At 42.0% G+C, this 72,089-nt stretch overlaps 9 non-coding genes across 9 annotated transcripts; 8 read left to right on the top strand and 1 right to left on the bottom strand.

Moving 5' to 3' along the window:
• Positions 1–5,517: 5,517 nt before the first annotated feature.
• Positions 5,518–5,632, top strand: trnal-caa (transfer RNA leucine (anticodon CAA)). The gene is made up of 2 exons: positions 5,518–5,555; positions 5,587–5,632. It is a non-coding gene; the product is annotated as a tRNA-Leu (tRNA).
• A 1,532-nt stretch (positions 5,633–7,164) lies between these two features.
• Positions 7,165–7,279, top strand: trnal-caa (transfer RNA leucine (anticodon CAA)). Its single transcript has 2 exons — positions 7,165–7,202; positions 7,234–7,279. It is a non-coding gene; the product is annotated as a tRNA-Leu (tRNA).
• Positions 7,280–8,189: 910 nt separating this feature from the next.
• Positions 8,190–8,304, top strand: trnal-caa (transfer RNA leucine (anticodon CAA)). Its single transcript has 2 exons — positions 8,190–8,227; positions 8,259–8,304. It is a non-coding gene; the product is annotated as a tRNA-Leu (tRNA).
• A 30,391-nt stretch (positions 8,305–38,695) lies between these two features.
• On the bottom strand, positions 38,696–38,786 carry trnar-ucu (transfer RNA arginine (anticodon UCU)). Its single transcript is given in 2 exon segments — positions 38,696–38,731; positions 38,750–38,786. It is a non-coding gene; the product is annotated as a tRNA-Arg (tRNA).
• Positions 38,787–44,721: 5,935 nt separating this feature from the next.
• On the top strand, positions 44,722–44,795 carry trnai-aau (transfer RNA isoleucine (anticodon AAU)). Its single transcript has one exon. It is a non-coding gene; the product is annotated as a tRNA-Ile (tRNA).
• Positions 44,796–46,029: 1,234 nt separating this feature from the next.
• Positions 46,030–46,144, top strand: trnal-caa (transfer RNA leucine (anticodon CAA)). The gene is made up of 2 exons: positions 46,030–46,067; positions 46,099–46,144. It is a non-coding gene; the product is annotated as a tRNA-Leu (tRNA).
• Positions 46,145–47,507: 1,363 nt separating this feature from the next.
• On the top strand, positions 47,508–47,622 carry trnal-caa (transfer RNA leucine (anticodon CAA)). The gene is made up of 2 exons: positions 47,508–47,545; positions 47,577–47,622. It is a non-coding gene; the product is annotated as a tRNA-Leu (tRNA).
• A 1,372-nt stretch (positions 47,623–48,994) lies between these two features.
• Positions 48,995–49,109, top strand: trnal-caa (transfer RNA leucine (anticodon CAA)). Its single transcript has 2 exons — positions 48,995–49,032; positions 49,064–49,109. It is a non-coding gene; the product is annotated as a tRNA-Leu (tRNA).
• A 1,210-nt stretch (positions 49,110–50,319) lies between these two features.
• Positions 50,320–50,434, top strand: trnal-caa (transfer RNA leucine (anticodon CAA)). Its single transcript has 2 exons — positions 50,320–50,357; positions 50,389–50,434. It is a non-coding gene; the product is annotated as a tRNA-Leu (tRNA).
• The last annotated feature ends 21,655 nt before the right edge of the window (positions 50,435–72,089 follow it).

The raw sequence follows: 72,089 nt of genomic DNA, 5'->3' as shown, positions 1-72,089 counted from the left end.
TCTTATTGTGTGGTGAGACACTGCAATTTCACAGAACATGATTTTACTTGTCCAATTTCCAAAACGAGCTCTCTTCAATCTCCGTTTCAAATCCATGTTGATTTGCGGGTAATCACTGTATCCACTCAATCTTACTACAGTTGTAAGAAAACACCTGTAATGCTGTACAATGCATGTGTTTTTCAAGCACATGAAAGATTGTAGACAGGTAGAGATCGCCACTTGAGTGCCAGACTGACTCTATTGTAAAGGGAAGGCAGGATTATGTGTTATATTTGATTTATTATGTATTTAAATGACCAGTCAAAATAACCCGATTTTGGCTATTCTAGGTAAATGTGTTTATAACTTATTTATTTTCGTGTTTATGCAGCTAAAACGCTGTAGGCATGTTTAATACATATAGTTAGGAATAGTCACGAATGGGTATATGCGCAGTGTATTTTGGAACACAGTATAATTCAAATTTGAATAACCAAAACGGTCAAATTGACCGGCTCTGCGCTTGTAGTGTTAAATGTGGGTGTCATATCGTGGGCCGCACTTCCATGTGTGACGGGCCGCAGGTCGAGAACCACTGCCCTATTCAGAACAGGTTGGTCAGATAGGACCAGAACCAGTGCAGACCCAAAGAACAGAGGACGAGCGTTAGGCAGACAAACCCCAGGGCCCCAGGGCCACAGGTTAGTGCTTTCCTGGAGGTCTTTAGCTCCCCTGTATAATAAACCATTCCAGAGAGATTCCCCTTTGCAGTCAATATCATCAGCTCAGCAGTTTGCCAATACAGATCCCTGGGGAGGTGGGGGCTCAAATCCAGGACCAGGGTTAGCCACCCCTAGCATAAAGCAAAACATTACATGTGTTTAAATGGTTGAAGTCAATACAATGGTTAATGAATTGATGTATTTATTGAGGTGGCTGTGACAGAGCAGCTATAGAGACTATTGCACTCCTTCACAGCAGCATCTCTGTTGCTTATATTAAGTTATACTAAGGTATGCTGAGCTGACGATATTGAGGTTTTTACTAAAGAAAAAACAGATAACATGCCACAGGTTAACAACCAGTCCAGTCAAACCCTAAGAGAGATCAGGATAAATGAGGAGGAGGTAGTAAAGGGACTAGCAGAATTAAAAACAAACAAATCACCTGGGCCAGATGGTATATTTCCAACAGTACGTAAAGAAATTATGGAAATGATTGTATTAATTATTTCTAAATAGCACTGGTTTCACTGTTTGTGAATGTTTTGATGGTTTTTTTATTTGTCAAATGCATTGACCGTTATTGTTCTTTTAAATGCATCAGATTGTTTTGATAGTTTTTTTTTGTTTGTTGTTTTTTACATTTCAGTTATTTTGACAATTTTTTCACCATTGCATAAATTAAATAGTCTAAAATGTGCTTTTTATTATTTTGTCTTGCTTTTCAAAGACAAAATCAATTACAAAACTACAATTAAAAAATATATATTTAAGACTGAACATTAAACACTGTGCCAACAAAGCACAATAAATAAAATAAAATAAAATAGATACATTTATATCTGGCCATCTTTGAGCCCCCCTTCTTGAATAGCCTACTGTGAAAGCCGGACACAAATAACGGGGAGAGAGAGAGGGAGAGTCTCCGGTTTCGGTTGTGTCCGGGCTTTATTGAGTTCAGGTATGTCAAAAAAGGGCGGAGATACAAAACAAAAACAAAATCAAAAGCAAAAGCAAAAGCAAAAAGTGTCCACAATCGGGGTGCTCCGGGCAGACAGGGGTAATAGACTCAGTCCACCTTCTTGTCGGTTAGCTGCTTCCGTCGGGGAGGGAGAGGGATTAAATAAACAGGGCACAGCCCACTTTATAGCGAGACACTCCTTTTCAATGGTGCTATATTTACGCTCCTGGGCGATAATTGTTTGCTTAGATAGAGGACGGGGTGTTCCTGACCCCCAACACTCTGGGACAGGACCGCGCCCACTCCAACTTCTGAGGCGTCGGTCTGTAGAATGAAAGGGAGAGAGAAGTCAAGGCATTTAAAAAAAGGGTGTTGGCAGAGGCGGTCCTTAATCGCCTGGAAAGCCACCTGGCACTGCTCCGTCCACTGGACCGTATCTGGAGCACCTTTTCGCGTCAGTTCGGTCAGGGGGTAAGCCAGGGTGGCAAAGTCCGGCAGAAACTGGCGATAATACCCGGAAAACCCCCAAAACTGCCGAACTTCCTTTTTGGACTTAGGAGGCGGACAGGAGGCAATAGCGGTCACTTTGTCAATGACTGGCCGTACCTGCCCCCCTCCTAAGAGGTACCCCAGATACTTGGTCTCCCTCCTCCCAACTGTTCACTTGCCCGGGTTTTCCGTGAGCAGCGCCCAGCCGATCCAGCAACTCATCCACACGGGGCATCGGATAGGCATCAAACCTAGACACTGCATTGAGCTCCCTATAATCAACGCAGAATCTAGTGCTGCCGTCAGGCTTTGGCACCAAGACTATAGGGCTACACCATTCCGATTGTGACTTTTCAATGACTCCCAGCTCCAACATCTTCTGCACCTCTTCATTGACAGCCTACTTTTTGTAATAAGGGGTGCGATAGGGTTTGACACGCACGCAGGTGTCCAGTGCCGTGTGGATGTGGTGTTCAATGAGAGGTGTGAGCCCGGGTCGGTGAGAAAAGACATGCTGGAAGTGGCACAATAAAGAGCGAACCTGCTGTTTCTGGGCGTTTGTTAAATGGGCGTTTGTTAAATTGAGTTCAGTGCGAACCTCAGAAACAGCGGCTTCAGACTCTTTGTTGTGGGGGGAACTAGAAGCACCCAATGCTTCCTCCTCTCGCCACTTCTTCAGCATGTTCAGATGATAGATCTGCTTTTCCCACCGACGATCCGGGCGACACACCTCATAATCAACATCCCCTAAGCGGCGTGTGACCACAAAGGGTTCCTACCACTTAGCCAGCAGTTTAGATGTTGAATTTGGGAATAACACCAGTACCTTGTCCTTGGGTGAACGATCGTAACCGGGCTCTCCTGTTGTACATGCGCTGTTGTCGCTCCTGGGCCTGTAAGAGATGCGACTGTGCAAGTTTCCCCAGTGCCGATAGCCGATCTCTCAGGTGCAGGATGTGCTGTACCATAGAGGTCTGGGAGGGGGCGGTCGCCTCCCAGTCCTCCTTTATTAAGTCGAGGATGCCCCTCAGCCGCCTCCCGTACAGCAGCTCGAAGGGAGAGAAGCCGGTGGACATCTGGGGCACCTCGCGTACAGCGAACAGCAGGGGTGGCAATAACTTGTCCCAGTCCCGAGCGTCTGTGCTCACAAACTTACAGATCATGTTCTTTAGGGTTTTATTAAAGCGCTCCACTAGGGCGTCTGTCTGGGGATGATAGATTGAGGTCCTGATGGACTTTATCCCCAGCAGCCTACAGAGGTCTCGCATCACGCTTGACATGAATGGAGAGCCCTGATCTGTCAGGATTTCCTTTGGGATCCCCACCCGAGTGAAGACCTTAAACAGCTCCTCGGCGATCCTAGTCGCTGACATTGTCCGTAGATGAATTGCCTCCAGGTACCGAGTGGCATAGTCTACTATGACCAGCACAAATTGATACCCCGGGGAGCTTTTCTCCAACGGACCAATCAAATCCATCCCAATGCGCTCAAATGTTATCTCCATGAGAGGCAGCGGTACCAGCGGAGCCCGCGGTACTGCACTGGCATTGGTCTTCTGGCACTCCGGACAGGCAGCACACCATCTTTCTACCACCTTTTTGATGCCTGGCCAGAAGAATCGGTCCATTATCCGGCTTAAGGTCTTGTCACGACCCAGGTGACCTGCCCCAGCCAAATCAGATGAGAGCCTATGATCCTTAATATTAGATAGATAGTTTTCACTAGCGAGCACCCGGCCGGGCGATGTCCAGGCTGCCCGCAACGCCGGCACATCACCGTGGTTTTTCCAGGGGACCGCACACTGCCGGGAGAGAGAGAAAAAGAAGGAGCTAAGGAGACAGATTTGTTTTTGGGACGGGCAAGGCAAGAAGGGGAAGTGGGTTGGGGAGAAACATGTTTAGGTGTGGTGTTTGGCAACGTGCTGGTATCCAGGACAGTCGGGGTCTTGGGAACGGAAGGGAGGGTGCCTGCCATCGGGCATCAGAAGGTGGCATCGTCCCAGGCAATGATGGTTCTGTGCCAGCCTGGAGGCCTCCTCCAGGTCTTCGGGTTGGACGTGAGGACGTGGGAGATGGCAGATGAACTGCTCCAAGGCCACCAGGTCGGCAACTTCCGTGGCGGAGTGCTCCTCCGGCTTGAGCCAGCGGTGGCAGGCGCCGGAAGCCAGGTTCAAACCGGAGGCTTCTGAGCTTTCAGCGCTGGCCGTCTGACGGATGGATGGAGGCGTGTGTTCAAATCCCACTTCTAAAACACTGATTTATAACATCACCAATGCTAGGAATTACAAAAGTGTTCTTTTCACACTTGTGTGTAATGCATTTTGCAGCCATATTACATAAACATGAGCAAATGCCTGGCAGATAGATTGCTTTTGCTGGCCGGTTAGCTCAGTTGGTTACAGCGTGGTACTAATAACGCCAAGATCTTGGGGTCGATCCCCACATCAGCCAATGCCAATCCAAGGTGCTCGTTCGTCCAGTAAGAGTCATGTTTTTTGCAAGTTATAGATGAAACTCCCTGAAGGCAAGCGTAGTAGTGCACTTAAGTAGTGGTAGGATCCACAAGACTTCATCAAGCCGTGTCAAAGTCGCCCATCTACATGCACACGGGAAAATGTCCTTTCTCTGCTTTGCTTTTCTCAGAACACTTCATTTGCATTCTGTCCTCTGATTGTTTCAACTCGTGGGCTCCTGCCAAATCCTAATTACACAGACTTGGAGAGGGAATCAAAGCCAATGGCTTCAAGAATCAACGCAAGTTTCATGAATGGCACATCTAAGCCATGTTGCCAACCAGACATTTAGCTGTTGGTCACCTCGACTCGGTTTCATAAGTGTTGAAAGTCACGGAATCCAGCAATTCTGGCATATCGATCTTTACAGTTAGGAAGCCTAAGCGGTTGTGAATCACTGTCTCCATTTTTGGTGCAAATGAAAGTGACAGCAGGTGCACCGGAGAGAGGCAACAGCAAGACAACCCCAAAAAGGGAATGGTTTTGCAGGTGGTGGCCACAGACGATTGCTCTCTCCTTATCCTTCCCGACTGATTCTTCTCTAGTTTTGCCTTTTGCTAGTGTCCTTGTCACTACTGGTATTATGAGGCGCTCCCTGCAGCCCATTCAGGTTGCACAGGTAGTCCAGCTCCTCCAGTATGGCACATCCATACGTGGCGCTTGAAGAAAGTTTGCTGTGTCTCACAGTACAGTCTCAAAAGCATGAAGGTGGGAGAGTTACGAATTTTGCAATGTACGGTGAAGATTTTGAGGTTTCCTAGACTTCGATCACGGAGATCCGATGTGTGGTTTAAGTGTCCCCGCAGTTTTCTTGAGCACTATATAATCTCCCGGTGGACACGTACATCCTGTCAGAATGGCCGAGTGGTCTAAGGCGCCAGAATCAAGGTGTTGTTCCCTCGAAGAGTGTAGAAGGGTTTTCTGGTCTCCTGATGGAGCCGTGGGTTCAAATCCCACTTCTGACAGATTGATTTATAGCATCAGCAATGCTAGGAATTGCAAAAGTGTTCTTTTCACACTTGTGTGTAATACATTTTGCAGGTATATTACATAAACATGAGCAAATGCTTGGCAGAAAGATTGCTTTTGCTGGCTGGTTAGCTCAGTTGGTTAGAGCATGGCGTTAATAATTACAAGGTCTTGGTTTCGATCCTCACATCGACCAAGGCCAATCCAAGGTGCTTGTCTGCCTAGTACGAGTCCTATTTTTTGAAAGTTATAGACGACACTCCCTTAAGGCAAGCGTAGTAGTGCACTTAAGCAGTGGTAGGATCCACAAGACGTCATCAAGCCGTGTCAAAGTCGGCCATCTACATGCACACGGGAAAATGTCCTTTCTCTGCTTTGCTTTTCTCAGAACACTTCATTTGCATTCTGTCCTCTGATTGTTTCAACTCGTGGGCTCCTACCAATTCCTTATTACACAGACTTGGAGAGGGAAGCAAAGCCAGTGGCTTCAAGAATCAACGCAAGTTTCATGAATGGCACATCTAAGCCATGTTGCCAACCAGACATTTAGCTGTTGGTCACCTCGACTCGGTTTCATAAGTGTTGAAAGTCACGGAATCCTGCAATTCTGTGGCCTCATTCTCAAGGCTATCTTCTATAATACACCACTCAAAAAAATAGGAGAACAAGTAATCATCACAGCATAACACCAAGTCAGATACACTTCAGGCATATCAATCTTTACAGTTAGGAAGCCTAAGCGGTTGTGAATCACTGTCTCCATTTTTGGTGCAAATGAAAGTGACAGCAGGTGCACCGGAGAGAGGCAACAGCAAGACAACCCCAAAAAGGGAATGGTTTTGCAGGTGGTGGCCACAGACGATTGCTCTCTCCTTATCCTTCCCGACTGATTCTTCTCTAGTTTTGCCTTTTGCTAGTGTCCTTGTCACTACTGGTATTATGAGGTGCTCCCTGCAGCCCATTCAGGTTGCACAGATAGTCCAGCTCCTCCAGTATGGCACATCCATACGTGCCGTCTGACGATTGCTCTCTCCTTATCCTTCCTGTCTGATTCTTCTCTCGTTTTGCCTTTTGCTAGTGTCCTTGTCACTACTGGTAATATGAGGCGCTCCATGCAGCCCATTCAGGTTGCACAGGTAGTCCAGCTCCTCCAGTATGGCACATCCATACGTGCCGTCTGACGATTGCTCTCTCCTTATCCTTCCCGACTGATTCTTCTCTAGTTTTGCCTTTTGCTAGTGTCCTTGTCACTACTGGTATTATGAGGCGCTCCCTGCAGCCCATTCAGGTTGCACAGGTAGTCCAGCTCCTCCAGTATGGCACATCCATACGTGGCGCTTGAAGAAAGTTTGCTGTGTCTCCCAGTACAGTCTCAAAAGCATGAAGGTGGGAGAGTTACGAATTTTGCAATGTACGGTGAAGATTTTGAGGTTTCCTAGACTTCGATCACGGAGATCCGATGTGTGATTTAAGTGTCCCCGCAGTTTTCTTGAGCACTATATAATCTCCCGGTGGACACGTACATCCTGTCAGAATGGCCGAGTGGTCTAAGGCGCCAGAATCAAGGTGTTGTTCCCTCGAAGAGTGTAGAAGGGTTTTCTGGTCTCCTGATGGAGCCGTGGGTTCAAATCCCACTTCTGACAGATTGATTTATAGCATCAGCAATGCTAGGAATTGCAAAAGTGTTCTTTTCACACTTGTGTGTAATGCATTCTGCAGCCATTTTACATAAACATGAGCAAATGCCTGGCAGAGAGATTGCTTTTGCTGGCTGGTTAGCTCAGTTGGTTAGAGCATGGTGTTAATAACTACAAGGTCTTGGGATCTATCCTCACATCGACCAAGGCCAATCCAAGGTGCTCGTCTGTCTAGTACGAGTCCTATTTTTTGAAAGTTATAGACGACACTCCCTGAAGGCAAGCGTAGTAGTGCACTTAAGCAGTGGTAGGATCCACAAGACTTCATCAAGCCGTGTCAAAGTCGGCCATCTACATGCACACGGGAAAATGTCCTTTCTCTGCTTTGCTTTTCTCAGAACACTTCATTTGCATTCAGGCATATCAATCTTTACAGTTAGGAAGCCTAAGCGGTTGTGAATCAATGTCTCCATTTTTGGTGCAAATGAAAGTGACAGCAGGTGCACCGGAGAGAGGCAACAGCAAGACAACCCCAAAAAGGGAATGGTTTTGCAGGTGGTGGCCACAGACGATTGCTCTCTCCTTATCCTTCCCGACTGATTCTTCTCTAGTTTTGCCATTTGCTAGTGTCCTTGTCACTACTGGTATTATGAGGCGCTCCCTGCAGCCCATTCAGGTTGCACAGGTAGTCCAGCTCCTCCAGTATGGCACATCCATAAGTGGCGCTTGAAGAAAGTTTGCTGTGTCTCCCAGTACAGTCTCAAAAGCATGAAGGGGGGAGAGTTACGAATTTTGCAATGTACGGTGAAGATTTTGAGGTTTCCTAGACTTCGATCACGGAGATCCGATGTGTGATTTAAGTGTCCCCGCAGTTTTCTTGAGCACTATATAATCTCCCGGTGGACGTGTACATCCTGTCAGAATGGCCGAGTGGTCTAAGGCGCCAGACTCAAGGTGTTGTTCCCTCGAAGAGTGTAGAAGGGTTTTCTGGTCTCCTGATGGAGGCGTGGGTTCAAATCCCACTTCTGACAGATTGATTTATAGCATCACCAATGCTAGGAATTGCAACAGTGTTCTTTTCACACTTGTGTGTAATGCATTTTGCAGCCATTTTACATAAACATGAGCAAATGCCTGGGGGAGCTTGCTATTGCTGTCTGGTTAGCTCAGTTGGTTAGAGCATGGTGTTAATAACTACAAAGTCTTGGGTTTGATCCTCACATCAACCAAGGCCAATCCAAGGTGCTCCTCTGCCTAGTTCGAGTCCTATTTTTTGAAAGTTATAGACGACACTCCCTGAAGGCAAGCGTAGTAGTGCACTTAAGCAGTGGTAGGATCCACAAGACTTCATCAAGCCGTGTCAAAGTCGGCCATCTACATGCACACGGGAAAATGTCCTTTCTCTGCTTTGCTTTTCTCAGAACACTTCATTTGCATTCTGTCCTCTGATTGTTTCAACTCGTGGGCTCCTGCCAATTCTTAATTATACAGACTTGGAGAGGGAAGCAAAGCCAATGGCTTCAAGAATCAACACAAGTTTCATGAATGGCACATCTAAGCCATGTTGCCAACCAAACATTTAGCTTTTCGTCACCTCGACTCGGTTTCATAAGTGTTGAAAGTCACGGAATCCCGCAATTCTGTGGCCTCATTCTCAAGGCTATCTTCTATAATACACCACTCAAAAAAATAAGGGAACAAGTAATCATCACAGCATAACACCAAGTCAGTTACACTTCAGGCATATTAATCTGTACAGTTAGGAAGCCTAAGCGGTTGTGAATCACTGTCTCCTTTTTTGGTGCAAATGAAAGTGACAGCAGGTGCACCGGAGAGAGGAAACAGCAAGACCACCCCAATAAGGGAATGGTTTTGCAGGTGGTGGCCACGGACGATTGCTCTCTCCTTATCCTTCCTGACTGATTCTTCTCTAGTTTTGCCTTTTGCTAGTGTCCTTGTCACTACTGGTATTATGAGGCGCTCCCTGCAGCCCAATTAATGTAGAGTAGGAAGTCCAGCTCCTCCAGGATGTCACATCCATACGTGCTATCAGAAGAACCAGAAGGACAAGTATCTGCTTCTTTGTGCGAGGAGGAACAGGAGGAAACAGACTCTATGAGGGTGGCATGAGGGCCCATCATCCTCTAGTGGGACCTGTGCTCACAGCCCAGCACCGTGCAGCTCGATTGGTATTCGTGAAAGAGTCTGGAGGCACCGTGGTGAACGTCATTCTGCCTGCAACATCATCCAGTATGACCGGTTTGGCTGCTGGTTTGGAGAGAAACACAAAGTGCCCTCTGTGTATTCACTATGCAACCATCAACAACTCTGACCTGGTCATATATACGTCCCAGGGCATCATCCTGTGTCTGGTCCATAGCGAAATCGGAAAACCTGTTGAAGGTGGGATCCAGTATTGGGCCTTCCACGGGAAGAAGGAGAGAGGAGGTGAGTCCCAGAACTCGTTCCTTCCCCTGGGTCCAACAGGGTACTGTTGGCTGCTACACGACTGGAGTCAGAGGGAAGGCTGTCCCTGCCCCGCTCATCACCTGCAGTCACTAATGGTGATCGGTCCCAAGAGACATGTCCCAATTGTGCCCCAGCCAAATCAGACAATGAGAGCCTAGGAAATTTAATATTGGACAGAAATTCAGAGCAGCCGCAACACCGGGCAGTACGTTCAAAGATGATGAAGAAAGCCTCTGGGTCGTCCTCCGGTCCCATCTTTGGAACCTGCAGACCTGCCCAAGCTGGGTTTGCTGCGGCCACAGCAGGGTTAGGTGCAGGAGTTGGTACTTGAAGTTGCTGGACAAGCGTCTCGAGAGTTTGTTGTTTTTGAGCCTGCAGCTTCACCACTGGGGCCAACAACTGTTCCACTGGAGACGCCTCCATAGCTGTCCTTCCGGGTACAGAGTTCAGGGTAAGTATGTCACAAAGCTTCCCCACATTGGCCACCAATTGTAAATGCCGGACACAATAAACGGAGAGAGTCTCGGGTTCCGGCGGTGTCCGAGCTTTATTGGGGTTCACAATAGTCCAACAGAAAAAAACACAAAAAGGGGAAAACAAGGCAAAACCAGCACACAAAACATCCACATAAACAGGGTGCTCCGGGCAGTCAGAGGTAGGATCACCAGTCCTCCTTCTCAATGGTTAGCTGTCTCCCTCAGGGAAGGAGAGGGATTAAATAGATGAAGCACACCTGCCAATGACGTCACAGTCGCCTCAGTGCTCATTGCATGCAGCCGTGAGCTCACAAGCTGTCTGCGAAGCAGCGGACAACACGGCTGCAACACATGAGCACCTAATTAGTGTGCGTCAGCAGCAGCCATGCCGTGACAGACAGCGTCCTGCCAAAATCACAATAAGATGTATAAAAGTACAGAAAAACAAAATGTAATAAACTATAAATGATCTTTAATACATAGAACTAAAGAAAATAGGTTTAGTGTTTACAGATTCCTTTTTGGAAATACAATGACATGCATTACAAATGAGTATTTACATTTTATTTACAGCTGGTGCTCATGTGTCACTGTGCCCCTCAGGCTGTGGCAGGTGGTGACATATTGGGCAGCCAGGGAGGCTGTGTGTCCCTCCTCCAGGAGGACTGACCATTTTAATTTTTTCTCAGTTTTGTCAAAGGTAGGGTGGCATTCATTATTTTGTTAAGGAATGTGTCCCTTATTTTGGGCATATTTATTGCATTGCAGGAGGAAGTGCAACTCTCTCTCTCTGTCTCTTTCTCTCTCTGTGTGCGTCCGTCTGTCACTGGAGGCGTTTGTCGTCCCCGTCCAGTGACTCCCTCTTAACTCCCCCGGCCCCCTGGAGCGTGACCTACAGCCGAAGGGAGCGCCTGAGGGCTGGTGGGAAGCATCTTGGACTCGGGTTCCTCTTCATCACCAGAAGGGGGAGCCGGAGTAGATTCCTGCAGAGATTGACACTTGTTTTTTTGTTTCAGTAGAAACAGTGCGGAGGCGACCCTAATCCTGGTGGGGGGAGGTGTTTAAAAAAAAAAAGTTTTATCTTCTTCATAATGACATTATCCTTCAAGAAAAGACAAAGGGCATCAGATGATCAATACGTTAATACATCTCTTATAATCTCTCTTTAAAATACCAACTATTACAATGTTAACCATACATAAACAAAACAACCTATGCTTTTGTTTTTAATGTTGCTAGATCTCACAGTGATAAAATAAGGAAGATATGGTTTAACCAAAGTTGATAAAACATTTCTTGGCAGAGCGCAAACAGAGGACATGTAAATAGGCTGACATTAAATTAAAGATAAGATTCTAAATAAGCTATCTTTTCTCTTCAGTCATGATGAGGAAAAATTAATAACTTGAATAATTTCATTCAGAATGACAAAGTTGCTCAATGTAAGCGCATTTTTCAGAGTAACGTTAGCACAGCTTCCTACAAATTGTCTGATAGATAAGATTAAAAAAGAAATCAGCTATCGGCTATGTTACAAATGAGAATTATACTATTAATATTGTACATTTATGATCATTATGTTTGTAGTTTGGATATGTCGATAATATATTTGACAGTAAATGGGTTTTATACGTTGTGTCCAAAAAAACAAAACAAAAACCCATCCCAATTTGCGTTACGTGATCGGGACCACTCCGTGGACCACAGTGCCGAGGTCCGGACCACTCAGTCGCTGTGATCCAGACCTTGGACCAAAAAATGCTACAACCCCTACTGCTCCGCTGTGTCAGTTGTTGCTGTAACTGAATCACAAAACTGGGTTTTGATGTGCTCCCCACGTGCGTGTTTACAACGTCACTGAAGAAAAAAAACATTGAATCTGGAACACTGACGAGAATTGGAAGAAGCCGTGGCTGTGGCTAACTGTGTCTGTGAGTAGTATAGATGGCAGCATCACTTATTTTGACAGCCGGAAGTCCCGCCCTCCCTATGTACCTTTGAACTGGAACTCCTCTCTCCTTCCCAGCACCACCCTGGGTTACCCTTTGACCCTCCCTCCTTATGTACCATTGAACCGGAACTCCTCTCTCCTTCCCAGCACCCCCCAGGGTTACCATTTGACCCTCCCTTGTCAGCCATCTTGGATGATATCAGCCATTTTGGCTGATATCGACCATTTGTAAGGTCATAGGTCATCTGGTAAGATGGTAGCCATTTTGTTAGGGTGACATCCATCATGGTGAATGTCCAAGGGCACCTCACCCTGCTGGTGTGGAGGTGTAATGTTTAATAGCATAAACTGTGTTTTTAAGGTTATATTGTTTTATGATACTGTGTTGGTAAATTAAAAAATAAGAAAATTAAAGTTTAATATATTTTAGGTTATATTGTTTTATGATACTGTTTTAGTAAATAAAAAGAGAATAAAAGTTTTAAATACAGATTTATATATATATATTTTAGTTTAAATTGTTTTATGATACTGTTTTAGTGAATTAAAAAATAAGAAAAATTAAAGTTTAATATATATATACATATATATATATAACAATAGGTTATATTGTTTTATGATACTGTTTTAGTAAATAAAAAGAGAATAAGAAAATAAAAGTTTGATATTTTATTTTAGGTTATAATGTTTTATGATTCGTTTTAGTAAATTAAAAAATAAGAAAAATAAACGTTGTATATATATTTAAGGTTATACTGTTTTATGATACTGTTTTAGTAAATTAAAAAAGAAACATGAATATTTACCCAGAGTGGGATTTGAACCCACATGTGTTTTTAGTTTATATGTTTTATGATTAGGCTTAGGATGATACTGTGTTGGCAAAATAAAAAGGTAAGAAAAAATCAATTAAGAAATGTATAGACTTACATATATTGCATGTCATTACATATATATTTAAGCAAACACTGATAAACACACATACCTATATCTCTTTAGTTTATATTTATCAATAGACAATAGAGAACAACAGTGAAATGTATAGAATTATTTCTGTACATTTTGACCAGCCCTGTACTTATTATATTTGTTACATTAGTGAATGCTCAAACGTAGCCTTAACATGTATCATATTTAAGAATATACTGCATTTCATTCCATTACACACACACACACACACAAACATATATATATATATATATATATATATATATATATATATATATATCTTGTAAGGTTTTATTTATCAATAGACACTAAAGACATGCACACCACTTTTCTTACAGAGACACAGTGAAGCACTATTTGTGAATACTCATATGTAATAAATAATATATGTATATATGATTTGTTTGTGCTCAAATGTATAGAATTAATAAAATACACACACACACACACACACAAACATATATATATATATATATCTTGTAAGGTTTTATTTATCAATAGACACTAAAGACATGCACACCACTTTTCTTAGAGAGACACAGTGAAGCACTATTTGTGAATACTCATATGTAATAAATAATATATGTATATATGATTTGTTTGTGCTCAAATGTATAGAATTAATAAAATACACACACACACACACACAATGGTGACTTTTATTGTGACAAACAAGCATTTTACAACATGGAACATAGTCAGAAGTAGAAAAAGATACTCCATGAAATGTTGTATAGATACTTGTAATCATTAATTTCTGGTTCACAACACCAACATTGGACAGAAAGAAACACTGACCTGTACGGAGTAATGTCATTTCCAGCATATTCCATATATATTCTATTAAGTCTTTCACTCTTGGCTTCTTTTTCAAAGTTATACCAGGTTCTGGCGACAAAGTACATCAGGTATCTATTGTAAATAAAGTGAGAAACACTTAAGTTTCTATTCCTTTGGAAATACCTTATTTTTCAAACCTACAAATACATGGTGACAACTGCAAGCATGACACACATACAAAACACAGAAATAGGGACCACATTGCAAGGATATAATAAGCACAGATGGTATTTTACTGCAAATTTTAAGTTTTGTAAAATTATTTATATAACTTCTAGGAATAATCTGCAAACTACATAGTGAAAATGCAATCAGTCTTCAGGAAACACACACAGCAGACTGAAATAAGCACAACGTCATATTTATATGAACCAAAACTGCATTCTACTAAACCCTGAAACTCTGAAAAATCACTACAAACTCTATGTTTTGTAAAATGGCTTATTTCACAGACACAGAAACAAATAGGCTCACCCTCAACATATTCCAACACTTACAAAAATTATGATGTAAACTTAAAGGTTTACCAGTAGTACAGGGGTATTATTAATCTATTCATGCAACTTTTAGACACTTGTCTAATACAGAGCTAACAACTGCATTGATAACGGGTAGCAGGGCTTTGACAATGCTGTGCAGTGGGGTTTAAAATGACTTTGTAGGCCAGGGCTTCAAAACCTTACCCCATTTTAACATTGTCAAATTAGCCTCCAACCCCTAAAATACTAAGACATGTTTTTTGTATCATATGTATCATGTTGTATTACTATGTACATTAATGTGGTTTATAATTTTGATTTAATTTGACATAATTGTATCATATTTTTAATTACAAATTCATATATATAAATAACAAATACTATATAATAATAGTAATAATAATGCAAAAACATATTAAGCAATCATATTTTTACTTACAAAATAATATATATAAAATAACAATATAATAATTTAATAATAATAATAATAATTTAAAAACATATTAAACAAAACTCACCCTGACTTTGTCACAACCTCAGGATGGGGAACCTCTGCTGTAGACCCTCATCCACTCTGTCAACAGTTTGTAGGTGACATGTGCAGAAACATGAAAACTCAGTCTTGGTGGGGTGTTTCTGTCCAGTGGTCTGATCTGATACAACTTTCTACTACATTTCATATTCTATTAAAATAGAACAAATTAGTAGTTCATAAAAAAGTGTTAAATCTGCTACTCTTATGAGTGTCTCTACAGCCCCTCATTGCTCCCTTGCATTACAGAGCATGACACGTGCTCTTCACATTGAAATTCACATTCATGTTGATGTAGGACTCGTCAAAACAAAACTGTACAAAAATACATGAAATACGTAAACAATACAAACATTAAGAACAGAAACCACTTTCAATCTGACATTTCACAGTATAGAAATTAAATAAGTTTGAATTACCTCATGGTTTTCCTCAGGCTCGGAGCCAGGCCCCATGTTGCCATCAGCGTCAGAAGCTGAGCGCTCTGTGTAAGATTCAGAATAACGTTCAGCTGTGTGCGGTGGAGAGGGGAAATGGCGATGCAGAGCAGGCAGAGTGTCTGTGAGACGGGTCTCTGTCCTGCTTGTCCTGCAGAGCCTCTCTTATCTGAAATGGCACTGGACACAACCAAAGCAGCAACGTCCCACAGGCAACAGGTCCTTAAGAGAGAACACTGTCAAATTTAACATTCAATAAAAGTCCACAGTTTTGACCATTTTCAGTTGAATTAATCCTCCGCATCAAATGCATTGAGACCATACACAGCTTTCAGATGCCTTGTACTTTAAGATATGTTGTATATTTAGGCTACCCTGTTATTGCTTGAATAAAATGTTATTTTAAGAGAGCAGTAAGAAAAAGGGGGAACAAAGATATATAATTCAATTAATAATTTTAAGCACTCTTGCTATTAGAAATAACTAAGATGAAGGCCTAAACTGGCTATCTAGTAACTGTTTAAAAATAAATGGTTTTCCGTGAGTGTGCTAAAGAAATGAACTTCTCATTTCTGTCATTACAGTGAACTAACTGGAATACGTACAGCATACACCTAACAATTGCTAAGAATTAAATGCTTTTCTTTATGAAATGTAAGATTAGTGCTCAGAATAATTAGACATCTATATTTCTACCTGGGCTTGATTATGTTGACAGTTTATGGCTGTGCTTTGCCATTAATCCAGATTTCACCTTGTTCTCTATGGGTTGGTTTCAGAGCATGATTAGCACTAGTTTAAGTACATTACTCAGAATATGTCACTCACCATTGTTTGGTATACAAAATGATTTAGCCTGAAGGACAATAAAGCATTGGTATATAGTACTATACTAGGCTAGCAAAAGTAATTTACCCATGTACATAAACAACCTACAGTCTGAATTCAACCTTCTTGGCTCTGTCTCACATGTACCAACTTTTAAAATCTCAATTTGACTTACTAGTAAAAGTTACAAAGTGAGAGGGATTTAACCATAGACAAAGAATGATAGGTTGCATATGCAACCCCGGTTATCTGAGAAAAGAAGGACTTCCCAAGGGGGAGGGGTTTTCAGCGTGCATCGCTGGAACGCATCAAAGACTTTTGTCTATCAAAGCTGCCATTGGCCCTTGTGCCCGTCACTCAAACAGGACCCTTCCACTTCCTGTTTGTATAAAAGGTGACGTCTGCACAAGGACTTCCTCTTTTTGCTGGGAGCTTGAACTCCCGCGCGAGCTTGCAACCCTTGGGCAGTGCTTCTTTTCTCAGATAACCGGGGTTTCATACGCAACCTATCGTTATCTTTCGAGTCAGAAGCACTGCCCAAGGGGGAGGGGTTACAGTATAACCAAACCGTCGCAAGGGAGGAGGCAGCGAGCTGGTAAGAGAGCCTGCCCCGAGGCGAACCTACTAGGAGCCGTACCAACTCTATGATAGAACCACAGGGGCCCCTTGGGCCACATCTGTGCTGCTCAGACGCGAAGAACACAGTCACGCTGAACTGGGAAGAAATAAGCAATGGTGTATCCACAGGCAACAAGACCTTGTGCCTACCATGAAGCCTAGTAATAGCAGCCTCCTGCTCTACTAGCAGGGCTAGGAGCAGGGCCAATACCCAGACCACACCATATAAGCACAGGGCGTAGTGTCGCAGCCCGTGCTCAACATACAGCGGGCTAACCAGACTAGATAGCCACTGCTGGATAGTTCAATTATGAATAATGGAACAATATACACAGTGGACCAACAAGAACCAACTCAAGTGCCTTCCGCTGGACACCACAGCAGTGGCCTCAGTACTAGCATAGCTAGGGCGGGGCCACAGACTGCTGGCAAAGGAACTATATACATAGCGAAGCACAAGTGCCCTCGCTAACAACAGGAGCAGTTGTCCATGCTAAACTTAATAAGGAGCGGACAAGCTCAACTGTATATTCTAAAGAACTATATACACTGCGGGGCGCAGGAGCCAGTTCATGCACCACACACAAGACACAGGAGCAGGTTACCCACTGCGGCAGCTAGCGGCAACAGATGCTCTACTGATGTCAATAAATGAACTATATACACAACGGGGCACAAGAGCAAACTCAAAGCCTACTGCTGAATACAGCAGCAGCGGCCCTCAGCACAGCTAGTATAGCTAGGGAGGGGCCAAGGCCTGCTGACAAAGGAACTATGTACAATGGCGGGGTACACGTGTAAAAAACACATGCACTCCCACCTATAGAATGAACTGTATACAAGTCACAGTCCGGTAGGAAGGGATAACGGTTCTGCATTGCTTTTCCCAAGCATGCTCAACAGGGGCAGACAGGGATAGAAAAGCCAGGAGCCAGTGCCTAACAGGCTACTGCGACTCAGCTGAAGCCAACACCGGATTCCCAATAGAAGGAACTGGGCCTGTCACGTCCAGCCTGTAGAACCGAACAAAGGTGTGCGGTGAGACCCAACTCGCAGCCGCACAGATGTCTGCCAGTGGGGCGCCTTGGAAAAAGGGCCCACGACGTGGCTACACCTTGAGTCGAGTAGGCCAGCAGGTGTTCAGGCACTGGGGCTCCAGTTGACTCATAAGCCATGGTAATGGTGTCCACAATCCAGTGCGAGAGGCGCTGCTTTGAAAGCGCCCGGCCACAAACAATTGGTCCGAGCATCGAATGTCCTTGGTGCGCTTCAAATAGCACCTGAGAGCCCGCAGCAGGCACAACAGGTGTAGCCTACTCTCCTCCTCCGAAGAGAAGGGTGGAGGATGGAAAGCCATTAACTCAATAGGCCTGTTGATATGGAAAGGAGACATATCCTTCGGGAGGAATGCAGGATTAGGCCAAAGTGTAACCCTGGAACCATCTCCTGCAAAACGCACACACACAGGGTGAACAGACAGGGCATGTAACTCGCTCACACGTTTTGCTGACGTGATTGCCAGCAAAAACGCCGTCTTCAGTGACGCAAACCTTAAGTCATATGAGCAAGGGCTCAAATGGGGCCTTGGAAAGCGCGTCCAGCACTACATCAAGGCGCCATGCGGGCAAATTTCAGAAACTGCGCTGCTAAAAAATGAGGGCCCGGAGGCTCGCCATCAATCCTGACATGACATGAGGAGAGGGCGGCTAAATAAACCTTGAGCAGCCAGTAGGGCACAGATCTGGTCCATCCTGGAGCAGCATCTCGCCCCCTGTCTTTCAGGACGTGACTAGGACCCCCGGTCCCTGACAGAGGGGGCAGATCACGTCACCACTCCAAGCCGGTAGCATGCGGTGGCCACACGTGGCACAGCAGCGGGGACGGGAGGAGAAGGAACGGGGTCTCTCCATACCGTCAATACCACGCTCGTGCACTGCAACGTACGCGCGCAGCGAGCACTCCGGTCAGCCATCACCTTTTATACAAACAGGAAGTGGAAGGGTCCTGTTTGAGTGACGGGCACAAGGGCCAATGGCAGCTTTGATAGACAAAAGTCTTTGATGCGTTCCAGCGATGCACGCTGAAAACCCCTCCCCCTTGGGAAGTCCTTCTTTTCTCAGATAACCGGGGTTGCATATGCAACCTATCATTCTTTGTCTATGGTTAAATCCCTCTCACTTTGTAACTTTTACTAGTAAGTCAAATTGAGATTTTAAAAGTTGGTACATGTGAGACAGAGCCAAGAAGGTTGAATTCAGACTGTAGGTTGTTTATGTACATGGGTAAATTACTTTTGCTAGCCTAGTATAGTACTATATACCAATGCTTTATTGTCCTTCAGGCTAAATCATTTTGTATACCAAACAATGGTGAGTGACATATTCTGAGTAATGTACTTAAACTAGTGCTAATCATGCTCTGAAACCAACCCATAGAGAACAAGGTGAAATCTGGATTAATGGCAAAGCACAGCCATAAACTGTCAACATAATCAAGCCCAGGTAGAAATATAGATGTCTAATTATTTTGAGCACTAATCTTACATTTCATAAAGAAAAGCATTTAATTCTTAGCAATTGTTAGGTGTATGCTGTACGTATTCCAGTTAGTTCACTGTAATGACAGAAATGAGAAGTTCATTTCTTTAGCACACTCACGGAAAACCATTTATTTTTAAACAGTTACTAGATAGCCAGTTTAGGCCTTCATCTTAGTTATTTCTAATGGCAAGAGTGCTTAAAATTATTAATTGAATTATATATCTTTGTTCCCCCTTTTTCTTACTGCTCTCTTAAAATAACATTTTATTCAAGCAATAACAGGGTAGCCTAAATATACAACATATCTTAAAGTACAAGGCATCTGAAAGCTGTGTATGGTCTCAATGCATTTGATGCGGAGGATTAATTCAACTGAAAATGGTCAAAACTGTGGACTTTTATTGAATGTTAAATTTGACAGTGTTCTCTCTTAAGGACCTGTTGCCTGTGGGACGTTGCTGCTTTGGTTGTGTCCAGTGCCATTTCAGATAAGAGAGGCTCTGCAGGACAAGCAGGACAGAGACCCGTCTCACAGACACTCTGCCTGCTCTGCATCGCCATTTCCCCTCTCCACCGCACACAGCTGAACGTTATTCTGAATCTTACACAGAGCGCTCAGCTTCTGACGCTGATGGCAACATGGGGCCTGGCTCCGAGCCTGAGGAAAACCATGAGGTAATTCAAACTTATTTAATTTCTATACTGTGAAATGTCAGATTGAAAGTGGTTTCTGTTCTTAATGTTTGTATTGTTTACGTATTTCATGTATTTTTGTACAGTTTTGTGTTGACGAGTCCTACATCAACATGAATGTGAAATTCAATGTGAAGAGCACGTGTCATGCTCTGTAATGCAAGGGAGCAATGAGGGGCTGTAGAGACACTCATAAGAGTAGCAGATTTAACACTTTTTTATGAACTACTAATTTGTTCTATTTTAATAGAATATGAAATGTAGTAGAAAGTTGTATCAGATCAGACCACTGGACAGAAACACCCCACCAAGACTGAGTTTTCATGTTTCTGCACATGTCACCTACAAACTGTTGACAGAGTGGATGAGGGTCTACAGCAGAGGTTCCCCATCCTGAGGTTGTGACAAAGTCAGGGTGAGTTTTGTTTAATATGTTTTTAAATTATTATTATTATTATTAAATTATTATATTGTTATTTTATATATATTATTTTGTAAGTAAAAATATGATTGCTTAATATGTTTTTGCATTATTATTACTATTATTATATAGTATTTGTTATTTATATATATGAATTTGTAATTAAAAATATGATACAATTATGTCAAATTAAATCAAAATTATAAACCACATTAATGTACATAGTAATACAACATGATACATATGATACAAAAAACATGTCTTAGTATTTTAGGGGTTGGAGGCTAATTTGACAATGTTAAAATGGGGTAAGGTTTTGAAGCCCTGGCCTACAAAGTCATTTTAAACCCCACTGCACAGCATTGTCAAAGCCCTGCTACCCGTTATCAATGCAGTTGTTAGCTCTGTATTAGACAAGTGTCTAAAAGTTGCATGAATAGATTAATAATACCCCTGTACTACTGGTAAACCTTTAAGTTTACATCATAATTTTTGTAAGTGTTGGAATATGTTGAGGGTGAGCCTATTTGTTTCTGTGTCTGTGAAATAAGCCATTTTACAAAACATAGAGTTTGTAGTGATTTTTCAGAGTTTCAGGGTTTAGTAGAATGCAGTTTTGGTTCATATAAATATGACGTTGTGCTTATTTCAGTCTGCTGTGTGTGTTTCCTGAAGACTGATTGCATTTTCACTATGTAGTTTGCAGATTATTCCTAGAAGTTATATAAATAATTTTACAAAACTTAAAATTTGCAGTAAAATACCATCTGTGCTTATTATATCCTTGCAATGTGGTCCCTATTTCTGTGTTTTGTATGTGTGTCATGCTTGCAGTTGTCACCATGTATTTGTAGGTTTGAAAAATAAGGTATTTCCAAAGGAATAGAAACTTAAGTGTTTCTCACTTTATTTACAATAGATACCTGATGTACTTTGTCGCCAGAACCTGGTATAACTTTGAAAAAGAAGCCAAGAGTGAAAGACTTAATAGAATATATATGGAATATGCTGGAAATGACATGACTCCGTACAGGTCAGTGTTTCTTTCTGTCCAATGTTGGTGTTGTGAACCAGAAATTAATGATTACAAGTATCTATACAACATTTCATGGAGTATCTTTTTCTACTTCTGACTATGTTCCATGTTGTAAAATGCTTGTTTGTCACAATAAAAGTCACCATTGTGTGTGTGTGTGTGTGTGTGTGTGTATTTTATTAATTCTATACATTTGAGCACAAACAAATCATATATACATATATTATTTATTACATATGAGTATTCACAAATAGTGCTTCACTGTGTCTCTCTAAGAAAAGTGGTGTGCATGTCTTTAGTGTCTATTGATAAATAAAACCTTACAAGATATATATATATATATATATATATATATATATATATATATATATATATATATGTTTGTGTGTGTGTGTGTGTGTGTGTGTAATGGAATGAAATGCAGTATATTCTTAAATATGATACATGTTAAGGCTACGTTTGAGCATTCACTAATGTAACAAATATAATAAGTACAGGGCTGGTCAAAATGTACAGAAATAATTCTTAACATTTCACTGTTGTTTCTTTGGGCTATGAACAAAAAAAAGATATAAATGTAGAATATCATTTTCACTGTTGTTCTCTATTGTCTATTGATAAATAGACAGAAGAATAGGGTGTGTGTTTATCAGTGTTTGCTTAAATATATATGTGACAGATATTGAAGTCTAACATTTCTTAATAGATTTTTTCTTACCTTTTTATTTTGCAAAAACCTAAGCTATCATACATTGTAATCAATCCACTCTGGGTAATATTCATGTTTCTTTTTTAATTTACTAAAACAGTATCATAAACAGTATAACCTTAAATATATATACAACGTTTATTTTTCTTATTTTTTAATTTACTAAAACAGTATAATCAAACATAATCTAAAATAAAATGTATATGTGTATTTACAACTTTTATTTTTCTCAAATGTATACAATATAACCTTGTATATATATAAAACTTTTATTTTTCTTATTTTTTAATTTTCTAAAACGAATCATAAAACATTATAACCTAAAATAAAATATAAAACTTTTATTTTCTTATTCTCTATATAACCTTAAATATATATATATATATATATATATATATATATATATATATATATATATATATGTATTTAAAACTTTTCTTATTTTTTAATTTACCAAAACAGTTTCATAAAACAATATAACCTAATATATATATATATATATATATATATATATATAACTTTTCTTATTCTTTTTATTTACTTAAACAGTATCATAAAACATTATAACCTAAAATATATAAAACTTTTATTTTCTTATTTCTTAATCTTCCAACACAGTATCATAAAACAATATAACCTTAAAAACACAGTTTACGCTATTAAACATTACATCTCCACACCAGCAGGGTGAGGTGCACTTGGACACTCACCATGATGGATGTCACCCTAACAAAATAGCTACCATCTTACCAGATGACCTATGACCTTACAAATGGCCGATGTCAGCCAAGATGGCTGACATCCAAAATAGCCAATATCATCCAAGATGGCTGACAAGGGAGGGTCAAATGATAACCTAAGGGGGGTGCTGGGAAGGAGAGAGGAGTTTCGGTTCAAAGGTACATAGGGAGGGCGAGACTTCCAGCTGTCAAAATAAGTGATGCCGCCATCTATACTACTTCTGTGGCTGTCTGTGGCTGGACCGGAGGGTTGGACCTGGGTTTCTCTTCATTACGAATACATCTTTCGATTTCTATTATGTCATCGCTGATATAGCAGTGAAGTGAGAGGAAGAGGAAGGGATAGCACGTGTGTGGGCTCACTGGCTGCCTCAGCTGGAATGGGTGAATGAGAGAGTGCAGGAACGGAACGCAGGAAATATACAATTGTATGTGACAGGCCGCTGTCTGTCACGGCACGGCTGCTGCTGACGTCTACTGATGAGGTGCTCATGTGCCACAGCTGTGTTGTCGCTGCCTCGCTAACAGGCTGTGGACTCACGGTTGCGGACAATGAGCACCGAGGCCATTGTGACGTCAGTGGCAGCTGTGCCTTCTCTATTTAATCCCTCTCCTTCCCAGACGGAGGCAGCTAACCCGCCGAGAAGGAGGACTGACACTCCCAACCCTGACTGCCCGGAGCACCCTGTTTTGTGTGGACGTTTCGTTTTGGTTGTTTTTACCCCTTGTATCTTGTCCCGTTTACCCTGTGAACCACAATAAAGCCCGGACACCAACGGAACCAGAGATTCTCTCCCTCCCTGTGTCTGGCTTTTACATTGTATTATGCATATTCTGAATCGATATGTAATGTATATTAATGATTTATTGATTGAAAGAGTTCTGTTTCTTCTGGCTAAACTTGTTTGCACATTGAATATTGAATTGTAGTGTGTGTGTGTGTGTGTGTGTGTGTGTGTGTGTGTGTGTGTGTGTGTCACTAGAAGTCCAGCACACTATCCATTGTGGCACAGAACCACAAAACTGTACGACGAAGATTCTCTTCTGCATGCCTGCAGATGACCGGGCGTCTCAGCCCGTGCCAGCAGGGTTAGGCAAGATCTTGCAAGCCCATCCCTCCCGACAAGCGTGGTTTATACTCTGTCCGATTCCACCGTCTTGATTTCTGTTGCAGCCACTTTCCATGCTTTGCTCACTCGAGAGGCAGCCAGGTTAAGCGGGCAATAATGCACAAGTAGCTCTGTCTTGCGAATCTTGGAACTGTCCATTGGACGTACACGGCGTCAGTCGTCAAGAAATGTCAAACAAGGAATGCCCACGACGAAGGTGGGATAGAAAGCCACGTGTGCAAAACACAACGGCTTAGTAGTCCATGGCCTTAAGTACAAGGCCACCTGATCCAGCTGTTCCCGGAGATGCAACTGACACGGAGGGGGACTGGTACAGTGACATTGGCTAGGAAAAGAAGCAGCGTATGAGGTCTTGAGAGTCAGGCAAGGATTTGGGACAAAGTCAGCATTCCAGAAAAGTAAGAAGTGAAGGTCTCAGCGAGGCACTTGACTGCAAGATACCTCTGGCTGTCCAACACACTATACATTGCACCACAGAGCCACATGAACAACTGGTGATGATGCTCTTCTGCACGCCTACTGATGACGGGGCATCTCAGCGTGCTTGTACAAGTAGCATTTTCAGATGTGTTTTTCAATCCCTGTCTCGCTGATATTGACACAAAAGGAAATGATGGGTTCTTCTTTTAGATTATGCGGCTCATGTTGACTTGACTGTGAGGGGAAGTATTTGTCAAGCACACTGTCTGTGTGTCTGTGCTTGTGTGTGTGTGTCTCTGTGTGTGATGTGGGACAGTGCCCTGTCTGAGTGCCAAATATATTATATTCCCACCATTGTTGCAGCAAGATTGTGTAACCCATATATGAATTTAAGCTTTGTGTATGGCTCCGGAGAGGACAGGTACAGTAGTTCTGTGCAGGTGATTTTTAGAAAAACATTTTCATCCAAGGACATAGAAAGAACATAATGTAAGACACAGGAGACGTGTGTGTTAAAGTTTGAGGTACCTCATTACCATCATCTAGTTGCCCAGAAACCAAAGGGAGTCCTTTTGTATATGATAGCAAGTTCTTTAGAAAAACTTTAGATGTGTCTTGCCCAGTGACCATCTCCGGAGCGCTTCGTTGTAGCTCAATAAACTTTTTTGGTATTATTTCAGTCAAATCAGGTCCTGATTATTCCTTGTCCGCCTGTTTATTGAGGGAGTAAAATTTGTCCCTATCAGTGCGTCTGTGTCTGTGTCTCTGTGTGTGTGTGTCTGTGGAGGGTTGACATTTTTGATATCCGTAACATCACAGCAGATGAGCTGAACATGTTTCTCATTATGCACACTGGGCACACTATATTGAAAAGCGATAACACTACACACATATGAACACCAAACTATTGCTGAAACTTTAGTTATGCTAACTCTGAAAATGATAAAATGATCATCTGAAACACACAACAATAAAGCAAAGAACATCATTCCACAAAGCAAAGCGAGTACATACAAGGATACTGTAACATTGTAACTGTACGCATACACTTAAACTAGTTCAACTAATGTACAGGCACAATGACCATGAACTCAGACCCAATTCTTGGTGGGGGGGTTTAAGACTATAAAAGTCACTGGTGCCATCACTGGTATACATTGATTACAGATCGGGCCCTGTGTTCAGTGTGGCCACTGCTACCTTCCTACATACCAGAGGAGGCTGGTGCATAGAGGTGCGAGAGAGCAGTTCTGGATCAAACACACCTGCTGCTGCGCTCTGCTCTCCAATGCGCACTGCAGGTCAGTCTCAGAACCAGACAGTGCGCAGTAAGTTGACCATTGAAATACTCTTGCTGTGCTGGATTTTATTTCTGCTATGACACTGACAATTTGATGAATGGTGATAGCTAGTTTAGGGTTACCATACATCAGAGGAGGCTGGTCCACAGAGGCAGAGGAGGTTGCTCCTCCTCTATCTTTGAGTGTTTAGCTGTTACTGTTTCTTCAGTTATATTTGTACTATATTACCTTGTTATAGTGTTAAAATGTATTTTCATTTAATAGTGTGGTTTTTCAAAGTAAATAATTTTTATATACATTAATCATATTAACTAAAACAAATATGATATTCTTTTTAGTAAAAATAATACTAATCGTTAATGTTATTTATTGTTTGTTATTGATTGTTAAAAAATATGTTTTAGCTCACAAGTTTTTGTGTTCTTTTCTTGGTAAAGCATTTTAGCACCTTTTTGCCATGTATTGAACAAAGAAGTGCTGTTTTTTATTTGACCTATTTGTATATATTTGCACAGTATATAATGTTACATAAGGGTCCAGGGATTGAATGTTACACTCATAACTTATTGTTCAGACATTAATACATAGATTTTGTTTTGCATGTAAATACTTGTTTGAGGTCATAACACTTTGTTGTAAAAGGGACTACTTAACATACAGTGTTAAAGATGCATTCTAGTGATGTTGGGGGGAGTTGTGTACCCATTCTCTCCAGTCAGGCATTTTCTTTGTTTTTGCATATTAAGGGGACCCTATTTTGTTCACTAATACCATTCCCTCTTGCACTGAACACATGCTCAAGGAATGTGTCCATATTGAAGCACTTTTGGGGGTGAGGCGGGTGGAAAAGTTGTCTGTATTGTCTTGTGTTCATGGCAAGAAGGCATCACCGTTGTCTATTGTGTTCATTTTAAAATAAATTTGTCACTAGCAAATGGTAGCAAATATGGTGGTACATTAATGCTGGATTGTTATGAATAGCTCAGCTTATCCTTGTAATTTGCTTCAATCTTGACTTACAAACTGAGTTTTTAAAATCAATTTTAAAAGCATGCCCCCAGACCCCCCTAGCAGACCTCTCTGTAATAATCATGGCCTCCTTATGGCCCCCACCCCATTTTCAAAATCCTAGAAATCACCCCTGTTCATCAGTGAAATTGTTTTTGTCCTGTTTTTCATGTTGTACAGAATTGATTTCTTATTATCATGGTTGTACAGTAAACTGTCCAATTTATTAATTCGGGACCGTTTAGGCTGGAGCTTAGGCTCACTCAAATCTTCCTCTTGAAAGTGGCGACTGCAGACGCTAGTATGAGGGGTTATGCTGAACTGCTCACACCAAATATTTTGTATCCACTTTTTGAGAGTATCTTCCATGGCAGGGAAAGTATGAAAAGAAAGCTCAACACGCAGTTGAACTAGAGGAAGCCTCACGCAGCGGGACATCTGATACCCCACTCCCCCGCTGTTATTGTGAAAATGGTGCGGTCGAAACACTTGGCCAGTCAGATGTGCGGAACACACTGATGTGCATTTTGCAGCTCAGCAAAGCGGAAACTGACTAGCGAGTCAAAATGCCTCACCAAAGGCAAAAATCAGGGGACAGAGAGGAAAAGGAATCGAAAGAAGCAGAGAGGCAATGGCCACATTTCTTGCAAAGCATGAACACCAGGTATGATAGGCGAAGCTGAACATGGCAAAAGTGAGGAGCTGGTAGACTAGCAAATAAAACGTCAGCTAGAAAGCTTAACCTTTAAGTAACGTTAGCACATTCACTTCACTAGATAAGAAAAAAAAAAAACACTGCTTCACTGGCCATGAGAAGGGCTGTGTACCAACCCGGTATTAAACGGGCCCCGGTGCTAAATGATTAAAGACTGTAGTATTGATGAGCTCCGACGTTACGGTTCTTTTGAACGTGTCGGTGTCATTGGAAATCACGCAGCTGCAGCCGCTGCTCTGCTCTGTCGGACTGACACACACAAACACACACACACACACACACACACACACACACACACACACACACACACACACACACACACACACACACACACACACACACTATGGCAGGGATGGCGAACCCGTAATGCAACGACTGAATTTCAGTGTGAATACATATACAATAAAATAGCACCCTTCCCAGTAGCTAGAAATACCACGCATTAGGCTGCTATGAGTTAGATCATGGGTTTTCAAACCGGTCCTGGAGTACCCCCTGCCCTGCTGGTTTTTGTTCCAATTTAGGTTTTAATTACTTAATTGAATGGTATATTGCTTTGTTAGGTCAATTAAGGATTCAATTAAGCAATTTAAGACCCCAGTTGCAGTGAACATTTTGTCAGGGTTCACATCGCAAAAAGTGAGACAAATTCACCTCCATTTGCGATGTATTTTCTTCATCGATTCGTTGATTCTACGATGCATTAAAATACGTTTTTCCGACCCAAATCAAGCATCGAAAATGCTTATAAGCAATGCTGAGGTACCTCCCCTTTAAGAAACGCGTTTTTTATTTTTTTATTGTGACGCCCGAGAGGCGGCCCGCACTCCGTGCCCTGTTACCCGAATCCCGTCCCTCATTGGCCAGCGGGTCTGTCACTCATACAGGGCAGGGCTGTAGCTTTCCAATTACACCAGACACGCCCATATCCGAGCACTTGGCTGCGCTGCGTGTTTGTGTGAGAGGCACAGAGCGCACATGGGGAAGACGGGGCGCACACAGAATAGAGGCGATTCACAGACAGCACAAAGACGCCATACAGCACGAAAAAACAAATACAAAGTAGAAAAAATGCAATCTGACAAAATAAATAAAACAAATCAGCTTTCAGAAACAAATCATACATGCGGAGTCTGTTTACAGCACTATGAAAGCCACTGACAGTGTGTTGTTTGCAAGAATAAAACGCCAGGGCGGCGTGGTAGCTGGGATGAGTTACTGCATCAACATAGATAGGAGCTCTTGTAAAGAATAGCCTGTGTCTATGTAAGGCCTGCAGTGACAATATTCAAAAGCCAGATGTTTGGAATTCTGTTTCCCTGTTTAGCATTCTTATGTACTTGTATATAGTTATTCCGGCTGGTGGTAGTCTAATATAAATGGCTGTAATTTCTGTTCTGGAGGTCAGATTTGAGTAGTTATTTTTACACAAGTTCATAAGACTTCGAAGTTTCACTGTCCAGTGTCAAAAGTCTACCTGGAGCACTAAAAAAGTGTTATATTTACAATAAATTCATTTTTTCTTATAAGCGCTTTTGATTTTCTTCACTTTTGTGAGTTCTGTATTAACTCTGGTGGGGCAAACACAATTATTTGTTATTTTCCGAATTTCCATTTTGTGCTGAGTGTTTCCATATAAGATACTTGCCTCTAGCCCTTGTAGTTACAGAGTTATATGACAACAGTAAAATCAGGCAAAAATGTGGGGCCTCAGTGGGTTAAATAAAGAAGTTGTATTGAAAGTCAATTGCATAACTGTATTAGTCAAGACAGATATTATGATCTGCATTCAGTCTGATGCTGAATGTTATGCATCTATAGAGTTTCAAACTTGTATTAGCACACCAGTTCCTCTCCTATGCAATGGTGAATGCAGGCATTATTTAATAAGTAGACAATGCAGTCAGAGTCTGTGAGCAGAGATGGATAGTACTGTGCAGGATTCTGGAAAGGCTTGACTACATACTACAGGAGAAGCATGGAAGTCTTGGTGGTATAACTTGGGTACAGGGATGAGCATAGGGCAGGATATTATCTACAGTCACACACCTGCAACATGCAATCATTAAACAACAATGCAAATATCTGTAAAATGCATTTCACAATCTAAAATGCATGCAAAGTAATGTAGATACGAATGCACATATCATATGTCATGAGAACAAATCATAATCACCACTTTTGATAATTGGTAGACCAATTTAAGTTGCTAATCAAGCAACTCGTGTTGCTAAGCAAAATTATATTTGATTAGCATAACTGCTATGCAAATTTGAGACAACAAAATGTACGCTGCAGTTGGAACAAAAACCAGCAGGGCAGGGGGTACTCCAGGACCGGTTTGAAAACCACTGGGTTAGACGATTGCACTGACTCCTTTTTTCACACGCAAAATTACATCGAGAGCAACAGACATGGACGGTCACTACTACTGAGTTCAGGCAATAATTACTATGCATGCTATTTAAAGTCGTTCACATTGTCTGTCAAACCCAGCGGATTGTACATCACGCGTCACACTCCCCTCACACACACGCACACAAAGTAAGAGATAGAGAGACACCGAGAGAGACAGATAGAGAGAGAGAGCGCTACAGTAATTAACGGAGCACAAGAGGTGGCCGCCGAGGCCACACAAAACACGACAAAGTCAGCACAGTTTCCAAATCGACCCTATTATTTAAAATATATTCAAACTCGGCATTTACGTTTTCAAAGGAGCACAATCTGCCGGTTGTCGTGGTTGGATCGATCCATAATAATGCTAACAATGTTCCAATTTCCCAAATTACTTAGCTAGCTAGCGTTAACTAATTTGACTCAGATCAGTGTAATGTGTGATGCGCTGCATCACTACACTGCATGCTAACGCCCGCAGTTTCACGCAGCAATGACGCAGTGACGCAAATGGAACTGGCTGGCACTTATTCTGCTCGGTGATATTCTTGGTTGTTCCATGGTGGTGCTAAGGTGGGGCTGTAGCCTAACCAAGCCATACCCCGCTGCCGCCCCTGACGCTGTGCAAGATTTCTATGAGGGCAATTATTGCTGTGAGTGACCTAGACAGATGTCATCATGGGCAGACTCTCTCTCTATATATTTTTTTTCACAATAATGCATATTGTCTTGTGCATCATAATAATTTACCCTTGGCTAAATTACTGACCATGCCACTCGTTTCGCCCAAATAGTTTTAGATATAATGCACACAACTCAGGTTTCCCCCTACAAGATCTTTTTAATCAAATAAAAGTAAGCAGAGACCGGAATAAATTGTACAAAATGTTTAACAGTTTATTACAAGGAAAAATCCAAGAATAAAAGCAGGATATGCAATAAACGATTCAATAATTATTCATCTTAAATGCCACAGGCGAACTGGGGTTAGTGAAGTAAAATAAACAAATAAACCACACTAAAAACCAAACTCTCAATGTGAAAACAAATCGTAATCATTGTAACAACTCAACTCCAAAAAAGAAACCATTCAAATAAGAAACCCCAACTACCCGTTCACCAAGTGGCAATTAGACAGATGACTTTTAAAACTATTGTACGTTACAAATCATAATATAACAGTAGTTTAAAGATGGATAAAAACAAAGCAAAAAATACATAAAATCCATTGTCAGAATGATTAAACAAAAGTTACCTAAAATGCAGTTTAAATACAGTTACCTCGGGGAGGACAGGTATGCAGAGCAGCTTCCTTCATCCAAATCCTGTCACAGACAGTTAGATGAGTTGGGAGCTGTGAACACAGGTGGGACTTGATAGGGGTGGGACACTTTCCTGGTTTTCTTCTATTTTTACCCCTTTCAGAGATCCCAGTTTAATACTAATGTCTAATCACATTAATCTGTGTCCCAGTCTGCCTCTTTCATATGATATGCAAGTATTACTGATGTAACAAATATCATTTTATTTTCTAGAAAGGGGTGAGGTGACACATTAGCTGACTAATGTAGGTAGAAACTTTTTTTTTTTAATCTATGTACTATTTGTCATTAGTGAAGTCATGCTGGATTCCAAGACGTGTCTCAGGCTGCCCTCTGACAGAGAAGGAGCTTATTAAGGGCATGTGTTGTGTGCAGGGTATTGTTATTGTTGTATTGCTATGACCAGCAGTACATATTGTGATATTGTGGAGCAGTGTAGCACAGTCACTCAGAGATGGCTCACACTCTGGGCCCTCATTCACCACAGCCCAACACTATAATGGGGATCCCAGACTGACGGGTAGTGGCAAAATAGTTTTCTGTTGGTCTCAGTGTAGGATGTTGTTAATATACACTGCACTGCTGGGTTTACAGGTCACAGTGAGTGTCTCTCCTGGCTGAACAGATTTCACTGATGGAGTCTGAGTCACAGTATACTGTCCGCTGGATTCTGGAAACGAAGAATAAAAACAATGCTTACATATATATGTAATATACATGAAAACAATCTGATTTGGTCTATGAGTTTGATGTGTGCCTGTTTAGATATTACAAAGAAATACATACAAAATGGAAATAATAAAATCAAAATAATTCCCACCCTGAGTGCAGAGTGTCCAGATTAACATGGTGATGAAAGTCATTGTTGATGTGTATTGTGTTGGCATGAAGGGCAGCTGTCAGTCATGAAGTGTTAAACTCACAGGCTATAAACACTCCCAGAGCACTGAAGCATGTGCTGCCGGTGCCAAGTGTCTCGTTGTCGGACCTGCTGCATGGATTCCCCAGATCACCGCTAGCTGTCACCCCTGTCTCAAGTTTTGTGGTTTCCCTTCTAATAATTTAATTATCAATTTCACCTGTCTACTGTCTCCCTGCCCTGCTGAGAAAATCAGCTCAGACCAGCTTCAATTCCAAGAGGGCCAAGGTGGTTCATGATGGGCAATGCTGGTCTATTGCTGGTCCAAGTTGGTTTAGCTGGTTTGATGCTGGTAAAGCTGGTAAATGACAATATGATGCTGGGAGATGGTCATTTGAAAGACCAACTTGGTCAAGCTGGTTGGTTGACCATGTAACCTGGCTAAACCTGGCTAAAGTGACCAGCTAAACTGGCAATGAGATGATCTTTCTTTCAGCCTTGATCAAGATCTAAAGCAATGTATGCTCAAGGTGGTTATTAGTGATCAATTATGAAGTTGCATGCACTTATCAATAATACACGAGAGTCAGGTTTAAAATCCCAATTATTTTATAATCTGCTATTATTGTTCTCCACAATCTTAAATAGCCTTAATTCCCTGTGTTATAGCTCATGTTTTCTTGTGTATTTGATATGCAAATTCCCATAAATCTCCAGCATTGTCATTTAAAAATAATAATAAAATATATAAATACAAAATGTTATGTTTTTTAATTAAATTCCTTTATTGAGAGTTGAACACAGAAGAGTAAAACAGCACTCCTTGCTCTAAGCCTCTCCCAGCATGCATGGAGAGTAGCCTTTTCTACCCTGAGTCTACACTCTGAAATGTGCTGGGTAATAATTTGAACCCAATCATTGGGTTGTGTGTTGAGTCTAGTTTCTTACTGCTCTGAGATCTCAACCCAGCGTGTGGGTTATTTCTCTTAACTACTCGCCGTCACCTGCAGGTAACCTGCACGCGTTACAATGAAGAGCGTTTCAAATCTCTAAGAAGCAGGTAAAGTTTCTGTAACGTACCGTGGGGCACAGGAACACGGGAACCAATTGCAGTGCGTGGTAGAAGTGGTCAGACAGTCGTGGGTCAGATACGATCAGATCAGGGCAATCAAGGGCAAGGCAAAGACGTGGTCGTGGTCACAGGCAAGAGTCAGGCGATCAGGCAAACAGGGGAAGAGCAAGGTCGTGGTCGGGAAGTCAAGGAAGCAAGGCTGAGACAATGCTAAACAAGAAAGAATGCTTGGAATTGTAGAAAGAGCTGACAGAACTTCAGAATGTGTGAGAGACAGTGAGGGGTTTATAAGTGGAACAGAAAACCAGGTTGGGAGGTGCAGGGTGAATGGCAGCAGAGGGGCATTGTGGAAGTGCACATGGGTTTCAGGAATGTGATTGAATGATTGAATGAAGGGAGCTGGGAGAGGTGACTGGGAATGGGTGAGTAGTACAGGTAAGTCATATTTTTATTTTATTTTTAAATGTAGGCTATTATATTTAAATATTATAGAATTAAACTATATATATATTTATATATATATATGTGTGTGTGTGTGTGTGTGTGAACCCTGCAAATAGAAAAATAAAAATAGGTTGTAAGTTGCTGACTAGTGCTAATGTTTTTATATTTAACGTGTGTGTGTGTATATATATATATATATATATATATATATATATATATATATATACACACACACAAACACAAACACACATATATATACACTGTATACAGTGGCTCTCAAAAGTATTCACTCCCCTTGGACTTTTCCACATTTCCTTGTGTTACAACAGGAAATCAGTTTTTGTAGTTTTTGCCACTGATCAACACAGAAAATGTCCATAATGTCAAAGTGAAAACTGCAAATTGTTCTAAATGAATTACAAATACAAAACAGAAAATAATTGAATGCATAAGTAATCACCCACTTCAGTCAATATTTGGTAGAGGCACCTTTGGCAGCAATTATAGCCATGAGTCTATGTGGATAAGTCTCTACCAGCTTTGCACATCTGGAAACAGCAATGTTTGCCCATTGTTTGTAAAATTGCTCAAGCTCCATCAAGTTGGATGGGGACCTTTGGTGAACAGCAATGTTCAAATCTTTCCACATATTCTCAATTGGATTGAGGCCCTGGCTTTGACTGGGCCACTCCAGGACATTCACCTTTTTGTTTTTAAGTCACTCCAGTGTGGCTTTGACTGTATGTTTGGGGTCATTGTCCTGCTGGAAGGTGAATCTTCTCCCAAGTCCCAGGTCTCTTGCAGACTCCAGCAGGTTTTCTTCCAGGGTTTCTTTGTACTTTGCTGCATCCATTTTGCCCTGTATTTGTCCTGATGCAGAGCATCCCCATAGCATGATGCTGCCAGCACCATGCTTCACGGTAGGGATGGTGTTCTCAGGATGATGTGCAGTGTTAGGCTTGCGCTAAACATAGTGCTTGGCGTTGAGGCCAAAAAGCTCTATTTTGGTCTTATCAGACTCATCTAGCCGAGATTTGATGTGAGTTTGTTTCAACAATGGCTTTCGTTTTGCCACTCTCCCATGAAGGCCACTTTTGTGAAGCACCCAGGCTATTGCTGCAGTCTGCACTGTCTCCCCCAACTCAGCCGTGGAAGACTGTAACTCTTGGTGGCCTCTGTGACTAGTGCCCTTCTTGCCCAGATACTCAGTTTTTGAGGATGACCTGATCTAGGCAGATTCACAGTCTTCACATTTTATCTCCATTTCTTAATAATGGCCTTTACTGTGTTCCAGGGGATATTCAATGCCTTGGAAACGTTCTTATTTCCTACCCCTGATTGGTGCTTTTAAAGAACCTTATTCCGGATTTGATTTAATGATGTAGTTTCTGTTAGGAATTGTACTAACCAACTGTGGGACTACTAGAATTACATTTTTATATTTTAATCAGAAGAATTCAAATAGTTTAAATAAAACAAATTAACTGTGTAACATGATTGTCACCGAAAGTTACAAAATTCAACAAAACAATCTGTAATTTGTATACAATACATTCACAATTAAACAAAATATACAAATTACATTTAATTTTACTTTATTTTCTCAACTCTGTCTTATCTTACTTTTAATAGGAAATGTAATGTATTTTTTACCCCTCATAAAATAACACAGTACCTAACCAAAATATTAGGAAATGGTATAAGGCAAGGCAAGGGAAAACAAAATCAAGCCATATGTATAGCTTGGTTATGTAACAGACAATCCAGAAAATATAGTAAAGTCTGTAAAAGAAACTCTCTGCACTGGACACGTTCGAAGCAAACATATGCTGACTTCACCAATTGTGCCATCCTATACTAAAGCACCAGTGTCATTGGACTTCTTTTGGTTTAGTTTATTCAATCAATAATCACAGGGTAGCCACAGAGTGCTTTACAGAGTGGTAAACACAACAAATGTACAGCAAAATAAAATAATACGTAAATACAAGTAAAATAAGTAAAATAAATATAGACCTGTAAACAGTTTACATGATCTAAAATAAAGTAAGTGAACATTTAAATAAATAAACCATTTAGGCACGGAGGAGAGAAAAACCAAAAACTAATAATGAATTAATAATATTGTGCATTATGTGAATAATGAATGGCAGAGATTGTTTTAGCAGTTTAGTGGATATAGGGTCTAGTGCGCAGGTTGTAGTATTCATTTTAGTAATTAAGGAGACCAATTCCTGGTGATTTACTGCGTTAAATGAGTCCAAGGTAGGCAGGGGCTGTGAAGGACTGCAGACATCGGCTATAGCATTTGTGTGTGTTTCCACTTCTGTCTGTTTTCTAATGCCGTTAACTTTGCTATTGAAATGATCCATGAAGTCATTGCAGATAATATTGGGGGGGATAACCTCTGAAGGCTTTAAATGCTGATTAGTAAGTGTCGATATTGTATTAAAAAGAAATCGCGTGTTATTCTTATGCGTCTCTATTCAATTAGAGTAGTAGGCAGACCTAGCAGAGGACAGGGCTTGCTTGTATCTTTTTATAATGCCATATGGAAGACCATATGGAAGTTTTGTTGCTCTCCATTTACGTTCATATCTACGGCATCCTGTTTAAAGTGAGCGAGTGTGTTCGTTAAACCATGGTGAGTGGTTTGTTGCTTTAATCTGTCGTGTCCTTAATGGAGCTACTGTATCTAAAGCAGTGCTTAGTGTATTGTTGAAATTATTTAATAATTCATCTACAGATCCCGTTTTGATAAAGCTAGCATTTGGCAACAGAGTAGTACACTTATGAATAGCAGTAGGATTTAGGCAGCAAGTTTCTATGTTCCTCTCCTGTGTGTCTGATTCTACTCCAGGCAGCTCAAATGTAATAAGGCAGTGGTCAGAAATCATCTGGTTCTGGGGTGATATTATTAAGTTGTGAATCTGTACCCCATGGCTAATAACTAGATCCAGTGTGTGATTGTGATGATGTGTGGGTCCTGACACATGCTGAGTGAAGCCTACAGACTCCAATAGGGACAAGAAACTAACACTGAGGGGGTCGTCTTTAATGTCAATATGTATGTTAAAGTCCCCCAAAACATTTTACCAGAGTTTACCATGGTGAATGGCTAAGTCAGATAAGAGATCGCTAAATTCGGTCATAATACAGGAATAGGGGCCTGATGGCCTATAAACAGCTATAAGCTGAAGGTGGATTAAGCCTAAACCTGGTGAATTTCAAAAGATGTGAAGCTGTCAAATGGTTTAGTAGTCTGTGCGGTAGATGGTGGCTAGGCCCCCCCCACAGCCTGTTGTACGGGCCTTCTGGCATTAAGAGAAGTCAATAGGGGAGGCTTCTACTAATGGAATAGTGTCGTCTGGTCTTAACCAGGTCTCTCCAAGCCAATGAAAAATTACTGTTTTAATAGGATAACTATTCATTTTGTTTGTATAAGATTCAATTTCAGGATTATGTGATTTATTCGATGCCCCCAGGCATGGATCTACGATCGGGGTCAGGTTATGCTGGGAGTTCAGGCAGACTGCAGTGTAGGACTGCGAGGCTGCAGCCCGACCGGTGCTCTGAAGAGTCACGTTTTTATATTCTAATGAAAGAACCATTTGTTTATTGATAATACATATTTGGTGATTATACATATGATATCCATCCAATACTTGGTCACCTGTTGCTCTTAGTACTTTCTTCAAATGTACTTAAACCAAGGAGTACAGTTTTTGAACCATTCAAGACGATTTTATTAATTTGTCCTTTTTAAAAAAAAACTGGTGGTTCAGTTAATTTGCTACAGAAATTCGATACCCTCTCAGTAATGTTGTGTAGATTGCTAAATGGAGAGTCTTTGACAGCATAAACATATTAACTGTGTAGTGGTGCACCTCAACAGAGCTCTTCACAAGCTTAACAAGCTTTCCATTTCCATTTTCAAAATAAGAAGCAGAATGTGCTCACAGGGCTCCCCAGGTGCGTACAATCCCCCAGGAAATTATATACTAGGCTGCAATTTAGTGCGTATCCTCCACTTGTGTTGCAATCTGACCCAAAGGGCAACACCTTTGAGTTACTAACTTAATCCTGTACCAATGTTTACATATTAGATAACTTTCACCATCTGCTGTCAGAGAAACAATGCACTATGTTTGGCAAAGCACTACGCTATGTACAGAACACACTTATTCCTGGGTAGCTGCTGCCATGCTGGAACAGGCTGGCACACAAAATCAGGCACCTGCAAAACAGTTTATATGTTATTGCTCAACTGTCATAAATTGTAGAATACATGATCTCGATAAAAGCTCAGACATTTATCACACAGGGCAAGCCAGCTAAGTGATGAAAGGAACCATAACCGATTTAATGTGCCTTTTCACAATTGCTGGCGCTCTGTGCCACGATCAGCCGTGTTCAGCCAGCATTAATGACACAGGCTGCTTATCTAGAACGGCAACATGAATTGAGCACCATCAGAGTAAACAGACAGTCGCAGTGCGGGGGCTTCTGTAGACTTTCACAAGTATCCGAATTTACTTTTCTCGCTTTAATTCTGTGCTCTCTATATTATCGCTGGATCCAGGGTGGGGGGGGCGTGCTGGGCGTCCCAGGTGCTGCTCTCTTAGACCGAGGTGGAGCCCGAGTGGTAGTCTGAGGTCACCTTCTCTGTGGCACTCGTCACGTCCTTAGTTATTGTCATCATTGCCGCTGCTGGGGAAACTCTCCACTTTAACCGACACGTGGGATAGAAAGCCACGTGTGCAAAACACAACGGCTTAGTAGTCCATGGCCTTAAGTACAAGGCCACCTGATCCAGCTGTTCCCGGAGATGCAACTGACACGGAGGGGGACTGGTACAGTGACAGTGGCTAGGAAAAGAAGCAGGGTATGAGGTCTTGATAGTCAAGCAAGGATTTGGGACAAAGTTGGCATTCCAGAAAAGTAAGAAGTGAAGGCGTCAGCGAGGCACTTGACTGCAAGATACCTCTGGCTGTCATGAGGAAGACCAGCAAGCTGTAAGTTTCATGAAGTGAGCACTGACTCTGGTGGGACTCGAACCCACAACCTTTGAATGACCACTGCCCTTTTCACTAGAAGTCCAACGCGCTATCCATTGCGCCACAGAGCCCCACAAGACATTTATCGCCATACTGTTCTGCACGCCTACTGATGACGGGGCATCTCAGCGTGCTTGTACAAGTAGCATTTACAGATGTGTTTTTTTAATCCCTGTCTCGCTGATATTGAGACGAAAGGAAATGAATGGTTCTTCTTTTAGATAATGCGACTCATGTTGACTTGACTATGAGGGGAAGTATTTGTCAGGCACACTGTGTGTTTGTCTGTTTATCTGTGGCTGTCTTTGTGTCTGTGGCAGTCTGTCTGTGTGTGTGTGTCTGTCTGTGTGTCTATCTGTGGCTGTCTGTGTGTCTGTGGCAGTCTGTGCTTGTGGCTGTCTTGTGTGTGTGTCTGTGGCTGGACCGTTGGGGCTGGTTGGAAACATCGCAAGGTCCCCCTTCTCAAGAAAGCACATGTACAGGCCCGTCTTAAGTTTGCCAATGAACATCTGAATGATTCAGAGGAGAACTGGGTGAAAGTGTTGTGGTCAGATGAGACCAAAATCGAGCTCTTTGGCATCAACTCAACTCGCCGTGTTTGGAGGAGGAGGAATGCTGCCTATGACCCCAAGAACACCATCCCCACCATCAAACATGGAGGTGGAAACATTATGCTTTGGGGGTGTTTTTCTGCTAAGGGGACAGGACAACTGCACCGCATCAAAGGGACGATGGACGGGGCCATGTACCGTCAAATCTTGGGTGAGAACCTCCTTCCCTCAGCCAGGGCATTGAAAATGGGTCGTGGATGGGTATTCCAGCATGACAATGACCCAAAACACACAGGAGTGGCTCAAAAAGAAGCACATTAAGGTCCAGGAGTGGCCTAGCCAGTTCTCCAGATCTTAATCCCATAGAAAATCTGTGGAGGGAGCTGAAGGTTCGAGTTACCAAACGTCAGCCTCGAACCCTTAATGACTTGGAGAGGATCTGCAAAGAGGAGTGGGACAAAATCCCTCCTGAGATGTGTGCAAACCTGGTGGCCAACTACAAGAAACGTCTGACCTCTGTGATTGCCAACAAGGGTTTTGCCACCAAGTACTAAGTCGAAGGGGTCAAATACTTATTTCCCTCATTAACATGCAAATCAATTTATAACTTTTGAAATGCATTTTTCTGGATTTTCTTGTTGTTATTCTGTCTCTCACTGCTAAAATACACCTACCATTAAAACTATAGACTGATCATTTAATTGTCAGTGGGCAAACGTACAAAATCAGCAGGGGATCAAATACTTTTTTCCCCCACTGTACTTATTAATTTCATTATTTGCAATCCACAAAGTCCATCTATAATCATTCAAACGCGGGCTACTTCATCTTTTCTTGCATGATCAGCAACTTTATCCCATGCTAATTAATACAAAAAATGTCTCAACTCCGGTAAAGTAGTATGTCATCATGACGTGATGGTTTTGGCACATGCGCATTAAACAAAACGTTCATAGAACATATGTTTTGTGGTTACCTGAACACGTTATTTAAAGTTTTACAATTCTGTTCAAGTTGAGGTTGTTGTAACTCATCTTATTGTGTGGTGAGACACTGCAATTTCACAGAACATGATTTTACTTGTCCAATTTCCAAAACGAGCTCTCTTCAATCTCCGTTTCAAATCCATGTTGATTTGCGGGTAATCACTGTATCCACTCAATCTTACTACATTTGTAAGAAAACACCTGTAATGCTGTACAATGCATGTGTTTTTCAAGCACATGAAAGATTGTAGACAGGTAGAGATCGCCACTTGAGTGCCAGACTGACTCTATTGTAAAGGGAAGGCAGGATTATGTGTTATATTTGATTTATTATGTATTTAAATGACCAGTCAAAATAACCCGATTTTGGCTATTCTAGGTAAATGTGTTTATAACTTATTTATTTTCGTGTTTATGCAGCTAAAACGCTGTAGGCATGTTTAATACATATAGTTAGGAATAGTCACGAATGGGTATATGCGCAGTGTATTTTGGAACACAGTATAATTCAAATTTGAATAACCAAAACGGTCAAATTGACCGGCTCTGCGCTTGTAGTGTTAAATGTGGGTGTCATATCGTGGGCCGCACTTCCATGTGTGACGGGCCGCAGGTCGAGAACCACTGCCCTATTCAGAACAGGTTGGTCAGATAGGACCAGAACCAGTGCAGACCCAAAGAACAGAGGACGAGCGTTAGGCAGACAAACCCCAGGGCCCCAGGGCCACAGGTTAGTGCTTTCCTGGAGGTCTTTAGCTCCCCTGTATAATGGACCATTCCAGAGAGATTCCCCTTTGCAGTCAATATCATCAGCTCAGCAGTTTGCCAATACAGATCCCTGGGGAGGTGGGGGCTCAAATCCAGGACCAGGGTTAGCCACCCCTAGCATAAAGCAAAACATTACATGTGTTTAAATGGTTGAAGTCAATACAATGATTAATGAATTGATGTATTTATTGAGGTGGCTGTGACAGAGCAGCTATAGAGACTATTGCACTCCTTCACAGCAGCATCTCTGTTGCTTATATTAAGTTATACTAAGGTATGCTGAGCTGACGATATTGAGGTTTTTACTAAAGAAAAAACAGATAACATGCCACAGGTTAACAACCAGTCCAGTCAAACCCTAAGAGAGATCAGGATAAATGAGGAGGAGGTAGTAAAGGGACTAGCAGAATTAAAAACAAACAAATCACCTGGGCCAGATGGTATATTTCCAACAGTACGTAAAGAAATTATGGAAATGATTGTATTAATTATTTCTAAATAGCACTGGTTTCACTGTTTGTGAATGTTTTGATGTTTTTTTTATTTGTCAAATGCATTGACCGTTATTGTTCTTTTAAATGCATCAGATTGTTTTGATAGTTTTTTTTTGTTTGTTGTTTTTTACATTTCAGTTATTTTGACAATTTTTTCACCATTGCATAAATTAAATAGTCTAAAATGTGCTTTTTATTATTTTGTCTTGCTTTTCAAAGACAAAATCAATTACAAAACTACAATTAAAAAATATATATTTAAGACTGAACATTAAACACTGTGCCAACAAAGCACAATAAATAAAATAAAATAAAATAGATACATTTATATCTGGCCATCTTTGAGCCCCCCTTCTTGAATAGCCTACTGTGAAAGCCGGACACAAATAACGGGGAGAGAGAGAGGGAGAGTCTCCGGTTTCGGTTGTGTCCGGGCTTTATTGAGTTCAGGTATGTCAAAAAAGGGCGGAGATACAAAACAAAAACAAAATCAAAAGCAAAAGCAAAAGCAAAAAGTGTCCACAATCGGGGTGCTCCGGGCAGACAGGGGTAATAGACTCAGTCCACCTTCTTGTCGGTTAGCTGCTTCCGTCGGGGAGGGAGAGGGATTAAATAAACAGGGCACAGCCCACTTTATAGCGAGACACTCCTTTTCAATGGTGCTATATTTACGCTCCTGGGCGATAATTGTTTGCTTAGATAGAGGACGGGGTGTTCCTGACCCCCAACACTCTGGGACAGGACCGCGCCCACTCCAACTTCTGAGGCGTCGGTCTGTAGAATGAAAGGGAGAGAGAAGTCAAGGCATTTAAAAAAAGGGTGTTGGCAGAGGCGGTCCTTAATCGCCTGGAAAGCCACCTGGCACTGCTCCGTCCACTGGACCGTATCTGGAGCACCTTTTCGCGTCACTTCGGTCAGGGGGTAAGCCAGGGTGGCAAAGTCCGGCAGAAACTGGCGATAATACCCGGAAAACCCCCAAAACTGCCGAACTTCCTTTTTGGACTTAGGAGGCGGACAGGAGGCAATAGCGGTCACTTTGTCAACGACTGGCCGTACCTGCCCCCCTCCTAAGAGGTACCCCAGATACTTGGTCTCCCTCCTCCCAACTGTTCACTTGCCCGGGTTTTCCGTGAGCAGCGCCCAGCCGATCCAGCAACTCATCCACACGGGGCATCGGATAGGCATCAAACCTAGACACTGCATTGAGCTCCCTATAATCAACGCAGAATCTAGTGCTGCCGTCAGGCTTTGGCACCAAGACTATAGGGCTACACCATTCCGATTGTGACTTTTCAATGACTCCCAGCTCCAACATCTTCTGCACCTCTTCATTGACAGCCTACTTTTTGTAATAAGGGGTGCGATAGGGTTTGACACGCACGCAGGTGTCCAGTGCCGTGTGGATGTGGTGTTCAATGAGAGGTGTGAGCCCGGGTCGGTGAGAAAAGACATGCTGGAAGTGGCACAATAAAGAGCGAACCTGCTGTTTCTGGGCGTTTGTTAAATGGGCGTTTGTTAAATTGAGTTCAGTGCGAACCTCAGAAACAGCGGCTTCAGACTCTTTGTTGTGGGGGGAACTAGAAGCACCCAATGCTTCCTCCTCTCGCCACTTCTTCAGCATGTTCAGATGATAGATCTGCTTTTCCCACCGACGATCCGGGCGACACACCTCATAATCAACATCCCCTAAGCGGCGTGTGACCACAAAGGGTTCCTACCACTTAGCCAGCAGTTTAGATGTTGAATTTGGGAATAACACCAGTACCTTGTCCTTGGGTGAACGATCGTAACCGGGCTCTCCTGTTGTACATGCGCTGTTGTCGCTCCTGGGCCTGTAAGAGATGCGACTGTGCAAGTTTCCCCAGTGCCGATAGCCGATCTCTCAGGTGCAGGATGTGCTGTACCATAGAGGTCTGGGAGGGGGCGGTCGCCTCCCAGTCCTCCTTTATTAAGTCGAGGATGCCCCTCAGCCGCCTCCCGTACAGCAGCTCGAAGGGAGAGAAGCCGGTGGACATCTGGGGCACCTCGCGTACAGCGAACAGCAGGGGTGGCAATAACTTGTCCCAGTCCCGAGCGTCTGTGCTCACAAACTTACAGATCATGTTCTTTAGGGTTTTATTAAAGCGCTCCACTAGGGCGTCTGTCTGGGGATGATAGATTGAGGTCCTGATGGACTTTATCCCCAGCAGCCTACAGAGGTCTCGCATCACGCTTGACATGAATGGAGAGCCCTGATCTGTCAGGATTTCCTTTGGGATCCCCACCCGAGTGAAGACCTTAAACAGCTCCTCGGCGATCCTAGTCGCTGACATTGTCCGTAGATGAATTGCCTCCAGGTACCGAGTGGCATAGTCTACTATGACCAGCACAAATTGATACCCCGGGGAGCTTTTCTCCAACGGACCGATCAAATCCATCCCAATGCGCTCAAATGTTATCTCCATGAGAGGCAGCGGTACCAGCGGAGCCCGCGGTACTGCACTGGCATTGGTCTTCTGGCACTCCGGACAGGCAGCACACCATCTTTCTACCACCTTTTTGATGCCTGGCCAGAAGAATCGGTCCATTATCCGGCTTAAGGTCTTGTCACGACCCAGGTGACCTGCCCCAGCCAAATCAGATGAGAGCCTATGATCCTTAATATTAGATAGATAGTTTTCACTAGCGAGCACCCGGCCGGGCGATGTCCAGGCTGCCCGCAACGCCGGCACATCACCGTGGTTTTTCCAGGGGACCGCACACTGCCGGGAGAGAGAGAAAAAGAAGGAGCTAAGGAGACAGATTTGTTTTTGGGACGGGTAAGGCAAGAAGGGGAAGTGGGTTGGGGAGAAACATGTTTAGGTGTGGTGTTTGGCAACGTGCTGGTATCCAGGACAGTCGGGGTCTTGGGAACGGAAGGGAGGGTGCCTGCCATCGGGCATCAGAAGGTGGCATCGTCCCAGGCAATGATGGTTCTGTGCCAGCCTGGAGACCTCCTCCAGGTCTTCGGGTTGGACGTGAGGACGTGGGAGATGGCAGATGAACTGCTCCAAGGCCACCAGGTCGGCAACTTCCGTGGCGGAGTGCTCCTCCGGCTTGAGCCAGCGGTGGCAGGCGCCGGAAGCCAGGTTCAAACCGCAGGCTTCTGAGCTTTCAGTGCTGGCCGTCTGACGGATGGATGGAGGCGTGTGTTCAAATCCCACTTCTAAAACACTGATAGCTTTTGCTGGCCGGTTAGCTCAGTTGGTTACAGCGTGGTGCTAATAACGCCAAGATCTTGGGTTCAATCCCCACATCAGCCAATGCCAATCCAAGGTGCTCGTTCGTCCAGTAAGAGTCATGTTTTTTGCAAGTTATAGATGAAACTCCCTGAAGGCAAGCGTAGTAGTGCACTTAAGCAGTGGTAGAATCCACAAGACTTCATCAAGCCGTGTCAAAGTCGCCCATCTACATGCACACGGGAAAATGTCCTTTCTCTGCTTTGCTTTTCTCAGAACACTTCATTTGCATTCTGTCCTCTGATTGTTTCAACTCGTGGGCTCCTGCCAAATCCTAATTACACAAACTTGGAGAGGGAATCAAAGCCAATGGCTTCAAGAATCAACGCAAGTTTCATGAATGGCACATCTAAGCCATGTTGCCAACCAGACATTTAGCTGTTGGTCACCTCGACTCGGTTTCATAAGTGTTGAAAGTCACGGAATCCAGCAATTCTGGCATATCGATCTTTACAGTTAGGAAGCCTAAGCGGTTGTGAATCACTGTCTCCATTTTTGGTGCAAATGAAAGTGACAGCAGGTGCACCGGAGAGAGGCAACAGCAAGACAACCCCAAAAAGGGAATGGTTTTGCAGGTGGTGGCCACAGACGATTGCTCTCTCCTTATCCTTCCCGACTGATTCTTCTCTAGTTTTGCCTTTTGCTAGTGTCCTTGTCACTACTGGTATTATGAGGTGCTCCCTGCAGCCCATTCAGGTTGCACAGATAGTCCAGCTCCTCCAGTATGGCACATCCATACGTGCCGTCTGACGATTGCTCTCTCCTTATCCTTCCCGACTGATTCTTCTCTAGTTTTGCCTTTTGCTAGTGTCCTTGTCACTACTGGTATTATGAGGCGCTCCCTGCAGCCCATTCAGGTTGCACAGGTAGTCCAGCTCCTCCAGTATGGCACATCCATACATGCCGTCTGACGATTGCTCTCTCCTTTTCCTTCCTGACTGATTCTTCTCTCGTTTTGCCTTTTGCTAGTGTCCTTGTCACTACTGGTATTATGAGGCGCTCCCTGCAGCCCATTCAGGTTGCACAGGTAGTCCAGCTCCTCCAGTATGGCACATCCATACGTGGCGCTTGAAGAAAGTTTGCTGTGTCTCCCAGTACAGTCTCAAAAGCATGAAGGTGGGAGAGTTACGAATTTTGCAATGTACGGTGAAGATTTTGAGGTTTCCTAGTCTTCGATCACGGAGATCCGATGTGTGATTTAAGTGTCCCCGCAGTTTTCTTGAGCACTATATAATCTCCCGGTGGACACATACATCCTGTCAGAATGGCCGAGTGGTCTAAGGCGCCAGACTCAAGGTGTTGTTCCCTCGAAGAGTGTAGAAGGGTTTTCTGGTCTCCTGATGGAGGCGTGGGTTCAAATCCCACTTCTGACAGATTGATTTATAGCATCACCAATGCTAGGAATTGCAAAAGTGTTCTTTTCACACTTGTGTGTAATGCATTCTGCAGCCATTTTACATAAACATGAGCAAATGCCTGGCAGAGAGATTGCTTTTGTTAGCTGAGTTGGTTAGAGCATGGCGTTAATAACTACAAGGTCTTGGGTTCGATCCTCACATCGACCAAGGCCAATCCAAGGTGCTCGTCTGTCTAGTACGAGTCCTATTTTTTGAAAGTTATAGACGACACTCCCTGAAGGCAAGCGTAGTAGTGCACTTAAGCAGTGGTAGGATCCACAAGACTTCATCAAGCCGTGTCAAAGTCGGCAATCTACATGCACACGGGAAAATGTCCTTTCTCTGCTTTGCTTTTCTCAGAACACTTCATTTGCATTCTGTCCTCTCATTGTTTCAACTCGTGGGCTCCTACCAATTCCTTATTACACAGAATTTGAGAGGGAAGCAAAGCCAATGGCTTCAAGAATCAACGCAAGTTTCATGAATTGCACATCTAAGCCATGTTGCCAACCAAACATTTAGCTTTTCGTCACCTCGACTCGGTTTCATAAGTGTTGAAAATCACGGAATCCTGCAATTCTGTGGCCTCATTCTCAAGGCTATCTTCTATAATACACCTCTCAAAAAAATAAGGGAACAAGTAATCATCACAGCATAACACCAAGTCAGATACACTTCAGGCATATCAATCTTTACAGTTAGGAAGCCTAAGCGGTTGTGAATCACTGTCTCCATTTTTGGTGCAATTGAAAGTGACAGCAGGTGCACCGGAGAGAGGCAACAGCAAGACAACCCCAAAAAGGGAATGGTTTTGCAGGTGGTGGCCACAGACGATTGCTCTCTCCTTATCCTTCCCGACTGATTCTTCTCTAGTTTTGCCTTTTGCTAGTGTCCTTGTCACTACTGGTATTATGAGGCGCTCCCTGCAGCCCATTCAGGTTGCACAGGTAGTCCAGCTCCTCCAGTATGGCACATCCATACATGCCGTCTGACGATTGCTCTCTCCTTATCCTTCCTGACTGATTCTTCTCTCGTTTTGCCTTTTGCTAGTGTCCTTGTCACTACTGGTAATATGAGGCGCTCCCTGCAGCCCATTCAGGTTGCACAGGTAGTCCAGCTCCTCCAGTATGGCACATCCATACGTGGCGCTTGAAGAAAGTTTGCTGTGTCTCCCAGTACAGTCTCAAAAGCATGAAGGTGGGAGAGTTATGAATTTTGCAATGTACGGTGAAGATTTTGAGGTTTCCTAGACTTCGATCACGGAGATCCGATGTGTGATTTAAGTGTCCCCGCAGTTTTCTTGAGCACTATATAATCTCCCGGTGGACACGTACATCCTGTCAGAATGGCCGAGTGGTCTAAGGCGCCAGACGCAAGGTGTTGTTCCCTCGAAGAGTGTAGAAGGGTTTTCTGGTCTCCTGATGGAGGCGTGGGTTCAAATCCCACTTCTGACAGATTGATTTATAGCATCACCAATGCTAGGAACTGCAAAAGTGTTCTTTTCACACTTGTGTGAAATGCATTTTGCAGCCATTTTACATAAACATGAGCAAATGCCTGGCAGAGAGATTGCTTTTGCTGGCTGGTTAGCTGAGTTGGTTAGAGCATGGCGTTAATAACTACGAGGTCTTGGGTTCGATCCTCACATCGACCAAGGCCAATCCAAGGTGCTCGTCTGTCTAGTACGAGTCCTATTTTTTGAAAGTTATAGACGACACTCCCTGAAGGCAAGCGTAGTAGTGCACTTAAGCAGTGGTAGGATCCACAAGACTTCATCAAGCCGTGTCAAAGTCGGCCATCTACATGCACACGGGAAAATGTCCTTTCTCTGCTTTGCTTTTCTCAGAACACTTCATTTGCATTCTGTCCTCTGATTGTTTCAACTCGTGGGCTCCTGCCAATTCTTAATTACACAGAATTTGAGAGGGAAGCAAAGCCAATGGCTTCAAGAATCAACGCAAGTTTCATGAATTGCACATCTAAGCCATGTTGCCAACCAAACATTTAGCTTTTCGTCACCTCGACTCGGTTTCATAATGTGTTGAAAGTCAAGGAATCCTGCAATTCTGTGGCCTCATTCTCAAGGCTATCTTCTATAATACACCTCTCAAAAAAATAAGGGAACAAGTAATCATCACAGCATAACACCAAGTCAGATACACTTCAGGCATATCAATCTTTACAGTTAGGAAGCCTAAGCGGTTGTGAATCACTGTCTCCATTTTTGGTGCAATTGAAAGTGACAGCAGGTGCACCGGAGAGAGGCAACAGCAAGACAACCCCAAAAAGGGAATGGTTTTGCAGGTGGTGGCCACAGACGATTGCTCTCTCCTTATCCTTCCCGACTGATTCTTCTCTCGTTTTGCCTTTTGCTAGTGTCCTTGTCACTACTGGTATTATGAGGCGCTCCCTGCAGCCCATTCAGGTTGCACAGGTAGTCCAGCTCCTCCAGTATGGCACATCCATACGTGCCGTCTGACGATTGCTCTCTCCTTATCCTTCCTGACTGATTCTTCTCTCGTTTTGCCTTTTGCTAGTGTCCTTGTCACTACTGGTAATATGAGGCGCTCCCTGCAGCCTATTCAGGTTGCACAGGTAGTCCGGCTCCTCCAGTATGGCACATCCATACGTGGCGCTTGAAGAAAGTTTGCTGTGTCTCACAGTACAGTCTCAAAAGCATGAAGGTGGGAGAGTTACGAATTTTGCATTGTACGGTGAAGATTTTGAGGTTTCCTAGACTTCGATCACGGAGATCCGATGTGTGATTTAAGTGTCCCCGCAGTTTTCTTCAGCACTATTTAATCTCCCGGTGGACGTGTACCTCCTGTCAGAATGGCCGAGCGGTCTAAGGCGCCAGACTCAAGGTGTTGTTCCCTTGAAGAGTGTAGAAGGGTTTTCTGGTCTCCTGATGGAGGCGTGGGTTCAAATCCCACTTCTGACAGATTGGTTTATAGCATCACCAATGCTAGGAATTGCAAAAGTGTTCTTTTCACACTTGTGTGTAATGCATTTTGCAGCCATTTTACATAAACATGAGCAAATGCCTGGCAGAGAGATTGTTTTTGCTGGCTGGTTAGCTCAGTTGGTTAGAGCATGGTGTTAATAACTACAAGGTCTTGGGTTCGATCCTCACATTGACCAAGGCCAATCCAAGGTGCTCGTCTGCCTAGTTCAAGTCCTATTTTTTGAAAGTTATAGACGACACTCCCTGAAGGCAAGCGTAGTAGTGCACTTAAGCAGTGGTAGGATCCACAAGACTTCATCAAGCCGTGTCAATGTCAGCCATCTACATGCACATGGGAAAATGTCCTTTCTCTGCATTGCTTTTCTCAGAACACTTCATTTGCATTCTGTCCTCTGATTGTTTCAACTCGTGGGCTCCTACCAATTCCTTATTACACAGACTCGGAGAGGGAAGCAAAGCCAGTGGCTTCAAGAATCAACGCAAGTTTCATGAATGGCACATCTAAGCCATGTTGCCAACCAGACATTTAGCTGTTGGTCACCTCGACTCGGTTTCATAAGTGTTGAAAGTCACGGAATCCTGCAATTCTGTTGCCTCATTCTCAAGGCTAACTTCTATAATACACCACTCAAAAAAATAAGGGAACAAGTAATCATCACAGCATAACACCAAGTCAGATACACTTCAGGCATATCAATCTTTACAGTTAGGAAGCCTAAGCGGTTGTGAATCACTGTCTCCATTTTTGGTGCAAATGAAAGTGACAGCAGGTGCACCGGAGAGAGGCAACAGCAGGACAACCCCAAAAAGGGAATGGTTTTGCAGGTGGTGGCCACAGACGATTGCTCTCTCCTTATCCTTCCTGACTGATTCTTCTCTCGTTTTGCCTTTTGCTAGTGTCCTTGTAACTACTGGTAATATGAGGCACTCCCTGCAGCCCATTCAGGTTGCACAGGTAGTCCAGCTCCTCCAGTATGGCACATCCATACGTGGCGCTTGAAGAAAGTTTGCTGTGTCTCCCAGTACAGTCTCAAAAGCATGAAGGTGGGAGAGTTACGAATTTTGCAATGTACGGTGAAGATTTTGAGGTTTCCTAGACTTCGATCACGGAGATCGGATGTGTGATTTAAGTGTCCCCGCAGTTTTCTTGAGCACTATATAATCTCCCGGTGGACACGTACATCCTGTCAGAATGGCCGAGTGGTATAAGGCACCAGACTCAAGTTGTTGTTCCCTTGAAGAGTGTAGAAGGGTTTTCTGGTCTCCTGATGGAGGCGTGGGTTCAAATCCCACTTCTGACAGATTGGTTTATAGCATCACCAATGCTAGGAATTGCAAAAGTGTTCTTTTCACACTTGTGTGTAATGCATTTTGCAGCCATTTTACATAAACATGAGCAAATGCCTGGCAGAGAGATTGCTTTTGCTGGCTGGTTAGCTGAGTTGGTTAGAGCATGGCGTTAATAACTACAAGATCTTGGGTTCGATCCTCACATCGACCCAGGCCAATCCAAGGTGCTCGTCTGCCTAGTTCGAGTCCTATTTTTTGAAAGTTATAGACGACACTCCCTGAAGGCAAGCGTAGTAGTGCACTTAAGCAGTGGTAGGATCCTCAAGACTTCATCAAGCCGTGTCAAAGTCGGCCATCTACATGCACACGGGAAAATGTCCTTTCTCTGCTTTGCTTTTCTCAGAACACTTCATTTGCATTCTGTCCTCTGATTGTTTCAACTCGTGGGCTCCTGCCAATTCTTAATTACACAGACTTGGAGAGGGAAGCAAAGCCAATGGCTTCAAGAATCAACACAAGTGTCATGAATGGCACATCTAAGCCATGTTGCCAACCAAACATTTAGCTTTTCGTCACCTCGACTCGGTTTCATAAGTGTTGAAAGTCACGGAATCCCGCAATTCTGTGGCCTCATTCTCAAGGCTATCTTCTATAATACACCACTCAAAAAAATAAGGGAACAAGTAATCATCACAGCATAACACCAAGTCAGTTACACTTCAGGCATATTAATCTGTACAGTTAGGAAGCCTAAGCGGTTGTGAATCACTGTCTCCTTTTTTGGTGCAAATGAAAGTGACAGCAGGTGCACCGGAGAGAGGCAACAGCAAGACAACCCCAAAAAGGGAATGGTTTTGCAGGTGGTGGCCACAGACGATTGCTCTCTCCTTATCCTTCCCGACTGATTCTTCTCTAGTTTTGCCTTTTGCTAGTGTCCTTGTCACTACTGGTATTATGAGGTGCTCCCTGCAGCCCATTCAGGTTGCACAGATAGTCCAGCTCCTCCAGTATGGCACATCCATACGTGCCGTCTGACGATTGCTCTCTCCTTATCCTTCCCGACTGATTCTTCTCTAGTTTTGCATTTTGCTAGTGTCCTTGTCACTACTGGTATTATGAGGTGCTCCCTGCAGCCCAATTAATGTAGAGTAGGAAGTCCAGCTCCTCCAGGATGTCACATCCATACGTGCTATCAGAAGAACCAGAAGGACCAGTATCTGCTTCTTTGTGCGAGGAGGAACAGGAGGAAACAGACTCTATGAGGGTAGCATGAGGGCCCGTCATCCTCTAGTGGGACCTGTGCTCACAGCCCAGCACCGTGCAGCTCGATTGGTATTCGTGAAAGAGTCTGGAGGCACCGTGGTGAACGTCATTCTGCCTGCAACATCATCCAGCATGACCGGTTTGGCTGCTGGTTTGGAGAGAAACACAAAGTGCCCTCTGTGTATTCACTATGCAACCATCAACAACTCTGACCTGGTCATATATACGTCCCAGGGCATCATCCTGTGTCTGGTCCATAGCGAAATCGGAAAACCTGTTGAAGGTGGGATCCAGTATTGGGCCTTCCACGGGAAGAAGGAGAGAGGAGGTGAGTCCCAGAACTCGTTCCTTCCCCTGGGTCCAACAGGGTACTGTTGGCTGCTACACGACTGGAGTCAGAGGGAAGGCTGTCCCTGCCCCGCTCATCACCTGCAGTCACTAATGGTGATCGGTCCCAAGAGACATGTCCCAATTGTGCCCCAGCCAAATCAGACAATGAGAGCCTAGGATCTTTAATATTGGACAGAAATTCAGAGCAGCCGCAACACCGGGCAGTACGTTCAAAGATGATGAAGAAAGCCTCTGGGTCGTCCTCCGGTCCCATCTTTGGAACCTGCAGACCTGCCCAAGCTGGGTTTGCTGCGGCCACAGCAGGGTTAGGTGCAGGAGTTGGTACTTGAAGTTGCTGGACAAGCGTCTCGAGAGTTTGTTGTTTTTGAGCCTGCAGCTTCACCACTGGGGCCAACAACTGTTCCACTGGAGACGCCTCCATAGCTGTCCTTCCGGGTACAGAGTTCAGGGTAAGTATGTCACAAAGCTTCCCCACATTGGCCACCAATTGTAAATGCCGGACACAATAAACGGAGAGAGTCTCGGGTTCCGGCGGTGTCCGAGCTTTATTGGGGTTCACAATAGTCCAACAGAAAAAAACACAAAAAGGGGAAAACAAGGCAAAACCAGCACACAAAACATCCACATAAACAGGGTGCTCCGGGCAGTCAGAGGTAGGATCACCAGTCCTCCTTCTCAATGGTTAGCTGTCTCCCTCAGGGAAGGAGAGGGATTAAATAGATGAAGCACACCTGCCAATGACGTCACAGTCGCCTCAGTGTTCATTGCATGCAGCCGTGAGCTCACAAGCTGTCTGCGAAGCAGCGGACAACACGGCTGCAACACATGAGCACCTAATTAGTGTGCGTCAGCAGCAGCCATGCCGTGACAGACAGCGTCCTGCCAAAATCACAATAAGATGTATAAAAGTACAGAAAAACAAAATGTAATAAACTATAAATGATCTTTAATACATAGAACTAAAGAAAATAGGTTTAGTGTTTACAGATTCCTTTTTGGAAATACAATGACATGCATTACAAATGAGTATTTACATTTTATTTACAGCTGGTGCTCATGTGTCACTGTGCCCCTCAGGCTGTGGCAGGTGGTGACATATTGGGCAGCCAGGGAGGCTGTGTGTCCCTCCTCCAGGAGGACTGACCATTTTAATTTTTTCTCAGTTTTGTCAAAGGTAGGGTGGCATTCATTATTTTGTTAAGGAATGTGTCCCTTATTTTGGGCATATTTATTGCATTGCAGGAGGAAGTGCAACTCTCTCTCTCTGTCTCTTTCTCTCTCTGTGTGCGTCCGTCTGTCACTGGAGGCGTTTGTCGTCCCCGTCCAGTGACTCCCTCTTAACTCCCCCGGCCCCCTGGAGCGTGACCTACAGCCGAAGGGAGCGCCTGAGGGCTGGTGGGAAGCATCTTGGACTCGGGTTCCTCTTCATCACCAGAAGGGGGAGCCGGAGTAGATTCCTGCAGAGATTGACACTTGTTTTTTTGTTTCAGTAGAAACAGTGCGGAGGCGACCCTAATCCTGGTGGGGGGAGGTGTTTAAAAAAAAAAAGTTTTATCTTCTTCATAATGACATTATCCTTCAAGAAAAGACAAAGGGCATCAGATGATCAATACGTTAATACATCTCTTATAATCTCTCTTTAAAATACCAACTATTACAATGTTAACCATACATAAACAAAACAACCTATGCTTTTGTTTTTAATGTTGCTAGATCTCACAGTGATAAAATAAGGAAGATATGGTTTAACCAAAGTTGATAAAACATTTCTTGGCAGAGCGCAAACAGAGGACATGTAAATAGGCTGACATTAAATTAAAGATAAGATTCTAAATAAGCTATCTTTTCTCTTCAGTCATGATGAGGAAAAATTAATAACTTGAATAATTTCATTCAGAATGACAAAGTTGCTCAATGTAAGCGCATTTTTCAGAGTAACGTTAGCACAGCTTCCTACAAATTGTCTGATAGATAAGATTAAAAAAGAAATCAGCTATCGGCTATGTTACAAATGAGAATTATACTATTAATATTGTACATTTATGATCATTATGTTTGTAGTTTGGATATGTCGATAATATATTTGACAGTAAATGGGTTTTATACGTTGTGTCCAAAAAAACAAAACAAAAACCCATCCCAATTTGCGTTACGTGATCGGGACCACTCCGTGGACCACAGTGCCGAGGTCCGGACCACTCAGTCGCTGTGATCCAGACCTTGGACCAAAAAATGCTACAACCCCTACTGCTCCGCTGTGTCAGTTGTTGCTGTAACTGAATCACAAAACTGGGTTTTGATGTGCTCCCCACGTGCGTGTTTACAACGTCACTGAAGAAAAAAAACATTGAATCTGGAACACTGACGAGAATTGGAAGAAGCCGTGGCTGTGGCTAACTGTGTCTGTGAGTAGTATAGATGGCAGCATCACTTATTTTGACAGCCAGAAGTCCCGCCCTCCCTATGTACCTTAGAACTGGAACTCCTCTCTCCTTCCCAGCACCACCCTGGGTTACCCTTTGACCCTCCCTCCTTATGTACCATTGAACCGGAACTCCTCTCTCCTTCCCAGCACCCCCCAGGGTTACCATTTGACCCTCCCTTGTCAGCCATCTTGGATGATATCAGCCATTTTGGCTGATATCGACCATTTGTAAGGTCATAGGTCATCTGGTAAGATGGTAGCCATTTTGTTAGGGTGACATCCATCATGGTGAATGTCCAAGGGCACCTCACCCTGCTGGTGTGGAGGTGTAATGTTTAATAGCATAAACTGTGTTTTTAAGGTTATATTGTTTTATGATACTGTGTTGGTAAATTAAAAAATAAGAAAATTAAAGTTTAATATATTTTAGGTTATATTGTTTTATGATACTGTTTAAGTAAATAAAAAGAGAATAAGAAAAGTTTTAAATACATATATATATTTAAAGTTATATTGTTTTATGATACTGTTTTAGTAAATAAAAAGAGAATAAAAGTTTTAAATACAGATTTATATATATATATTTTAGTTTAAATTGTTTTATGATACTGTTTTAGTGAATTAAAAAATAAGAAAAATTAAAGTTTAATATATATATACATATATATATATAACAATAGGTTATATTATTTTATGATACTGTTTTAGTAAATAAAAAGAGAATAAGAAAATAAAAGTTTGATATTTTATTTTAGGTTATAATGTTTTATGATTCGTTTTAGTAAATTAAAAAATAAGAAAAATAAACGTTGTATATATATTTAAGGTTATACTGTTTTATGATACTGTTTTAGTAAATTAAAAAAGAAACATTAATATTTACCCAGAGTGGGATTTGAACCCACATGTGTTTTTAGTTTATATGTTTTATGATTAGGCTTAGGATGATACTGTGTTGGCAAAATAAAAAGGTAAGAAAAAATCAATTAAGAAATGTATAGACTTACATATATTGCATGTCATTACATATATATTTAAGCAAACACTGATAAACACACATACCTATATCTCTTTAGTTTATATTTATCAATAGACAATAGAGAACAACAGTGAAATGTATAGAATTATTTCTGTACATTTTGACCAGCCCTGTACTTATTATATTTGTTACATTAGTGAATGCTCAAACGTAGCCTTAACATGTATCATATTTAAGAATATACTGCATTTCATTCCATTACACACACACACACACACACACACACACAAACATATATATATATATATATATATATATATATATATATATATATATATCTTGTAAGGTTTTATTTATCAATAGACACTAAAGACATGCACACCACTTTTCTTACAGAGACACAGTGAAGCACTATTTGTGAATACTCATATGTAATAAATAATATATGTATATATGATTTGTTTGTGCTCAAATGTATAGAATTAATAAAATACACACACACACACACACACAAACATATATATATATATCTTGTAAGGTTTTATTTATCAATAGACACTAAAGACATGCACACCACTTTTCTTAGAGAGACACAGTGAAGCACTATTTGTGAATACTCATATGTAATAAATAATATATGTATATATGATTTGTTTGTGCTCAAATGTATAGAATTAATAAAATACACACACACACACACACACACACACAATGGTGACTTTTATTGTGACAAACAAGCATTTTACAACATGGAACATAGTCAGAAGTAGAAAAAGATACTCCATGAAATGTTGTATAGATACTTGTAATCATTAATTTCTGGTTCACAACACCAACATTGGACAGAAAGAAACACTGACCTGTACGGAGTAATGTCATTTCCAGCATATTCCATATATATTCTATTAAGTCTTTCACTCTTGGCTTCTTTTTCAAAGTTATACCAGGTTCTGGCGACAAAGTACATCAGGTATCTATTGTAAATAAAGTGAGAAACACTTAAGTTTCTATTCCTTTGGAAATACCTTATTTTTCAAACCTACAAATACATGGTGACAACTGCAAGCATGACACACATACAAAACACAGAAATAGGGACCACATTGCAAGGATATAATAAGCACAGATGGTATTTTACTGCAAATTTTAAGTTTTGTAAAATTATTTATATAACTTCTAGGAATAATCTGCAAACTACATAGTGAAAATGCAATCAGTCTTCAGGAAACACACACAGCAGACTGAAATAAGCACAACGTCATATTTATATGAACCAAAACTGCATTCTACTAAACCCTGAAACTCTGAAAAATCACTACAAACTCTATGTTTTGTAAAATGGCTTATTTCACAGACACAGAAACAAATAGGCTCACCCTCAACATATTCCAACACTTACAAAAATTATGATGTAAACTTAAAGGTTTACCAGTAGTACAGGGGTATTATTAATCTATTCATGCAACTTTTAGACACTTGTCTAATACAGAGCTAACAACTGCATTGATAACGGGTAGCAGGGCTTTGACAATGCTGTGCAGTGGGGTTTAAAATGACTTTGTAGGCCAGGGCTTCAAAACCTTACCCCATTTTAACATTGTCAAATTAGCCTCCAACCCCTAAAATACTAAGACATGTTTTTTGTATCATATGTATCATGTTGTATTACTATGTACATTAATGTGGTTTATAATTTTGATTTAATTTGACATAATTGTATCATATTTTTAATTACAAATTCATACATATAAATAACAAATACTATATAATAATAGTAATAATAATGCAAAAACATATTAAGCAATCATATTTTTACTTACAAAATAATATATATAAAATAACAATATAATAATTTAATAATAATAATAATAATTTAAAAACATATTAAACAAAACTCACCCTGACTTTGTCACAACCTCAGGATGGGGAACCTCTGCTGTAGACCCTCATCCACTCTGTCAACAGTTTGTAGGTGACATGTGCAGAAACATGAAAACTCAGTCTTGGTGGGGTGTTTCTGTCCAGTGGTCTGATCTGATACAACTTTCTACTACATTTCATATTCTATTAAAATAGAACAAATTAGTAGTTCATAAAAAAGTGTTAAATCTGCTACTCTTATGAGTGTCTCTACAGCCCCTCATTGCTCCCTTGCATTACAGAGCATGACACGTGCTCTTCACATTGAAATTCACATTCATGTTGATGTAGGACTCGTCAAAACAAAACTGTACAAAAATACATGAAATACGTAAACAATACAAACATTAAGAACAGAAACCACTTTCAATCTGACATTTCACAGTATAGAAATTAAATAAGTTTGAATTACCTCATGGTTTTCCTCAGGCTCGGAGCCAGGCCCCATGTTGCCATCAGCGTCAGAAGCTGAGCGCTCTGTGTAAGATTCAGAATAACGTTCAGCTGTGTGCGGTGGAGAGGGGAAATGGCGATGCAGAGCAGGCAGAGTGTCTGTGAGACGGGTCTCTGTCCTGCTTGTCCTGCAGAGCCTCTCTTATCTGAAATGGCACTGGACACAACCAAAGCAGCAACGTCCCACAGGCAACAGGTCCTTAAGAGAGAACACTGTCAAATTTAACATTCAATAAAAGTCCACAGTTTTGACCATTTTCAGTTGAATTAATCCTCCGCATCAAATGCATTGAGACCATACACAGCTTTCAGATGCCTTGTACTTTAAGATATGTTGTATATTTAGGCTACCCTGTTATTGCTTGAATAAAATGTTATTTTAAGAGAGCAGTAAGAAAAAGGGGGAACAAAGATATATAATTCAATTAATAATTTTAAGCACTCTTGCTATTAGAAATAACTAAGATGAAGGCCTAAACTGGCTATCTAGTAACTGTTTAAAAATAAATGGTTTTCCGTGAGTGTGCTAAAGAAATGAACTTCTCATTTCTGTCATTACAGTGAACTAACTGGAATACGTACAGCATACACCTAACAATTGCTAAGAATTAAATGCTTTTCTTTATGAAATGTAAGATTAGTGCTCAAAATAATTAGACATCTATATTTCTACCTGGGCTTGATTATGTTGACAGTTTATGGCTGTGCTTTGCCATTAATCCAGATTTCACCTTGTTCTCTATGGGTTGGTTTCAGAGCATGATTAGCACTAGTTTAAGTACATTACTCAGAATATGTCACTCACCATTGTTTGGTATACAAAATGATTTAGCCTGAAGGACAATAAAGCATTGGTATATAGTACTATACTAGGCTAGCAAAAGTAATTTACCCATGTACATAAACAACCTACAGTCTGAATTCAACCTTCTTGGCTCTGTCTCACATGTACCAACTTTTAAAATCTCAATTTGACTTACTAGTAAAAGTTACAAAGTGAGAGGGATTTAACCATAGACAAAGAATGATAGGTTGCATATGCAACCCCGGTTATCTGAGAAAAGAAGGACTTCCCAAGGGGGAGGGGTTTTCAGCGTGCATCGCTGGAACGCATCAAAGACTTTTGTCTATCAAAGCTGCCATTGGCCCTTGTGCCCGTCACTCAAACAGGACCCTTCCACTTCCTGTTTGTATAAAAGGTGACGTCTGCACAAGGACTTCCTCTTTTTGCTGGGAGCTTGAACTCCCGCGCGAGCTTGCAACCCTTGGGCAGTGCTTCTTTTCTCAGATAACCGGGGTTTCATACGCAACCTATCGTTATCTTTCGAGTCAGAAGCACTGCCCAAGGGGGAGGGGTTACAGTATAACCAAACCGTCGCAAGGGAGGAGGCAGCGAGCTGGTAAGAGAGCCTGCCCCGAGGCGAACCTACTAGGAGCCGTACCAACTCTATGATAGAACCACAGGGGCCCCTTGGGCCACATCTGTGCTGCTCAGACGCGAAGACCACAGTCACGCTGAACTGGGAAGAAATAAGCAATGGTGTATCCACAGGCAACAAGACCTTGTGCCTACCATGAAGCCTAGTAATAGCAGCCTCCTGCTCTACTAGCAGGGCTAGGAGCAGGGCCAATACCCAGACCACACCATATAAGCACAGGGCGTAGTGTCGCAGCCCGTGCTCAACATACAGCGGGCTAACCAGACTAGATAGCCACTGCTGGATAGTTCAATTATGAATAATGGAACAATATACACAGTGGACCAACAAGAACCAACTCAAGTGCCTTCCGCTGGACACCACAGCAGTGGCCTCAGTACTAGCATAGCTAGGGCGGGGCCACAGACTGCTGGCAAAGGAACTATATACATAGCGAAGCACAAGTGCCCTCGCTAACAACAGGAGCAGTTGTCCATGCTAAACTTAATAAGGAGCGGACAAGCTCAACTGTATATTCTAAAGAACTATATACACTGCGGGGCGCAGGAGCCAGTTCATGCACCACACACAAGACACAGGAGCAGGTTACCCACTGCGGCAGCTAGCGGCAACAGATGCTCTACTGATGTCAATAAATGAACTATATACACAACGGGGCACAAGAGCAAACTCAAAGCCTACTGCTGAATACAGCAGCAGCGGCCCTCAGCACAGCTAGTATAGCTAGGGAGGGGCCAAGGCCTGCTGACAAAGGAACTATGTACAATGGCGGGGTACACGTGTAAAAAACACATGCACTCCCACCTATAGAATGAACTGTATACAAGTCACAGTCCGGTAGGAAGGGATAACGGTTCTGCATTGCTTTTCCCAAGCATGCTCAACAGGGGCAGACAGGGATAGAAAAGGCAGGAGCCAGTGCCTAACAGGCTACTGCGACTCAGCTGAAGCCAACACCGGATTCCCAATAGAAGGAACTGGGCCTGTCACGTCCAGCCTGTAGAACCGAACAAAGGTGTGCGGTGAGACCCAACTCGCAGCCGCACAGATGTCTGCCAGTGGGGCGCCTTGGAAAAAGGGCCCACGACGTGGCTACACCTTGAGTCAAGTAGGCCAGCAGGTGTTCAGGCACTGGGGCTCCAGTTGACTCATAAGCCGTGGTAATGGTGTCCACAATCCAGTGCGAGAGGCGCTGCTTTGAAAGCGCCCGGCCACAAACAATTGGTCCGAGCATCGAATGTCCTTGGTGCGCTTCAAATAGCACCTGAGAGCCCGCAGCAGGCACAACAGGTGTAGCCTACTCTCCTCCTCCGAAGAGAAGGGTGGAGGATGGAAAGCCATTAACTCAATAGGCCTGTTGATATGGAAAGGAGACATATCCTTCGGGAGGAATGCAGGATTAGGCCAAAGTGTAACCCTGGAACCATCTCCTGCAAAACGCACACACACAGGGTGAACAGACAGGGCATGTAACTCGCTCACACGTTTTGCTGACGTGATTGCCAGCAAAAACGCCGTCTTCAGTGACGCAAACCTTAAGTCATATGAGCAAGGGCTCAAATGGGGCCTTGGAAAGCGCGTCCAGCACTACATCAAGGCGCCATGCGGGCAAATTTCAGAAACTGCGCTGCTAAAAAATGAGGGCCCGGAGGCTCGCCATCAATCCTGACATGACATGAGGAGAGGGCGGCTAAATAAACCTTGAGCAGCCAGTAGGGCACAGATCTGGTCCATCCTGGAGCAGCATCTCGCCCCCTGTCTTTCAGGACGTGACTAGGACCCCCGGTCCCTGACAGAGGGGGCAGATCACGTCACCACTCCAAGCCGGTAGCATGCGGTGGCCACACGTGGCACAGCAGCGGGGACGGGAGGAGAAGGAACGGGGTCTCTCCATACCGTCAATACCACGCTCGTGCACTGCAACGTACGCGCGCAGCGAGCACTCCGGTCAGCCATCACCTTTTATACAAACAGGAAGTGGAAGGGTCCTGTTTGAGTGACGGGCACAAGGGCCAATGGCAGCTTTGATAGACAAAAGTCTTTGATGCGTTCCAGCGATGCACGCTGAAAACCCCTCCCCCTTGGGAAGTCCTTCTTTTCTCAGATAACCGGGGTTGCATATGCAACCTATCATTCTTTGTCTATGGTTAAATCCCTCTCACTTTGTAACTTTTACTAGTAAGTCAAATTGAGATTTTAAAAGTTGGTACATGTGAGACAGAGCCAAGAAGGTTGAATTCAGACTGTAGGTTGTTTATGTACATGGGTAAATTACTTTTGCTAGCCTAGTATAGTACTATATACCAATGCTTTATTGTCCTTCAGGCTAAATCATTTTGTATACCAAACAATGGTGAGTGACATATTCTGAGTAATGTACTTAAACTAGTGCTAATCATGCTCTGAAACCAACCCATAGAGAACAAGGTGAAATCTGGATTAATGGCAAAGCACAGCCATAAACTGTCAACATAATCAAGCCCAGGTAGAAATATAGATGTCTAATTATTTTGAGCACTAATCTTACATTTCATAAAGAAAAGCATTTAATTCTTAGCAATTGTTAGGTGTATGCTGTACGTATTCCAGTTAGTTCACTGTAATGACAGAAATGAGAAGTTCATTTCTTTAGCACACTCACGGAAAACCATTTATTTTTAAACAGTTACTAGATAGCCAGTTTAGGCCTTCATCTTAGTTATTTCTAATAGCAAGAGTGCTTAAAATTATTAATTGAATTATATATCTTTGTTCCCCCTTTTTCTTACTGCTCTCTTAAAATAACATTTTATTCAAGCAATAACAGGGTAGCCTAAATATACAACATATCTTAAAGTACAAGGCATCTGAAAGCTGTGTATGGTCTCAATGCATTTGATGCGGAGGATTAATTCAACTGAAAATGGTCAAAACTGTGGACTTTTATTGAATGTTAAATTTGACAGTGTTCTCTCTTAAGGACCTGTTGCCTGTGGGACGTTGCTGCTTTGGTTGTGTCCAGTGCCATTTCAGATAAGAGAGGCTCTGCAGGACAAGCAGGACAGAGACCCGTCTCACAGACACTCTGCCTGCTCTGCATCGCCATTTCCCCTCTCCACCGCACACAGCTGAACGTTATTCTGAATCTTACACAGAGCGCTCAGCTTCTGACGCTGATGGCAACATGGGGCCTGGCTCCGAGCCTGAGGAAAACCATGAGGTAATTCAAACTTATTTAATTTCTATACTGTGAAATGTCAGATTGAAAGTGGTTTCTGTTCTTAATGTTTGTATTGTTTACGTATTTCATGTATTTTTGTACAGTTTTGTTTTGACGAGTCCTACATCAACATGAATGTGAATTTCAATGTGAAGAGCACGTGTCATGCTCTGTAATGCAAGGGAGCAATGAGGGGCTGTAGAGACACTCATAAGAGTAGCAGATTTAACACTTTTTTATGAACTACTAATTTGTTCTATTTTAATAGAATATGAAATGTAGTAGAAAGTTGTATCAGATCAGACCACTGGACAGAAACACCCCACCAAGACTGAGTTTTCATGTTTCTGCACATGTCACCTACAAACTGTTGACAGAGTGGATGAGGGTCTACAGCAGAGGTTCCCCATCCTGAGGTTGTGACAAAGTCAGGGTGAGTTTTGTTTAATATGTTTTTAAATTATTATTATTATTATTATTAAATTATAATATTGTTATTTTATATAATTATTTTGTAAGTAAAAATATGATTGCTTAATATGTTTTTGCATTATTATTACTATTATTATATAGTATTTGTTATTTATATATATGAATATGTAATTAAAAATATGATAAAATTATGTCAAATTAAATCAAAATTATAAACCACATTAATGTACATAGTAATACAACATGATACATATGATACAAAAAACATGTCTTAGTATTTTAGGGGTTGGAGGCTAATTTGACAATGTTAAAATGGGGTAAGGTTTTGAAGCCCTGGCCTACAAAGTCATTTTAAACCCCACCGCACAGCATTGTCAAAGCCCTGCTACCCGTTATCAATGCAGTTGTTAGCTCTGTATTAGACAAGTGTCTAAAAGTTGCATGAATAGATTAATAATACCCCTGTACTACTGGTAAACCTTTAAGTTTACATCATAATTTTTGTAAGTGTTGGAATATGTTGAGGGTGAGCCTATTTGTTTCTGTGTCTGTGAAATAAGCCATTTTACAAAACATAGAGTTTGTAGTGATTTTTCAGAGTTTCAGGGTTTAGTAGAATGCAGTTTTGGTTCATATAAATATGACGTTGTGCTTATTTCAGTCTGCTGTGTGTGTTTCCTGAAGACTGATTGCATTTTCACTATGTAGTTTGCAGATTACTCCTAGAAGTTATATAAATAATTTTACAAAACTTAAAATTTGCAGTAAAATACCATTTGTGCTTATTATATCCTTGCAATGTGGTCCCTATTTCTGTGTTTTGTATGTGTGTCATGCTTGCAGTTGTCACCATGTATTTGTAGGTTTGAAAAATAAGGTATTTCCAAAGGAATAGAAACTTAAGTGTTTCTCACTTTATTTACAATAGATACCTGATGTACTTTGTCGCCAGAACCTGGTATAACTTTGAAAAAGAAGCCAAGAGTGAAAGACTGAATAGAATATATATGGAATATGCTGGAAATGACATTACTCCATACAGGTCAGTGTTTCTTTCTGTCCAATGTTGGTGTTGTGAACCAGAAATTAATGATTACAAGTATCTATACAACATTTCATGGAGTATCTTTTTCTACTTCTGACTATGTTCCATGTTGTAAAATGCTTGTTTGTCACAATAAAAGTCACCATTGTGTGTGTGTGTGTGTGTGTGTGTGTGTATTTTATTAATTCTACACATTTGAGCACAAACAAATCATATATACATATATTATTTATTACATATGAGTATTCACAAATAGTGCTTCACTGTGTCTCTGTAAGAAAAGTGGTGTGCATGTCTTTAGTGTCTATTGATAAATAAAACCTAACAAGATATATATATGTTTGTGTGTGTGTGTAATGGAATGAAATGCAGTATATTCTTAAATATGATACATGTTAAGGCTACGTTTGAGCATTCACTAATGTAACAAATATAATAAGTACAGTGCTGGTCAAAATGAACAGATAAAATTCTATACATTTCACTGTTGTTCTCTATTGTCTATTGATAAATATAAACTAAAGACATATAGGTATGTGTGTTTATCTGTGTTTGCTTAAATATATATGTAATGACATGCAATATATGTAAGTCTATACATTTCTTAATCGATTTTTTCTTACCTTTTTATTTTGCAAACACAGTATCATCCTAAGCCTAATCATAAAACATATAAACTAAAAACACATGTGGGTTCAAATCCCACTCTGGGTAAATATTCATTTTTCTTTTTAATTTACTAAAACAGTATCATAAAACAGTGTAACCTTAAATATATATAAAACGTTTATTTTTCTTATAAAATATATATGTGTATTTACAACTTTTATTTTTCTCAAATGTATACAATATAACCTTGTATATATATATATATATATATATATATATATATATATAAAACTTTTTTTTTTCTTTTTTTTTAATTTACTAAAACGAATCATAAAACATTATAACCTAAAATAAAATATAAAACTTTTATTTTCTTATTCTCTATATAACCTTATATATATATATATATATATATTTAAAACTTTTCTTATTTTTTAATTTACTAAAACAGTTTCATAAAACAATATAACCTAATATATATATATATATAACTTTTCTTATTCTTTTTATTTACTTAAACAGTATCATAAAACATTATAACCTAAAATATATCAAACTTTTATTTTCTTATTTCTTAATTTTCCAACACAGTATCATAAAACAATATAACCTTAAAAACACAGTTTACGCTATTAAACATTACATCTCCACACCAGCAGGGTGAGGTGCACTTGGACACTCACCATGATGGATGTCACCCTAACAAAATGGCTACCATCTTACCAGATGACCTATGACCTTACAAATGGCCGATATCAGCCCAGATGGCTGACATCCAAAATAGCCGATATCATCCAAGATGGCTGACAAGGGAGGGTCAAATGGTAACCCAAGGGGGGTGCTGGGAAGGAGAGAGGAGTTCCGGTTCAAAGGTACATAGGGAGGGCGGGACTTCCAGCTGTCAAAATAAGTGATGCCACCATCTATACTACTTCTGTGGCTGTCTGTGGCTGGACCGGAGGGTTGGACTTGGGTTCTCTTCATTACGAATACATCTTTCGCTGCCCAGGTGCCCACATGCCTGACCTGCTTTTCAGCTGGATCACAGCTCCGCCCCAGCAGGGTAGAGCATCCAAAAATGGTACAAACTCATCCACGTATTGCAGTGTTTCCGGGAAAGCTGGCATACTGAGCGAGAAAGTCAACACTGACAGTGTGGCGAGAGACATAATGTATGTGCTCTGTAATGTCATTGCTGTCAGGTGAGAGATTTCTATGATGTCATCACTGATATAGCAGTGAAGTGAGAGGAAGAGGAAGGGATAGCACATGTGTGGGCTCACTGGCTGCCTCAGCTAGAATGGGTGAATGAGAGAGTGCAGGAACGGAACGCACGAAATATACAATTGTATGTGACAGGCCGCTGTCTGTCACGGCACGGCTGCTGCTGACGTCTGCTGATGAGGTGCTCATGTGCCACAGCTGTGTTGTTGCTCCCTCGCTAACAGGCTGTGGGCTCACGGTTGCGGGCAATGAGTACCGAGGCGATTGTGAGCTGTGCCTTATCTATTTAATCCCTCTCCTTCCCAGACGGAGGCAGCTAACCCGCTGAGAAGGAGGACTGACACTCCCAACCCTGACTGCCCGGAGCACCCTGTTTTGTGTGGACGTTTTGTTTTGGTTGTTTTTACCCCTTGTATTTTGTCCCGTTTACCCTGTGAACCACAATAAAGCCCGGACACCAACGGAACCAGAGATTCTCTCCCTCCCTGTGTCTGGCTTTTACATTGTATTATGCATATTCTGAATCGATTTGTAATGTATATTCATGATTTATTGATTGAAAGAGTTCTGTTTCTTCTGGCTAAACTTGTTTGCACATTGAATATTGAATTGTAGTGTCTGTGTGTGTGTGTGTGTGTGTGTGTGTGTGTGTGTGTGTGTCACTAGAAGTCCAGCACACTATCCATTGTGGCACAGAACCACAAAACTGTACGATGAAGATACTCTTCTGCATGCCTGCAGATGACCGGGCGTCTCAGCGTGATTTGACAAGTAGCATTTACAGCTGTGTTTTTTAAATCCCTGTCTCGCTGATATTGAAACGGATGGAAATGATGGGTTCTTGTATTTGGTAAAAGCGGCTCATGTTGACTTGAGTCTTCAGCTTGCAAGCAAGTGCAATGGGTATGCTTTCCAGCCCGTGACAGCAGGGTTAGGCAAGATCTTGCAGGCCCATCCCTCCCGACGAGCGTGGTGTATACTCTGTCCGATTCCACCGTCTTGATTTCTGTTGCAGCCACTTTCCATGCTTTGCTCACTCGAGAGGCAGCCAGGTTAAGCGGGCAATAATGCACAAGTAGCTATGTCTTGTGAATCTTGGAACTGTCCATTGGACGTACACGGTGTCACTCGTCAAGAAATGTCAATCAAGGAATGCCCACGACGAAGGTGGGATAGAAAGCCACGTGTGCAAAACACAACGGCTTAGTAGTCCATGGCCTTAAGTACAAGGCCACCTGATCCAGCTGTTCCCGGAGATGCAACTGACACGGAGGGGGACTGGTACAGTGACAGTGGCTAGGAAAAGAAGAAGCGTTAGAGGTCTTGAGAGACAGGCAAGGATTTGGGACAAAGTCGGGATTCCAGAAAAGTAAGAAGTGAAGGTCTCAGCGAGGCACTTGACTGCAAGATACCTCTGGCTGTCATGAGGCAGACTAGCAAGCACTAAGTTTAAGGGAATAAGTACAGACTCTGGTGGGACTCAAATCCACAGCCTTTGAACAACCACTGTCCTTTTCACTAGAAGTCCAACACACTATACATTGCACCACACGCTGCTCTGCTCTGTCGGACTGACACACACACACACACACACACACACACACACACACACACACACACACACACACACACACACACACACACACACACACACACACACACACACACTATGGCAGGGATGGCGAACCCGTAATGCAACGTCTGAATTTCAGTGTGAATACATACACAATAAAATAGCACCCTTCCCAGTAGCTAGAAATACCACGCATTAGGCTGCTATGGGTTAGATCATGGGTTTTCAAACCGGTCCTGGAGTACTCCCTGGTTTTTGTTCCAATTTAGGTTTTAATTACTTAATTGAATGGTATATTGCTTTGTTAGGTCAATTAAGGATTCAATTAAGCAATTTAAGACCTCAGTTGCAGTGAATATTTTGTCAGAGTTCACATCGCAAAAAGTGAGACAAATTCACCTCCATTTGCGATGTATTTTCTTCATCGATTCACTGATTCTGCGATGCATTAAAATACGTTTTTCCGACCCAAATCAAGCATCGAAAATGCGTATAAGCAATGCTGAGGTACCTCCCCTTTAAGAAACGCGTATTTTTTAAATTTATTGTGACGCCCGAGAGGCGGCCCGCACTCCGTGCCCTGTTACCTGAATCCCGTCCCTCATTGGCCAGCGGGTCTGTCACTCATACAGGGCAGGGCTGTAGCTTTCCAATTACACCAGACACGCCCATATCCGAGCACTTGGCTGCGCTGCGTGTTTGTGTGAGAGGCACAGAGCGCACATGGGGAAGACGGGGCGCACACAGAATAGAGGCGATTCACAGACAGCAGAAAGACGCCATACAGCACGAAAAAACAAATACAAAGTAGAAAAAATGCAATCTGACAAAATAAATAAAACACCTCAGCTTTCAGAAACAAATCATACATGCGGAGTCTGTTTACAGCACTATGAAAGCCACTGACAGTGTGTTGTTTGCAAGAATAAAACGCCAGGGCGGCGTGGTAGCTGGGATGAGTTACTGCATCAACATAGATAGGAGCTCTTGTAAAGAATAGCCTGTGTCTATGTAAGGCCTGCAGTGACAATATTCAAAAGCCAGATGTTTGGAATTCTGTTTCCCTGTTTAGCATTCTTATGTACTTGTATATAGTTATTCCGGCTGGTGGTAGTCTAATATAAATGGCTGTAATTTCTGTTCTGGAGGTCAGATTTGAGTAGTTATTTTTACACAAGTTCATAAGACTTCGAAGTTTCACTGTCCAGTGTCAAAAGTCTACCTGGAGTACTAAAAAAGTGTTATATTTACAATAAATTATTTTTTTCTTATAAGCGCTTTTGATTTTCTTCACTTTTGTGAGTTCTGTATTAACTCTGGTGGGGCAAACACAATTATTTGTTATTTTCCAAATTTCCATTTTGTGCTGAGTGTTTCCATATAAGATACTTGCCTCTAGCCCTTGTAGTTACAGAGTTATATGACAACAGTAAATTCAGGCAAAAATGGGGGGCCTCAGTGGGTTAAATAAAGAAGTTGTATTGAAAGTCAAGTGCATAACTGTATTAGTCAAGACAGATATTATGATCTGCATTCAGTCTGATGCTGAATGTTATGCATCTATAGAGTTTCAAACTTGTATTAACACACCAGTTCCTCTCCTATGCAATGGTGAATGCAGGCATTATTTAATAAGTAGACAATGCAGTCAGAGTCTGTGAGCAGAGATGGATAGTACTGTGCAGGATTCTGGAAAGGCTTGACTACATACTACAGGAGAAGCATGGAAGTCTTGGTGGTATAACTTGGGTACAGGGATGAGCATAGGGCAGGATATTATCTACAGTCACACACCTGCAACATGCAATCATTAAACAACAATGCAAATATCTGTAAAATGCATTTCACAATCTAAAATGCATGCAGAGTAATGTAGATAAGAATGCACATATCATATGTCATGAGAACAAATCATAATCACCACTTTTGATAATTGGTAGACCAATTTAAGTTGCTAATCAAGCAACTCGTGTTGCTAAGCAAAATTATATTTGATTAGCATAACTGCTATGCAAATTTGAGACAACAAAATGTACGCTGCAGTTGGAACAAAAACCAGCAGGGCAGGGGGTACTCCAGGACCGGTTTGAAAACCACTGGGTTAGACGATTGCACTGACTCCTTTTTTCACACGCAAAATTACATCGAGAGCAACAGACGTGGACGGTCACTACTACTGAGTTCAGGCAATAATTACTATGCATGCTATTTAAAGTCGTTCACATTGTCTGTCAAACCCAGCGGATTGTACATCACGCGTCACACTCCCCTCACACACACGCACACAAAGTAAGAGATAGAGAGACACCGAGAGAGACAGATAGAGAGAGAGAGTGCTACAGTAATTAACGGAGCACAAGAGGTGGCCGCCGAGGCCACACAAAACACGACAAAGTCAGCACAGTTTCCAATTCGACCCTATTATTTAAAATATATTCAAACTCGGCATTTACGTTTTCAAAGGAGCACAATCTGCCGGTTGTCGTGGTTGGATCGATCCATAATAATGCTAACAATGTTCCAATTTCCCAAATTACTTAGCTAGCTAGCGTTAACTAATTTGACTCAGATCAGTGTAATGTGTGATGCGCTGCATCACTACACTGCATGCTAACGCCCGCAGTTTCACGCAGCAATGACGCAGTGACGCAAATGGAACTGGCTGGCACTTATTCTGCTCGGTGATATTCTTGGTTGTTCCATGGTGGTGCTAAGGTGGGGCTGTAGCCTAACCAAGCCATACCCCGCCGCCGCCCCTGACGCTGTGCAAGATTTCTATGAGGGCAATTATTGCTGTGAGTGACCTAGACAGATGTCATCATGGGCAGACTCTCTCTATATATATTTTTTTTCACAATAATGCATATTGTCTTGTGCATCATAATAATTGTAACCAGGTGGCTGATGTGTACACTCTACCCTTGGCTAAATTACTGACCATGCCACTCGTTTCGCCCAAATAGTTTTAGATATAATGCGCACAACTCAGGTTTCCCCCTACAAGATCTTTTTAATCAAATAAAAGTAAGCAGAGACCGGAATAAATTGTACAAAATGTTTAACAGTTTATTACAAGCAAAAATCCAAGAATAAAAGCAGGATATACAATAAACGATTCAATTATTATTCATCTTAAATGCCACAGGCGGACTGGGGTTAGTGAAGCAAAATAAACAAATAAACCACACTACAAACCAAACTCTAAATGTGAAAACAAATCGTGATCATTGTAACAACTCAACTCCAAAAGAGAAACCATTCAAATAAGAAACCCCAACTACCCGTTCACCAAGTGGCAATTAGACAGATGACTTTTAAAACTATTGTACGTTACAAATCATAATATAACAGTAGTTTAAAGATGGATACAAACAAAGCAAAAAATACATAAAATCCATTGTCAGCATGATTAAACAAAAGTTACCTAAAATCCAGTTTAAATCCAGTTACCTCGGGGAGGAGAGGTATGCAGAGCAGCTTCCTTCATCCAAATCCTGTCACAGACAGTTAGATGAGTTGGGAGCTGTGAACACAGGTGGGACTTGATAGGGGTGGGACACTTTCCTGGTTTTCTTCGATTTTTACCCCTTTCAGAGATCCCAGTTTAATACTAATGTCTAATCAGATTAATCTGTGTCCCAGTCTCCCTCTTTCATATGATATGCAAGTATTACTGATGTAACAAATATCATTTTATTTTCTAGAAAGGGGTGAGGTGACACATTAGCTGACTAAAGTAGGTAGAAACTTTTTTTTTTTAATCTATGTACTATTTGTCAATAGTGAAGTCATGCTGGATTCCAAGACGTGTCTCAGGCTGCCCTCTGACAGAGAAGGAGCTTATTAAGGGCATGTGTTGTGTGCAGGGTATTGTTACTGTTGTATTGCTATGACCAGCAGTACATATTGTGATATTGTGGAGCAGTGTAGCACAGTCACTCAGAGATGGCTCACACTCTGGGCCCTCATTCACCTCAGCCCAACACTATAATGGGGATCCCAGACTGACGGGTAGTGGCAAAATAAATCAGTTTTCTGTTGGTCTCAGTGTAGGATGTTGTTAATATACACTGCACTGCTGGGTTTACAGGTCACAGTGAGTGTCTCTCCTGGCTGAACAGATTTCACTGATGGAGTCTGAGTCACAGTATACTGTCCGCTGGATTCTGGAAACGAAGAATAAAAATAATGCTTACATATATATGTAATATACATGAAAACAATCTGATTTGGTCTATGAGTTTGATGTGTGCCTATTTAGATATTACAAAGAAATACATACAAAATGGAAATAATAAAATCAAAATAATTCCCAAGGTGAGTCCAAGGTAGGCAGGGGCTGTGAAGGACTGCAGACATCGGCTATAGTATTTGTGTGTGTTTCCACTTCTGTCTGTTTTCTAATGCCGTTAACTTTGCTATTGAAATGATCCATGAAGTCATTGCAGATAATTTTGGGGGGGATAACCTCTGAAGGCTTTAAATGCTGATTAGTAAGTGTCGATATTGTATTAAAAAGAAAACGCGGGTTATTCTTATGCGTCTTTATTCAATTAGAGTAGTAGGCAGACCTAGCAGAGGACAGGGCTTGCTTGTATCTTTTTATAATGCCATATGGAAGACCATATGGAAGTTTTGTTGCTCTCCATTTACGTTCATATCTACGGCATCCTGTTTAAAGTGAGCGAGTGTGTTCGTTAAACCATGGTGAATGGTTTGTTGCTTTAATCTGTCGTGTCCTTAATGGAGCTACT

Source organism: Amia ocellicauda, unplaced genomic scaffold, assembly GCF_036373705.1.
Source record: "Amia ocellicauda isolate fAmiCal2 unplaced genomic scaffold, fAmiCal2.hap1 HAP1_SCAFFOLD_134, whole genome shotgun sequence".
Classification (NCBI taxonomy): Eukaryota; Metazoa; Chordata; class Actinopteri; order Amiiformes; family Amiidae; genus Amia; species Amia ocellicauda.
The sequence above is the reverse complement of the archived record's forward strand: the minus strand, read 5'-3'. Positions and strand labels throughout refer to the sequence as shown.